The sequence below is a fragment of the Eleginops maclovinus genome, chromosome 16 (assembly GCF_036324505.1).
Source record: "Eleginops maclovinus isolate JMC-PN-2008 ecotype Puerto Natales chromosome 16, JC_Emac_rtc_rv5, whole genome shotgun sequence".
NCBI lineage: Eukaryota > Metazoa > Chordata > Actinopteri > Perciformes > Eleginopidae > Eleginops > Eleginops maclovinus.
In genome coordinates, this window is record NC_086364.1 from 2,520,861 (window position 1) to 2,592,949 (window position 72,089).

Genomic DNA, 72,089 nt, shown 5'->3' on the forward strand with positions numbered 1-72,089 from the left:
CACATTCGTCTAAGTAGGATTTAGTTTTTTGGGAATAGTGGTTCCACTATGGAAAGTAGGCTGAGCTAAAACAAAATGCAAGGAAAACAAAAAAGGCAAAGCACCCATTTTAATGACTGAAGTCTCGACAACGGTATTATGGGAATATTATGTTTCACAGTGCTGGAAATGTGAATACATGAGCATACTTTTTCTTTATGTTCACTAGGAGTATGTAACTGCTGTTTGTATTAGTGCCTATGGGAACAAGTTACAACACACCTACCATGTTTGTCAGAAAAATGAACAATGTATTGTAAAAGTATTAAAGTGTTGTTTGGTGTTTCCATTTCTTTTGTTGGAACACATACTGTGCATGTGCTGCACTGGAATACCACACCAAGACAGGAGGCATCATATTGGATATATGGCATAGTTTTACTTTCACATTTTTTCATTACAGAGTAAATCTTAATTCTAACACAGGAATTGGACAGGTTCTTAACACCGATACATGAGGCTGCATTAGCTAGTGAGTACTGCATACACACACACACACATACACTCACAGAATGACAAAATGACTATATTTTCCACTACGAAGTTCAATGTCCTGTGATGGCCGCGCAGCCAACGAATGTAATGTGACCACGTATAAGCAATGACTGAAGGGTTTTTTCTTACCTGCTCACAGCCACATGCACACAAACACACATTCTGAGTCCCCTGTAGGTGCTTACATCATAACCTCCCCTACAACCTCAGTGCTTCTGCGGAAGAGGAAGCCCAGGAAAAATTCCAGCTGTGGGCTACTGTTCTAGTTTAATGTAGTGGTGTCTTCTTTAGATGCGGTATGTGTGTATGTATATCCGACAGATCCATCTGCCTAGTTTGGGATTGAAATGGCTCATATAAGTTTTGCGTTTAGCAGCCTCTGTTGAAACATCTCTGCCTGATGAACACGGTTATATTCTTTAAGTTATCATGACTCATCTCTGTGTGCCTTATTGGGATCATAGGTTAGGCTTTACACTTCTTCATGAAGACAAATCCTTAAGACTGATATATCTGCGCTTAATCAGAGGTGGGAAACTTAACCACACATTGAAGTCTTCTCTCTCTCTAAAGCATGCTGCTTTAAGATGCTTACTATGAAAGATAAATATCACCTTTGCATGTCGTATAGGACAAAAACACTTCAAAAACATAATTGGGCAAGCCGCACTAAAGTGAAATGTGTTTTTTCTAAGGTGTTCTCAGAAAGAATGTTCCAGTTTTACAAGAGAAGACTTGCTAAGCTTCCCACGGACAGCTGATGAGCCACTGAGAGTCCAACAGACTGATCCTCAGCCCTACAGCCCCCTCTGTGGTTAATCACACGCATTTTACACAAGCAACATGGGAATGTTTCAGAAAGCCATAAAATAATACACTGGCACATATTTACATACACATCAACAACATAAACAAGTGTACTGACTCTTTGAAATGACTCATCACAGGGCTGACAGGAAGAGGAATTATCATGGGGGGGGGGGGGGGGGGGCCTTAAGTGCATTTTCACTGGGAATGCTTGACGGAAATGAGCGGGCAGCGGCAGGGTTCTGGACCCTCAGGTCTCACTTCATTAGTGTTTCCACCAGAACCACAAGGAGGCTTATACTAGTGTGTGTGAGAGGATATGAGTGTGTATGTAATAAACAGCCTCACCTATTTATTTAAGGAATGCTCTACCAATTCAAATGTGGACTCTTACACACACACACACACACACACACACACACACACACACACACACACACACACACACACACACACACACACACACACACACACACACACACACACACACACACACACACACACACACACACACACACACACACACACACACACACACACACACACACACACACACACACACACACACACACACACACACACACACACACACACACAGAGAGAACTGGAATCAGAATCTGGGACAAAAATAATGACAGTAATATTGCCGCTGCTGCTGACAGTGGCTGCATCTTCCCTTATGTAGGTTACACCTTTTTTTACTCAAAGATTATTTGTTTGAGGAAGGAGAGGTCGCTGGTGGGGATGGTGGGAGGACTGGTGACAGGGGGGACGGGGCGTCTGGACTCTAGAACTGTTCGGCCAGCAGCTCGCACAGACGCTTGGAGACAGACTCCTTACTGCAGCGCAGAGTCAGGCGGTACATCTGCGCACACACACAAAACAGAGAGACATTTTTCAACCTAGCCCAACAACATGAACGGGGTCTGAGGGTGAGGCCCTCTCTGAAAGCACAAAAGGTATTTTAGTTTTCAACTACGCGTTGTTCCTGATAATTAAAAATACAATCTATATTAACTCATGTAAACCAAACCTAATGTACATTTACAAAACACACTGCTCGGTGGTGACGGACACATCGGCTGGTATTCCTGCATAGACATCCAACACTTTGAAAACAATAGCAATCAGGAAGACGGGCCTCACTGGTGCTGGTTCAAAGACATGTTCAGGTCTGTACAGAGGCACCAAACGGTCTACTTTGGTAGAATTTGGAATTGGAGCATGTATAAAAGTAGTCCTGAACCAACACAACCCTTCTGTTCCTATCTAATGAACTCAGTGACAGGATTGGAAATTGACCACACATTATCAAGCACATAGAGCAGAATCATATATTTTAGAACAACGCATTACCGCAACTTCATTTTAATCCCACTCTCAGGAAGTGGTGGCGCAGTAACGGTTGGATGGCGTGCATGGTGGTTTAAAGAGATTCATCAAGTTGCTCAGTGGTGCATGAAGCCCAAAATAGAGTGACTGTAGTAGTCAGAAAGTACAGCTCTGCGGCCTCATTTATAAACGTGGGGTACGCTCAAAAGAAGTCGATGCCAATTTGTCAGCGATCTTTGTGAGTTATATAAACAACTTGACGGGAGAATGTGCTGTCCTCCACAGACACTCATGCGTACGCACAGAAACAGGAGAGATGAGAAACTGTGACACCGTTGGCTGAAGGAGGATTGGAGGGAAACGTGAAATAAAACCATAAATCTAAATATTACCTCATGTATCATATATGAAGAATTCATTGCAAAAATGGACAAAAGCCAATCAATGAGATGATTATACAATGCCCATTTGAGACTCCTGAGTGCACACAACACTATAACTTTGAGAACAAAATAAATACGGATAGGTTATTGATTATTTTGCAATTAATCTTGAGTTAACTATGGACATAACACCATAAAATATTAAAATGTATGGACAGCCCAAATTTCAAATAAATTCAACCAAATGTGTTTATATATATATTTATATTAATATGTTTATGTAACCCCTTATCACAAATTACACATTTGTCACAGAGGGCTTTACAAATTGTACAGAATAAGACACCCTTAGACCCTCGCAGAAACAAGGAAAAACTCCCAAAGAGAGCCACAGTAAACGGGGGAGGGCAGCAGAGGGAGATCCCTCTCCCAGGACGGACAGGGCAGTACCTGTCGTATATATATGGATTTTCCTGAATTAAGTTCCATCTTATCTGACTTTTCAATACAAAAACAATCAGAGACTCCTCAAGTCAGCGTGGTGCTGTACCTGTGCCTGGCTGTTGGGCTCCAGTCTGAGCAGACAGCCCACCTGCTGGCCCTTGGTCTGTATCACTCCTGCACACACATAATTCTCTGGGTTGGGATCCACGTCTTCCAGCAGGGCCGATCCCAGTCCCAGGAGCTACCCGCACCACAGCAGCACATGAATGAGCAGGAAGGAAGGACAGCATCAGAGGATTAGAGGAACACAGAGCTATAGTGAGACAGAAGCTAGTGAGCGCTGGAAACAACACCTACCTTTGCCTTAAGAACTTCTGTGTCCATGCCGTGGTTAGCCTTGAATATCTTCTGTGCTTCTTGTTGTGGTCTGAAAAGAGATCGCACAGGACAAATCCCTCACTGACATCTCACACAAACACACACACACACACACACACACACACACACACACTTACTGGCTGAGCTGTTTCCAGCGCTGGAAGAAGTCGTGTGAAGTCATCTCAGTGGGCTGGAAGAACTTGTTGATGGTGACAGGCAGCTTTAGGGTCAGGTTCTGCAGAGCTCCCCCATACCTGACACGCACACAATCACACACACACACACAACACATATGTAGGCACGCAAATAGCTCTGATTGGGTAATAGATGGGTGCCTTATATTGGGATGACTCACTATCCAATACTGGACTATTCAGATCCTTCCATTAAAACGGAGACATGAGAGACAATCTCACAAGTTATACAGTGGTATGCAAAAGTTTGGGCACCCCTTAGGAAAACCACTGCATCAGTTTGTCACTTGCTGAGCTTTTGAAGCAGCAACTTCATTTTAACATATGTTATACCTTATGGTAACAGAAACATCTCAGTAGTGAAATAACTTTTATTGGTCAAACAGAAACATGTTTATGTGCATTCAAACAAAAATAGGCATGTGCATAAATTTGGGCACCCCTAAGAAATAATTCCATTAATATTTAGTATTGCCTCCTTTTGCTGCAATAACGGCCTGTAGACGCCTCCTGTAGCCACAGACAAGTCCCTTAAGCCTGGCAGGTGGTATTTTGGCCCATTCTTCCACACAAAACGTCTCCAGTTCAGTCAGGTTTCTTGGCCTCCGTGCATGGACAGCCTTCTTCAAATAAATCCATACATTTTCAATGATGTTAAGGTCTGGGGACTGGGATGGCCATTCCAGAACATTGTACCTGTGCTTCTGCATGAATTCCTTGGTGGATTTTGATCGGTGCTTAGGATCATTGTCCTGCTGAAAAATCCAACCCCGGCGTAGCTTCAACTTTGTGACTGACTCTAGAACATTCTTGTCAAGAATCTCCTGGTACTGTAAGGAATTCATGTGGCCCTCAACTTTAACAAGTTTTCCAGTACCTGTGCTAGCCACACAGCCCCATAACATGATAGATCCTCCACCAAATTGTACAGTGGGCAACAAGTTCTTTTCATTGAATGCAGTGTGTTTTTTTCGCCATGCATACCTGTTCATGTTATGACCAAATAACTCAATCTTGGTCTCATCTGACCACAGTATTTTGTTCCAAAATGCTTCTGGCTTGTCCAGATGTGCTTTTGCATACCTCATGCGACTCTTCTTGTGATTAACACTCAGGAAAGGCTTTTTGCACATCACCCTTCCAATGAGCTCTTCCTGGTGCAAAGTACGCTGGATTGTGGAACGGTGAACAACTACACCATCAGCAGCCAGATGTTGTTGTAGTTCTCTGGAGGTGGTCTGTGGCTTCTCTGTGACCATTTTCACCATCCTTCGCCTGTGCCTTTCCCCTATTTTTGTCGGCCTACCACATCTTTCCTTCACACGGACTGTTCCTGTGGCCTTCCATTTCACAACTACGTTTCTGACTGTGGAGACAGACAGTTTAAACCTGTCAGATAATTTTTTGTACCCTTCTCCTAATTTATAATGTTGGATTATCTTAGCTTTCAGGTCAGTGGAGAGTTGTTTTGAGGTCCCCATCTTGCCACTCCCTAAGAAAGAACCTAGGCCAGGCACAGCCAGCTATTACCTATGTTAAATAGCCTTTTTCATGATTGGTTCCACCTGTCTTTGTAATTGAAGGTCTAATGAGCTAATCAAAGCAATTTTGTGCAGCAACCTGTCAGCTATAAATCCGTACAGGTGTTGAAATGAATGCTATTTATAAGGGTGCCCAAACTTTTGCACATCCCATTTTTTGCATTTTATTTTATTATAATAAAACTATGTAATGCTACCCTAAGAATTTTGGTCTGGAAAACACTAAAACGTCTACATCTTTGTAGGAAAACAAATGTTGTTGCTGTGATCTTCTATTATAAAGGAAAAGCAAATTGTCATGAAATCTCAGAGGGGTGCCCAAACTTTTGCATACCACTGTAAAGCTTTCACACATTACACATTCACACAGCACCTCAACACGTCCCCCCATGCTCCAGTGATACCTGCAGTCCCAGTAACAACTGGTTTTTGGGCCTTACTCTGAGCAATTGCTTGTTTCCTCCAGGAGAATTACTTTGTATTTTGAATACTGGTATGAGTATGAATTGAAATGCGTCAAAGAATGACTTGGTACATTCCTGTACTCGCCCCATCCTTGCTTTTGAACGTCTGAGCCTTTCCTTTATCCAATCATGACTCTCCCCTATTTTCAATGAACCTGTTCCCCTGTGGAATGTTCCAGATGTTTTTTGAGCATTCCTCAACTTTCCCAGTCTTCTCTTGCCCCTGTCCTAGCTTTTTTGAAATGTGTTGCAGACATCCAATTCAAAATGAGTGAATATTTGCAAAACAACATAAAGTTCATCAGTTTGAACATTGTATACCTTGTCTTTGTAGTGTATTCAATTGAAAATAGGTGGAAAAGGATTTGCAAATCATTGTACCGTAATTTCCGGACTATAAGCCGCTACTTTTTTCCCACGCTTTGAACCTCGCGGCTTATACAATGACGCGGCTAATTTATGGATTTTTCCTGCTTTCACAAGCTTCATGCTGCCAAAATAGGATTTTGAAAAAAAATAGACAAAAAACTGAGCACCGTCACATAATGTGACGTAAATCGAGCGTGCTCAAACTTCCCATCATTCTGATTACGGTAGTCATTTTGTCACCCTCATCATGGCAAAGACACGGAGAAATGCATATGATGCAGCTTTCAAGTTGAAGGCGATCGATCTGGCAGTTGGAAAAGGAAATAGAGCTGCTGCACGGGAGCTTGGCCTTAATGAGTCGATGATAAGACGTTGGAAACAGCAGCGTGAGGAACTAACTCAGTGCAAAAAGACAACAAAAGCTTTCAGAGGGAAGAAAAGCAGATGGCCCGAACTAGAAAATGAGCTCGAAGGCTGGATCAACACACAGAGAGCAGACGGCCGAGATGTTTCAACTGTGCAGATCCGACTGAAAGCCAAAACAATTGCCACCGCAATGAAGTTTGAGGATTTTAGAGGTGGACCATCGTGGTGTCTAAGATTTATGAAACGTAAAGGCCTGTCCATCAGGGTACAAACGAGTCTGTGTCAGCAGCTCCCTCCCGACTACGAGGAAAAAGTTTCAAACTTCCGCAAATTCACTGATGCAAAGATAGCGGAGCATTCCATCGGCCCGCACAACATCATATATGGATGAGGTTCCTCTGACGTTTGACCTGCCTCTCACTCGGACTGTCAACAGGAAAGACGAATCATCAGTCACGCTGGAAACAACTGGGCATGAAAAAACGCACTTCACCTGTGTTCTGAGCTGCACGGCATCAGGAGAAAAGCTTCCACCGATGTTGATTTTTAAACGCATGACGATGCCAAAAGAAAAATTCTCGAGAGGAATTGTTGTGAAAGTCAACAAGAAAGGATGGATGACGGAAGGCCTAATGCATGAATGGCATACGGAGTGTTACGGCAAGCGACCGGGAGGATTCTTTCACAAGAACAAGGCTTTGCTCGTGTTGGACAGCATGAGGGCCCACATAACAGATTCTGTGAAAGAAGCCATCAAGAGGACAAACTCAATTCCAGCTGTGATTCCTGGGGGCACAACAAAGTATTTGCAGCCACTCGACATCAGTATAAATCGTGCATTTCAGGTGGCGCTCCGCGTTCAGTGGGAGGCTTGGATGACAAGTGGGGAGAAATCCTTCACTAAAACGGGCCGCATGCGAAGAGCAACTTATGGTCAAGTCTGCCAGTGGGTCCTGACAGCGTGGAGCATTATCAAAAAAATCCACTATCATCAACGGGTTTCGAAAGGCTGGACTGCTGCGTGTTGAAGAGGGCTCAGTGGGGGAATTTGCCTCCGGATGAAAGTGACGAGAGCGACAATGAAGACGATCCAACATCGGATGAAGAAATTCTGAGGCTATTCAACTCCGACACCGAAGGAGATGACTTCAGTGGTTTCAGTGCACAGGAGGAGGAAGATAGTGACCAATGACTTTCTTGGTAGGCTACTGTTTACTGCTATTTCTTTTATTTTTGTTACAAGCCGTGTTTCGTTAAAGCCTGTGTAAAGTTCATTTGTTTCAATGTACCGGTAGGCACCTGCGGCTTATTTATGTACAAAATACATATGTTTTTAAAATTCAGTGGGTGCGGCTTATATTGAGGTGCGCTTAATAGTCCGGAAATTACGGTATTCCGTTTTTATTTACAATTTACAAATCTTCCCAGCTTCATTGGAATTGGGGTTTGTATATATCTCAGTGTTAACATTTGAGTCAGGGAGCTTTGTATCTATAGAGCAAACCAAAAAGAGAGAGAGCCTGGGGGGGAACAAAAGCTATCAAATAGTAATATAAAAAATAAATGTGTATACCGTGAGACCAATTTATCTTATTCATGGGATATTTTATAGGACCCCTTTGGTGCCTTACACATAGGAAGGCCTCAAACTAATATCCCACCACAGAACCTGCCGCCAGGTTCCTTGAGTGAAATTTTCTTGGCATATCTATTCTTGAGTTAGAGCCGAATCTGTGTTCTGTAAGGTCTCACGAGACCCTTACCATTTTAAGATTTCATCTGAGATAACACGATGCCCCTCAGTTGGAGGCCTAACCCCGGTTTAAATCCCAACCTGATCACTGCAACAACCTATACTTTTTTTGTCATATGAGAGAAAGTGATTTTCTGTATATAACAGGGATGTTGAAACTCAAGCATATCAAAAGAATTTGAAATGATACCCCGCCGATTTGAGAATCGATACAGAAAGGGGAAATGCTGATTTTAAACGTCCTCCTCATGGAACCTGTAGTGTTCTTGGTTGTCAGAGCTTACCTGAACTTGATGTTGAGCAGTGGAGCGTCAGAGAAGTCCGTCAGACACTCTATGTTGAGGACCTGTTGGATCTGGGCCCCCCCCTCGACCACTGGTTCTACGGGTTTGGTCTGAACGTTGAGCTGTGGCTGGTTGTCAAGGCTTCCACACACCTCACACTGTATACTGCGCTCACTCTTTCTCACAACTGTGGATACTCAGGATTTTTGCACATATCACTAGAAAACACACGAGCCACGTCATTCCCCACCCTGTTTGGGGATAACTAATTCACTGAAGACCCAGAATACAATGAGGTGGAACTATTTCAGTGAGCCGTGCTTCCACCCACAGGAAACTACAGTGGTGGAGGAAAAAGAAGAGCCATACAAAACAACTCAGTGTCCTGGCGAACCTGCAACCTCCGTTCCTGCTGAGAGGGTCTTTTCTACAACTGGCCTGATAGTAAATCTCCTGTGCACGCTTATTTTCTTCAACAAGAATGGTTCATAAAATGGCTGCATAGGCCCGGTTATACTTTGCTCTCTGTTCTGTTGCAGTAATCTAGCCTTTGCATCGCATTCATTTCATTTGCCATTGTGCCTAATTTAATATTTAAGCAAGTACGAGCAATAAGAGGTCAGTGTTTAGGTTTGGGGGCATATGGGCCGCTAGGTTGTGTTTGAAGCATGAAAGCTGTCGGCCTATGGCTGTGCCCTGTTCAATAAATTGGACAAATTCCGTTTGGTCCCCATAAAATTTGACGAGTACAAAAGAAACAGTTTCTATGGAGAGAAAACACATGGAAGCGGGGGCTGCAGAGGTGGCTGGCATCGGGGCACGATGAGAGGGCACAGTTGCAAGCTGGTTCCCAGTTGTCTGAAATGTATGGTTTGTGAACATAGAGACACAACATGATGCACAAAAAGGATATGAGACTGCAGCTCCCCGGGACAGCTGGTGGTGGTGGTGAAGCTGGCAAACTGCACTGAAGTCTTGTTACCGTAGAATAAGTACATTCTCCCTGAGAGACACAGTGTTGTTCATGGTTATTCTGCATGGCCTAGCCTCACTTCCAACTCAGGCAGATAGAGATGAAGTTATAAACACACACTACACAGCTCTTTAAACCCAGTAGGGCAGGGCGCTAAGGAACAAAAATCATATGGGTGCACATGTATTCAACTTTGAGGTTGAAAGGCGTGAAACAGTATATATAAACAGCAAATATATCTCTATTTTCTACGAACCCAGTAAGTCAAATTCAAATGGGAGGTGTCCCAAGCAAACAGGACTAGTTTAAGCTGGGTTAATGGCTGGAATGTGTTGGTTAAATTAGCTCAGTTGTTCTGATATTGTTAAATATTGTTATTGTGTCTAATAATAGGATATTAGGTAAACACACTACCAGCAGAAACAATTCACTTTTTCTTTGATAGAGCAAAGGTCCATGGTGTGACTCATCTCTCAGAGACTCAGTGAAGGGTTCCGTACAGAATGTGAGGGAGGAGAGTGAAACACTGACATGGCATTAAGGGAGGAACATCAAACTATATTGGTTTAAGGGGTATGTTCTCATCCTTTATCCCGCTTTTAAAACTAATGATATACATAAAAAAGTCGGTGTATTGTCCAGCACTAAAGACCAGTAGACTAGGCAACCGATCAATAGTCTGCCAGGCCAAGCCACTCACAACAGTGTCCCTGCCTCCTGCCGGGACGCTCCCCTCTTTGAAGGACACTCACCCAGATTTTGACGATACTCTGACTTGATGCCAATCTGTAGAAGCTGATTCTCAAACAGAACCCCATTGTTCTTGCACACAAACCTGTTGGAGGAAGGTGTTTCCAGGGTTAGTCAGCACTTCTATCATATCCAAAACAACCCGTTGTATCAACCATAACGAGGGTTTATTCTGGTCAGTGCGAGTGGTGTCCGATTGACTTTTATAAAGTGACTTGTTGTATTCAGAAGTGCTTCCAACAGCATTCTCATTCAATAAAGCTCACAGCCAAACTACAGAATTCTTATTTTTTGTAAAGAACTGTTAAAAATGTTGTACAGCCAAACCGGACCAACTTGGATTATGGCAAACTGCATGATCATACAGGATAGGGATAACTCCGGCCAGTGGATGTTAAGCTGTAATCCTTGTTAAATGAGCTTGTCTCTCTTGTTATAGCAAACCCTACAGAAATCAAGCAGGGCTTCAGCTAGGCAAACACATGAGAAGTACACAGAGAGGAAGAGCTTACTTGTTAAGAAGATCGTCTGCCTCAGGCAGAGGAGGAGCAGGATCCTCAGAGGGAGGAGCAGAGCTGAGAGCACAGGACAGCGCAGGGAGGAGGAGAGGCCCACAGGACAGAGGCGGAAGGATACAGACCAGACACACAGCGAGGGAGGGGTCAATGGATAGAGTAGAAATGAGGAGCGAAAAAGCATCCATTCACCACAGGGTGATAAAGATCAGTTCAGAGGAACATGAGAGGAAGAACAAAAAGAAAGAGAATAAAATGCAGCGGGGTTAGTAAAGCAGTGTGTACAACATAATATCATTACACATTGAATGGTACCTGCGTGGCAGTTAACTGTTTTACAATTTCTGTGTGTTGATGCTGTACTCAAGCACCTTCAATCATATGAATGAGTAAAGTACTACTCAGACACTTAAAAAGCACAAACCTGGTCCTACATAAAGCTTGATGCCATGCACATTTCTGATCGTGTGTACAGAACATTCTCAACCTTCAGCTGCAGTACACAATTGGGTTTTTTGAAGTTTGCTACTTTTTGAGGTGTCCTCTTGCAGATACCCAATTAAAGCATGTCTATTGTCCTATCATACGGAAGTCAATCCCATTTTAATGGGGGTTTACAATTTGTGAATTTAGGAAACCTAACTTGAAACATTAGACATTTTCAAATGAGTTTAAACACACGATAAGCAGGTGATGTTATCACTGAAGCTTCTGGAGGCTAAAAACTGAGCTATGGAGGAGATTGGAACTTTCCTCAAATGAATATGTTAAAAATGTCAAATTTCCCTCCCATGTTGGAAACTGTTCAAGGTTTGACTGGTGATCTATTTATTGCCCTCTTGTTCTGCAGTCAGCATGACCAGCTGTTTATGTCCATCCCTCAACTCTTGAATTAGCAGAACAGCAGTGCAGTGAGAGGAACAGCTTGTTGAACTCCTGTTTGATGTTATGTCGTTATGTTCATGTATGTTGAAAACAATTCTAAAAATGAAGCAAGGAAAATCCCAAATCTAACAAAACGTATATATTACAAATCAAACGTGATAAAATAAAAATTAAATCTTTGATCCAAAAATAAAACTTGTTGAATGCAGAAGCAGAAAGCTGTCCAGTTTAGCATCACGTTTTATAGGCTCCACCCCGTAAGAGCCTGTCAAAAAAGCCAAAGATATGTAACAAAGCCTGCACTACTACAGTGAGATTGTTCTGATCATTTGCTCTACATCTGGGAAGAAACCTGGCTAGAGACCCAGAAAAAAAACAGTTTGCATGGTAGATCTTTCAGATGGCTCAGCCTGTTTCCTTTTCCCGCAGATCAGCTGCTCAGGGCTAACTATGGTATTTGATTGCTTTAATAAGGTTCCAGTTTAAACATGTTAAAAGGGCATCAGCATATGTATACATTTATTTTAGATAAACCTAAAAGCCTCATGTGCATCAAGTGTGGTGGATTTGATCAATAAAGGTTCATTTAAAGATAAAAAGCCTGTACTAGAAAAAGTAGAAGAAAATGTGCCATATTGGTGTTTTTTGACACTAGCTAGTTCTGTAGTTTACTACTGGGCCCTTACTCCGAGTCACCAGAACCCTCCACCAATAGGGAGTCAGAGGTCTCAGTGGGCTGTTCCAGATCTCTGTCAATGTCCAATCACGGTAGAGGACACACACACACACACACACACACACACACACACACACACACACACACACACACACACACACACACACACACACACACACACACACACACACACACACACACACACACACACACACACACACACACACACACACACACACACACACACACACACACACACACACACACACACACACACACACACACACACACACACACACACACACACAGAGAGAGAGAGAGAAGGGAAGGAGAGAAAAAGACGAAAGACAGTCACATACACATTAAGATAATAAGAAAAGACAAGTGAAGCAGACCTGCCAACCCTGAAAAAAAGTCTACTTCCTACCGTCCCCCTGTAAACCCCCCCCCCCCCCCCACAGGGGATTCAGCACAGTTACACAGCTGCACACATATGTTATGTCCTAACACACTCTAAGAACGATAACTTGGGGTAGACCTCACTTCTCTTATTTGTCATTTCCTCGCTCCTCGGCCTCACCGGAAGTTGATTTCTGCGCCATTTTAAGGAGCGTCCCATGGCGTTTATTTGTGCCAGAGGACAGAGGATCAAGGATCGAGGAGCAATAACTGAGGAACCACCAGACCATCCTCCGGTGAAATCCTCAGCCACTTTCCCCGCTCCCTTACTGTGTATCGCTCACTGATTGGACGCTGCAGCGCACGCTCTGATCTGATACCTCTTAACCTGAGAGCAGTTTAACAGCGGAGTGAAGACATTAAACTCAAGGGAATCACTCCTCAGTTTATAGTTTATATATATTGTTTCAATCAATGTATCATATCTGAACAACAAAGGGAAAAAGAATGTGTTTATTAATTTATTGGAAACATTTTTCATGTTCTCCAATTCATTTTGATTATTATGAACAGATTAAAATGAAAAGAGACAGATTTGATCTGTCTGCAGGAACAGCTTTTCCGTTTCACATTTTTAAGAATGGCTTTTGTCTTTTTTTGAAAATGAGTTCTTATTTCATTAAATGTATTTGGGTCAGGTGCAACAAATGACACAAATGTGAACTAACAGAGGCGTCAGGTGGGGGGGTGTTTGTGTGTGTGAATGAAACGGGGACAGAGCTGCCTGCTGTCAGGCGATCCAGCTGTACCGGCGTCATCACAAACGGATGTCGCTTCACGTGACAAGTAAGGGACGCATGCACGGATGCAAGTTAAGAGAAGTGAGAAGTACCCAAGGATTCAAATAAATGGGTCTCTAGGCAAGTGACAGATAGTAACGTGGGCTACTTATTATACAGAAAACCTGAGCATTACCAGTATCTGATTGTGAATGTCTCTAGGTTGACAGGTCCATATTAGACAAAGACAGAGCAAAGAAAGAAAGAACAGCAACCAGCACAGACGCATGAAACATTTTAGCCTTACAGAGCGGACTACACCACAAACATCAACAACTATTTACAACAGAAAACTCTAATTTGTACTTCTATCACCGTTAGAGTCAAAAGCCTATTCAGCCCAGTCCAGTATGACAGCCACTCTGAACATTCTGTGTTCAACATGCACTGAAGGAACAGTTGCTTCATCAAACGTGATGTTAACAGGAACACTGATAAGCAGCTGGATAGATATTCATCCTGGACTTTGGCTGTTTCTCAATGAGCATATCAAGAAAATACTTTTCACCTTAGGAAGCCGTCATCATTGACAGCAGCAGAAGGGGCAGCAGGCCCTGCCTCAGAGAACACATCCACCAATAGACTGCCGGCGCTGGCTGGAGCAGCACCTACAGGAGCAGCAGAACGAATCCCAAGGAGGTCTGCTGATGGTGACGGGGTGGACTGTAAAACAAAAGAGACTTGCAATGTAGTGTTTCTGTTGCAGCTGCTGCTATACATGAAGGGACGCTGAAAGGAACCAAGAAATACTGCTCATTTAGGCGCTTTCCAGAGTCTGCTTACAGCATTGGAGGAAGCCATGGCTGTTGTGTCTGGCCCACGCTCACCCCCTCCATTCAACTCCCCACCCTCCCGTTTGCTGTCTTCCAGATCTGGAACGGAAACAGCACCGGGCCCCTTCTTCTTCTTCAGCTTAGCCAAGATTGATGACTCCCTCTCTGGGAAGGGAGGCATCTCTTCCAGGACCGTGGCCTGCACAACACAGAGAACAGTCATGCTGTGGGTCCGGACTCAGAGAGGACCATGACTGCTGAGATTTGGACTGGCTGGTCTCAGAAGACCGTGTAACAAACATGTATTAACAAAGTCAACCTGTGCTCCTTAATGTTAAATCATCATTATTTAACCTGAACTGTTTGGGTCATCAGAACTCACCAGGACATCTGTGCTAGCGATGGAAGAAAGCTTCAGATACTCGACAGCACGCTGCTGCAGCTCCACGTCTGAGTTGCGGATCTGGCTGTCGCAGCGCAGCACCTCCTGGATGGTGGCCTTGGTCTCCGGGAACAGGTTGATGAACTTGATGTAAGCTGACAGCAGAAGGGCGCGGGTCGGTACGGAACACAGGTGGAACTTGGAGTGGAGAAGGTTGAACTGCACCAGGGGGCTGCATGACAGGACAGCAACATTATTATATATTAATCAAACCGTCACTAGCACAGAGCCAAAAACCAACATACCTGGAGCGTGGGTCCCCAGCAATAAGGTTTCCAAACTCTCCCAGAATGTAGCCTCCAACCTTCACCATGTTCTCATGACAGGCAGGGGCCTGCAGGGCCTGGGGGAGACGATACATCAACCCACTGTCTGCTCACAATAACACAGCAGTGCTAAATGACACATCTCATTCCACGCTGAGCAGCAATTCTTCAACAAAGAGAAGAGGATTAAACCATGAGGTTCTTTAAAGCGATCCAACGGAACTTGTCAAAAAGCCCATTATGGAGCTCCCCCTACAGGCTTGGAGGTAATGTACGTTTACGACACTGTCGGCCTCTCTCTTTCTCTTCCTTGCTTCATCAGTCAACGTCTTCTTTTTCTTCGGTGCCTCTGCCATGATGATGTACTGACAATGCTGCGCTTGCTTCTCCTTATACCTGGGTGCGTGGAGGGGGTCTATTTGTTATTGCGGTAGGTGTGCCAGAAAGCAAGTCGAAGTACTTCCGCTCATCTCCCGGCCCGGTCTAGCAAAGTTACATAGCGCAGTTATCTCACCTCAGACCCCCGATGGGCATGAAAGAGAGGCAAATCGTCATATTAAAAGTCATTCTAGCCGCTCAATTTTTTTCAAGCTGTTATTTTAAGGTACAAATGCTACATTGGATCGCTTTAAAATAATAAAAAGGTAAAGGAAAATGCTTCTCTGTCAACTTACTTCACATTTCACACAAGAAAAACAAAAGCAGCATAACTATTGTGGACATGGACACCTTCTGGAACAACTGCGAGTTTAGGTTAAACCCAGGAGATAATCTGCAATGTAAAGGCCTATTGCTGTCTCTCTGAGGTACTGTATTGCTCAGAGCTGAAGTTGGTAGGTTAAATGCTTTGGTAAAAAGAAAATAATCCTAAACCATTAAAAGAAAGGACTCAATTATTTAAAAACCAGACATACGTTTCCTTTAATGACATATGTTGAAAAGAGACAGCAAGTTAGTATGGCTGCAAGTTGTTTAACAGCTTCTGAAATTGCTTATCAAATGTGAAAATGATGAAAGGTGTTGAGAAAGAAGAAAAAAACCTTTCACTAAATGAGATTGTGAATCTCAGCAGACATTCCAAGTCACTTTTCAGTACTCTTCAGAAATATGCAACAGACATGCTAGTCCATACTTGGTCAAAGGTTTGTCTTTTGAGAATCTCTCCGTCCATTATTCAAAGTGTTTCCCTTTCATCTTAATCTACTGCTGCATTTTACAAGCTGGTGTTTTTGTGGTACCTCAAAGACCGTCTTGGCAGCGTAGCCCTGCACATCGTCTCGATTGATGACGATCTGAATGACGCGATACCACACCTCTTCGCTGACGTAGTCTCCAGCTATGCGTATCAGGTTGAGAATGGTGTCCACGTACCAGGAGTAATCCACGGCATATTTCTCCGCCAGTATGGCTACTTTTAGCACCTGAATGAAGAAGGCAGAAAAAATCACAATCAATCTGAAGACTTGAAATATGTTACACTGGTGGAAGCAAACCACCTTCTATGTTTAGAGAGGAGTATAGTCCTCACATCTGGTGAAAGATCAGAACATAGCGTGGCATAAAAACGTGGTACAGTCTTTCAAACCCACCATCTCCTCTCTGATTGAGTAGTCTGCTGTCTCCAGGTAGCTGAGCATCTCAGCTACGATCTGCTTGGCATTGCTGCGATCACACATGGCATACAGCAGATCAGCGGCCCTCTGTCGAACACTCACATCCCTCTCAGTCTGCAGAGTCACAAAGAGACAAACAGTGACCAAACAGAAGGGGAAGGGTGACAGAAGTATAGAAAGAGCAGAAGAGGCCCCGGCCGTGGCACAACTGGCTGGGGCACCTGCACCGTACGCCCGCGACCCGGGGTTCGATTCCCGACCCGTGATCCTTTCCGGATCCCACCCCGACTCTCTCTCCCACTTTCCTATCCGATTAAAGGCAAAAAGCCCCCAAAAATTACTTTAAAAAAAAAGAAAGAGCAGAAGACCACTGTATAACTTTGTGCTACTGGACAGCACTACATAACTTAGCCAGCAGCCTATGATGATGAAGGGTGAATGTAGATGGGATGACTTGATTAATGGTGATCGGTACAATTATGTTGCCTGAAATAAGTTTATAACACTGGTGAGAGACTATCCTTGGTTCCGACAGTGAGACAGCACCTTGAGGGCGTTGATGACGGTCTCGATGTGTGTCTTGACGGCTTCATGGGAGAACTCAGAGCTGGCCAAGGTGCACATGCTCTCCAGAGCGAGGTAGCGCAGGTTGGTCTCCCTGTGCTGCAGGAACTGGCCCAGCTGATTACAGGCTCGCACCAGCAAGTTGGGCTCGCTGCAGAACAAAACAGCCACACTTACTGCACTGTCAACAGGCCGGAGTTAAGTTCAAAGGTAAGAGTTTGACCGCGGCATCATCATTTTTTACTACAATCACTCAAACTAGACATGCTGGCGAGGATTCAGGGCTTATCTTCATATAGATACCAACAACTAAATGCACATATTTTGCAAAGAATTCATGCTTTGGTGAGCCTCCACACTCACGAAAACATCATACAGCCACAAATTAATTCGCCATGCCTCAGACAGTCTGTTGGGTGTACATTTATAAACACTGATATTTGTCTACTGAGAGCTGTGTGCCATTGCCCAGAGCCAACGGCTGGGGTTTTGTTTTGTTTTTTTGATTCAACTACGTCAGTGACGACTGAGATCAGAAATTCGCTTGGCGTCCAATGTGAACGCACCATAGATTATTTGAAATTTGATTTCACACTAGTTCATTCATCATACTAACAAAATAATTGAAATACAGTGAAGGAAAGAGAGTCGTGTTTACATACGTAATACCTCCAGTCACTTCTCATGTTGCAGAGGGTACACTAAAAAGGTGCTACACTGCTCATTTACTGAATGAAATACTATCAGAAACTATGGGAACACTCACCTGTCATAGTGTATGATCAGTGAGATAGCCTCAAACAGGATGGCATTCTTGGCATTGGAGTGTTGCACCTTCTTGGACTTGGGTGGCTCCTGTGCCTTATTCAGGATGGTCTCCAGACATTCTACCAGACGACCCTTGACAGCACCATCTTCTGGTGGAGGGTAGCACTGCAGTAGGCGCAGCAGCTTGCAGGAGAGCCAGGGTGCCGGGACAAAGTAGTAAGTGTAGTCCTGCAGGTCAGTGGAGGCTGAAGACACAATCTGGAGAGCAACAGAACACATTTTAAGGCTGAATATGTGCCAGAGTCTGCTTCTCTGTATTTGACTTCAAACTAAATCATTTCAAAATAGCATGCACAGATATCACTGGCTGGGTAATGAGCTACACATCCACCAAGGAATCCAATCTTTGATAATTGACTGATAAATCAGAACTTTGCTTTTAAACAGCATCAGTGTATCGGTGTATGTCCACTGAAACCAATGGTGTCAATGCTCAGGAAACATTTGACATGGCAAGGAATTGATGTTGTTAATGGACAGGAAGACAAGCTAAATAAAAATGTTCTTCTTACAATTGAGCACACACACACACACACACACACGTAGGCCCACACACCCTGCTAAGTCGGGAAACGGCCAGAGAAACGCAGGTCTTGAACTCATCCGGATTCTTCTGGCTCAGACAGGTGATGAGGGAAATGGCTGCTGTCACCACACCCTGAACACAGAAACATACTCACAATAAGATGAATAATATTTCCATAGATATATCCATTGATATCAGTGGTAAAACCAGTGTCATTGATTAAAAAAGGATGTATAACATAACAAATACGTTTCTGATGTTGATCAACGTCAGTCCTTAATAGAAAACTCATAAATATAGACTCATGATCAAACAAAACAAAGCGTCATTATGTCACCACATTACTGGGGTACGGGGGTCTGAGCTGTCTACTCACCATGTGTTGGTCATTGAGCAGGTGCACCACGCGGGAGGTCCACTCCCCCATCAGAACCAGGTCAGGAGAGGTCTTATAGAGGCGCAGCAGACACAGGGCAGCAGACTGCTTCACACTGTCCATGGTGTCCCTGTGGGGCAGCACATTCACAGTACAGCTGTTAGAGAGCTGCCTTTGCTTCATCACGCAGATGTCACTAGTGTTGTCACTAAATTAGATTTTTACCTCTGGCCCAAAACAAGACAAGACAGCTGGAACTCACCCGGCCACCAGGATCCGAGGGATCTCACTGGCAAAAGCCTCAGCCATCTCACGGCTGCCCACGTTAGCAATACAGTGAAGGGCCAGGCACATGAAGGTGGGGTTGCGACTGGAGAGGTCATTCTTGATGGCGTTGTTGATCAGACGAATCAGCTCACTGTTGCTGTTAACCAGCACTGAAATGAACAGGTAACCCTGGAGCAACAGAGAACAGGACAGCAATGATCCCACAGGACACAGTGAAGCCATCTCAACATCATAGAAGTACAAGTGTTCATTGGTGAGACATATGGTTAAGGGCCGTACACATGAGCATGTTTTCACCACGTCTGCCTGGCTCTGGATATCTACTCTTGTGCCGACTTTTTTCCAGGGCTGGCAGGTCGCGCCATAAGCGACCATCTGAACCTTTTCAGGGTGTTGTTTTTTGTTTTTAAATATCAGTTAAAGCACAGCTCACTCCATACAAAAAAAACGGCAACGCCAGCACAGAGCTGCTTGTCATGTGACTGCAGCTTACCGGCCCCTAACAGTCAAGCTCCAATGATCCTTGAGCCCATTCAGTGTGAATCAGCCACCAGGTGGGGCTAAAACATTACACGTGTTTGAATAGAAGATTCATTAAGTACCAGAGTCTGTTTAATAGATTAGAGCATTTCATAACAGTTGCACTTGTCTTGCTTTGATTAAAAAGCGTTCATGTGGGAAATGCTCTTGCTTTATAGTAGGTATTAATGCCTGAGACGCTGTCCACACTCCGCAGCATGGCTAAGGCAACTTGCCTGAGGAGTAGTTGAAATGTTTGGAGGGATCACTAATGGAGACCCTGACTCACACTTATTCTGCTTACTCAACATTTCCTGTTCCTGTGCAAACAGCCCACTACACAGAATAAGGAAACACGCACAGTGGCTTTTTTCTTCTGCTTTAACCTTTAGATCAGGGGTGTTCAAACTTTTTTCACTGATGGCCACATACAGAAAAATATACGGAGAGCTTGGCCACTTGTAGAGGTGAAGATGGTCTCAAAAGTTAACTTATAAGTTAGCAAAACAAATCAAATGTAGGTGAATAATGCGCAATACTTGAAAACGCGTTCAGAAAAAAACAGCCTACATCCCGTCTGTCTTTAGGGTTTCATTAATTTTGTTGGCAGCTCATTCCTTAAAACAGAAACCTCAGATTGATAATAACAGTAAATTTGAAGGTTACATTTCGAGCTTGTTATAAAAATAAGTTATTGGCTTTTTTTTTTATCAACTAAGATTTGTTCGAAAATGTTTTAAATTTTATATGACTACATTTATTTGAAAATTGGGCTCATTAATATATTTGAACATATATATTTGAGAAGTACAATACAAGACAAGCAAAAGTTTAATCTGTGGGCCATTGTGCATTATACTTTTAGAATTTGCAGAGGGCCGATTCAAAATGGCCCTCGGGCCGTAGTTTGGACACCCCTGTTTTAGAATTTGCAGAGGGCCGATTCAAAATGGCCTGCGGGCCGCATTTGGCCCCCGGGCCACAGTTTGGACACCCCTGCTTTAGAGCATTTCATTACAGTATGTTTTAATCATTTAAATGCCTTCATATTCAAACAAATCACAGAATTTTGTCAAGCTGTTCACTTTCTTAGGAGAACCATTCCCCCTGTATTCAAAGCTGTGGTTCTAGTTGTGAGGTCACCTCTCCAGAAAATGATGCCAAAACAAATTAGACATAATATCATTGTTGCTATCTATCTGTTCAGAAACAAAGTTTGAGTTGTCAGTGGACTCGCCAATTTCGTCGGTTCTTTCCCCCCCCTATGCTCGTATGTATGCAGAATCTTTAAACGTGTTCTGTATATTATTATTAAAAAAAGGGAATCAATGAATGAAGTTTGAATGTTATCAAAAATGTCTTCTCATCATTAAAAAGTGATAAACAAAATGCTGGGCAAAAATAGATGATGGCTGGATTTCACAATTCAAAATGAGTTGTGTCACAGGTCAATACAACAAGAGAACCTCTTTAGTGTATGTTAGGTGGTGTACACATTCTGAATTCAACTGAAGAACTGTGGTCACCCATACATCAGATCGTCTGGAGTTGAACTTTCTTGTTATCCATAATTTTGGTGGACAGGCTTGTTACATTTCAGTTATAAATCTAATACTACCCACCTTTTAAAGTTAAACATGTTTGATAATACCAGCATATCTTAAAAAGCATTTACAATTCATGTATTTAATATGCGGAAAAAGGATGCATTTAAAAGGCTTTGGAGAGAAATTCAGCACACTGACTGTGTGGTCACTTCTGGATTTTTCTGTCGTGACGCAGTGAGTAGTACATTTTTTAAGTTCATGTAGATTGCCCTCAGCGTTTTAATCTGACAAAAAAAACAACAGCCTTCAGAATTTTTTACAGAAAACATTTGTTTAGTATGACCTCTGCCTAAAACACTCTTAAATCTTTTTCATCCTTTTTTGTTCAAATCTTAAGTTCTGCTAGAAAAAGTTGTGAGAGTGGACAGCAGGACCTCTCAGAGTGACCCTGACATCTGGGTACCCCAGCTGGTCTGTGTGGGATCCAGAGAATGTTAACAGTGGAAATGTGCTATAGCAGTAATTGACTGGTTTGTGGTATGTGGTTTTATCATGATTATTGCCATAAAAGCTGTGTTTGCATTTTCATAAAACCCATAAATTGGACCTGACCATGAACCAGTGTTTCAAGCTGAAACGAGTTTGGGGTTAGGCAGGGCAACAAATGATTGGGTTCCGTTTAAACAACAGAGTCTGATACGGCATAATACTTTGAAAGTTGGTGAATCTGACAGTATATGGATGATGACACGCAGGTCATTTACCTCTCCTTCTGTCAACACACCGAGTACAGATCAGCTGCAGTATTTGCCATGTTGTTCTTCATAGTGATCACAAAGTTTAGCTCTCAGTGAGCTTTAGGCTTGATGAGCTCAACACTTTTGAGGACCTAAATTAGGGCTGCAACAACGAATCGATTAAAATCAATTATGAAAAAAGTTGGCAAAGAACGTTGTTACTGATTAGTTTGGTCTACGTTCTTACTGGCTGTTCTGCGGAGCTGGCTACGTCACTTTTATAGAAAACAACATTTTTAAATGGTAGAGATGGAGAGAAGCACGGAGAAATTGGTTCCGTCCAAAATCATCAACAGTGCGGGAGCACTTCACTTTAATGAAATTAAAATGTGTGTTACCTGCCATTTGTGTAAACATGAACTTTCACCACAGTAATGCGACAATATTCACATGTGCGAAAATCCGGTGTGTAACCACCATAAATTACTAGAAAAACATAATGAAAGACTGATGGCATGTATTGCGTCTAACACAAACCTTCTTGTTTATCTCATATGGTTGTTTGCTCAATATTGTATGACAAGTACGGGATAATGTGCAGCAAGGTGCTCATTATGGGAAAAAAACACCCTCTCAAGATCCCTCCGCTTCGTGTTGGGCTCTATGATCACCCTGTCGGGGTCTTCTTTTTCAATTATGACCGCCACGCTGCACATTATCCCTCTTACTAAAGACGCCAAATGCTAAAGAAACTAATGATTTGATTTATCATAACTTATTAAAACTATGGCAATTTATTGATTAAACTATTTCAAAGTGTTCATTTGCAGAAATGAGGGTTGAGACACTGTGTACTGTATTTAGGACTGTGACAGCTAGCCCTATTTCTTGTAGCAAAGCCTGTAAACACTTTTGTTTAGGATTCACAATATTATTTTTGTAGACTATATTATTATTCATAACAGCTCAGGTCCATTCAAGCATTAAAACTGTTCTGTGCAAAACAGACACATATTTATTTCAAAGTTGTATCGTCTACATTTAGGTTAGTTATCAGTGTTGATCATTTGAAAGAACATTGTTTTTGATCAAAACAAGCTGTGATATAGCTTTCACACATATTCCATTGCCTACATTTGGCTTGTTTTTGCTTGTTAATGATTTGGAAATGCTGTTTTCTGAATAAAATAATGGAAACATATTTTTTGGCGCGTTTTTATCAGATTTATTGTATAGATAATCGACAATCGATTATCAAAATAGTTGTAAGTTGCAGCCCTAACGAAAATAACCAAATAATAACGCTTTGTTTTAACATGCCAATTTTGATGCAGGAATGATAGAACCCATATAAACAGAAAGTGGTTAGATATCCCCATGAGAGGAAGATGGCTTGTTTGGTTTTATTAAGTTAATTAAAGAATTCTGAGGAGAATATATATATATATATATATATATATATATATCTCTACCATCTTGTTTTGTATTTTTACACTATCATAGCACCAGATGCAGTAGAGGGGACGTATTGCTGAAGTCTGTCTGTATTTAGTTATAAAAATTAATACCATTGGAAATGGTTTTAACATTTTTGCTTTTGAGTAAAATAAACATTGCAGTTTTATTCACTAAATTCCGGACCGCTTAATTTAAATTAAAAATATTGTCATTGAGAGAATCAGAAAATAAAAACTGGTAAAAATGGCAAAAGATGCGCAGTGTTTTTGAACTTCAAAAAATGACTCGTTCATATTTATCTTTAAACAATACAACATCCTTTTTGTTTATAAATCAATATTAAGTTTATAAATCAGCTTTCCAGTGTGTTGGCATCCTTTTCCCGTCTGTCACATTGCTGTTGGCAGATTGATGCCTCTTTCTCAGCGCCTTTCCGCATACTTTTAATGGCAACCCCTTTGCTATCATTGCAAAAGCAACAAGTACCTACTGATTCAATATTACATTGTTGTTACTTCTGAGGGGGTTATCTGACAGTAGAGCGACTTAAAAGCTCCTATATGGTGAGGGAAAGCAATCTGGTTTTCAAAGGTACACACGTTGAACCAACTGCAAACCAAGTAGCCTCAGGAATCATCAAGATTAAGATGAGTCAAAACCCAGCTGCTTACATTTTTGGCAGGAGTGGTAGAAAGTCAGCCAACAGACCAACACACAGCATGCTGTGATGCTGAATCAGGGTTATTTCAAACAAAATTGATTTCTGAACTCTTCCTAAGTGGAAACATTTGTATTGTAGTGTTTAAAATGAATATGAACTTGTTTTCTGTGCATGACTGAGATCTGAAAACAATGCATATATATATTCCTGCAAATACATTCTGTAATCGAGAACATTTTTATTACAGATTTGGGAGAAATGTTGTCCGTAGTTCAGGGTTTCCCATCAATAGTAAAACCACAGAAAGTGATCGTTGCATATACTGTAGGTCCACTGAACTGTGCTCAACATTTTTGTTTTCATGAACAACATTAGTTATAATAATTATTAGTTTTAGAAATGATTAAATATGTGACGATGACGTACTTGGCTATGGGCAACGGCACACAGAGCTTACAGTTCCTCAAATACAGTACAGAAACTAGAGAGAATGTGTTTATGTTGATAACAGTGTGTGTACAAATCACAGAATGCAAATACTGTTTTACTTCATTTATGTCTATATGATGTTGTTGTGAGTTTGGATGGAGCAGCAACATATTAGCTTAAGTTTGGATGGAGCAGCAACATATTAGCTTAAGTTTGGATGGAGCAGCAACATATTAGCTTAAGTTTGGATGGAGCAGCAACATATTAGCTTAAGTTTGGATGGAGCAGCAACATATTAGCTTAAGTTTGGATGGAGCAGCAACATATTAGCTTAAGTTTGGATGGAGCAGCAACATATTAGCTTAAGTTTGGATGGAGCAGCAACATATTAGCTTAAGTTTGATGGAGCAGCAACATATTAGCTTAAGTTTGGATGGAGCAGCAACATATTAGCTTAAGTTTGGATGGAGCAGCAACATATTAGCTTAAGTTTGGATGGAGCAGCAACATATTAGCTTAGGCTGATGGATGTGATCTCCATTCAGAAAGCAGGCACTTGAAACGTGGTTGCTCCTGTCTTATGGGCACACTTACCCAAGCATTCATTCATGGTTCTTACTACTGGGTATGTAGTTATCAAGCCATCATTTTGATAAGTGTACATGTAATATGTAAATGTTGTTGTTGGTATCTACATGGAGATGAGCCCCGCCTCCTCACGGGTGCTTTCAGCTTGAGTGTCACGAGTAAACACAAGTGAACACCACGGTCAAACTCCCGTTAGTAAAGCAATGTGAAAATAGGCTTGTGTCGGGTGTGACCGCACCTTTAGAGCTGTTCACTGTGTGTAAAGGGGGTTTTAGAGTAAAAAAAACTATCAATCAATGCAGTAAACGCAAAACACAATCAGCAGCAGACTTACAATCTGTTTCTCCGTGTACTTATTGGAGCTCAGTAGGTTGACTGCCTCCATGTGTCCGAAATCAATGTCATGGCCGAGCAGGAAGATGAAGAGCAGCTTGCAGACATATTTCTTCTTGCTGTAGCCATCAAGAGCCTTGTCCCCTTTAAACTTGGAGCGAATGTTGGCCAGCTCTTTATTGATCCGTTTGATCTCAGCTTCCTTGCTCTTACCTGACAGGGGAAAGAAAGTAGTGCAAGTGTCAGCATTCAAAAGTGGACAAGAAGGACCTTCTCATCCTGTCTTCACTGAAGCAGTATGGATGATGGAGCAGCTCAGCTTCATCAAGTGCATTAAGTCACCTGTGTTTCTATACAACATGCATGTATTAATTGTTCTTTATAGCAACGAGCATGCCTATTCCTACACCTCCAACATCATGCTCAACCCAACTGTCATTTATATTTCAATTATACATACACTCTCCATGAAAGAGATCAATCCGATTGGCTGTTCAGTTTAAGCTTAAATCAGTGCACATGAAAATAACAGATATGGGGAAACCTTTTAAGGACTAAAGTCAAGATAGAACGAGGGATAGAAATATTTTAACAACAACATGGCTACCTGATATAAAGCTAAGTAGTGAGCAAAACTCTGCTTCCTTTTAATGATTGTATTGTATTAAAAACACGAGTTGAAGCCCTATCTTTTTTAGTTTCCCTTTTAGTGACAAGTACAGACTCCCGCCGCCTGCTGGTAAAGAGATGTATTTCCGTCCACGCTGGATCAGAATGTAAATGCTGGTTAGCTATTAGCTGTGGTGCGTTCAAATTTGACTTACAGGGCAAACGCAGGGAACACAACAGTCAGCTTCCCTTTGATGCATGGTTTTGTGGGTCTTTACACAAAACTAGCAGCTTTATACTTATCTACTCTTGAACAAACGATGTCTGTTGAAGCTTTGCTGAACTCTTTTTCACTTCCCTGATGCATTTCTCTGCTGTTGCAACTCAAGCTGTATACATTGGCCATACTCACTTTACCTCAAAGTCATTTTTGTTAAATGCCTTCTGCAAGTGAAAGCAAATCACCCACTGGACAAACAATATAAGTATAAGTAGTTATAACAAGTTTGTCCAGCAATATCATACATATAATAATTAAATTATATATAAAATGTGCAACATTATTGGACGCTGTGTCATTTTGGCAAGTTTACAGTTACAGATACATTTTGGAAAACATTTCAATTTGCATCAATCATAAATATAGTTGGTGGAATTAGAAGCATGTGACATCTGTTGAACCTCTGAAAAAAGCATGATCCAATCTTTATAAGCACAACCAGATAACACAAACGATATGTCTAATGACCTCTGGAGTGGGAATCCAGCCTCCATGTAGATAAAGTTGAAAAGCAGGATTTTCAGGGCAAATCATTATTCGGGGATATACGAGTCATCATGATTTTGTATACATTTTGTAAACAACACTGATAGTATCAACTTCAATTCTTTGAAACTAGTGATACTTAATACCATTGAATGAGAAATAAATAACTCAGTTTTTCAATTGAACATTGTCATGGACATATCTCAGGCCTGAGGGATCACTGTTAAACACCTAACATCGTTCAAATCTCCATTAGAGCTAGTTCCAGTCCAACTAGTAACCAAATAAAAACATACCTTGTGAACTGGCATCAAGCACAATTGTTTATAATACTGTGAAAATCAAAAAGCCACAAGGCTTGGAAGGGAGCAGTAGGGGTTTGTATACAATATGTATAATATAACACTCTAAGTTTGTGTATTTGATCATCGTGGACAATAGTTAATATCAAATCAAAATACTTTGACTTGTAAGGTAAGTCATTCCACGGATTAGCTTTACATAGACATTCCTTTCTGCCTTATGCTATCTCCCATTCATTAGTTTTTTTATTGGCTTTGAATTAACGATATAGCAATATCACAATATGCAATGACACATACCACTATGACATATTTTATCATACAGAATGTATTACATCAATATGAGAAGTCGGACTCTGTTATCAGTCATTTAGTTTATTTGCTTAATTGCGCTTAACCTCTATCTCATTTTGGCTAATGTCGTTAATCGTCAATATCACAATTTCAAATAGGGAATATCTATAAATTGAATTTGCAAATGTATGCAAACATTTTACAACCCAATTTCAACTTTTTGATAAACAATGTTTAATTCATGGAGCCCTGTTGATTGTACCAGTTAAAGATGATGGCAGGGTCATTCAGCTGGCCTTCCTCTTTTATAAGCGGATAGAGCGGTGTCCACACTCAGAGCCATTGTTACTGTATGACCTGTCATGCTGTCAGTTTGAAATAATGACACATACACTGCAATGTGGCCAAAGCAGTTAGTGACACAAACAGAAGAGGCTTCGTTTCCTGCATGTAGCGGACCCTTGATGCCGTTGCAGCAGGTGCGTTAAACAGACATGTCTCATCGAGGAGGATGTGATGTTACATTTCTGAGCACATTTAGTTAGCGGCTCTTTGCTCTGGTGCCCACCAAGGTAATACAACACAACATGTAAAAAATAATACGTTAGCTGGTGAATGACACACATCAGTTACAGGAACGATAGAAATGTCACTTACAGTTTCTTATGTCAGAAATGAAAACTGCTAATCCGCGCATTCCATCTCCTTTCGACACAGCCGGCATGTTTGCAGATTTGTCCTCACTCCGGCCTTAACGGTATCTGACGTTGCTCACTATGCTCAGCCTTTACACCGGACTGGAGTCGAAGATGGCCAACTTGACGTTTAGTAGTAGCTAGCTTTTCAGCAATTCCAGTTGCTCGCTACACCTATATTATTCAGTGTTGCTGACGAAGCTCGCGGTATGCCTGTGGGTGGCTACGTTAGCTCAAATAGCATATGCTAGATTAGCTGGATGGTGCTGGAGGATAAATTTGCGTTATCCCTGTTAACTGGCTCGTTTCCGCTGGCTATGGCAAGCTAACGTTATTTCATTCAATCCTTACCTAGATAGGATTAGAGGCGACGCATATAGCACGTACTGTAACGATTCACCAACGTTAAAACCACCAACTACTTGGGTGTCTCTCAGATAAATGCAGTCAGATGTGTTAATAGAAAAACGTCACAGAATATAACGTTGAGTTAGTTCGAAGTCAAGCGCCGTATAGCTAGCCTAACAGCTAGCTAGCTGTCTAGCAATATCATTCAAATACTGGGATACATCACCGGTTGTCCGGGATAACTACATAGACGTTCTCAAGTGCCAACTTGCAATACAAAATTAAAGCCCGGCTCTCTTAACCACACTCTAAATGTGATAACTGAAATGTGCTGTATAATTGATGTCCGTTCTAATTCTCCAGCCTCCACTCCGCGGCTTGGATAAGGCTCGTGACAGCAGATCCGATCGCGTGACCGCGCCACGCAGTCCGTGCACGCGTACGCCTCTCTCTCTACAGTGTGAGAGTTCGTGCAGCCTGGGGCTGATTGGTCCAGTTTGGTGGCACTGGGATTAAAGCTGCCAAAATTCCCTGCCCAAAACTGGCTGTCCAACTATAGGTACCTGTCTTTATAAAGATGGCCGATTGAGCACCGGGTACAGAGACTGCAAATAAGGAAACTGATTGTAGAATAACAGCGGGGTGGGTGAAGGTCATGTGAAGGTAAAATGAGAAGACAAATGTATAATAAAAGAGAAGGTTCATAGTCTATATCTGATGCAACCACGAATATTTTGTATAAGATATCATATATAATGATAAAATAATATATAATATATCTGTAATAATATGTATGATATAAATCCACAATTAAATGTGTGTAAAGTAGCCTTATTTGAAACATATTGGTTGCTGTTACATTTATACTGTGGAGCCTGCGGTTACACACTGCTTGTCATGTGCGAATATCTCTGCGTCCGTGTGTGGGATTTTGAAACTCCCCTTATATCTCTTGAGTTCAATACAGAGGAAATTTGAAAAATACCAGACTAACAGCTATTTTTAGGGAAATGTATTATTTCATTTATTAATAAGTTATCAATGAAAGAACATCTAATCTAAATGTACAATTTGACTTCTGTCTAAATGTACTACACTAGAACATGCATTTCCTGCTGAGTGTGAAGCTAAGAGCTAAACATTATGTATGAGAAGTGAAAACTTTTGGATTGGCAGAAGTTTTTTAAATCTCCTTTCCACTCTAGTGTTGACAAGAAAATGCTCAATATAAGTTTAATAGATACATTTCTTGCAACCTATAAAGTTAAAAAAGGAAAGTTATTCTCTATCTGATACTAATACGTTCAAAGATGAAACTTTGGATTGAAGATTTTCTGAAGTGAAATAAGAAGTTGATAATTCGAGATTTGCTGCTGATTCAGCATTCACACAATTTATTAGTAAACTAGTCAGTGCTAGTTCGGCACGCTCCTTCCGATGCTTCTTGGGTTTCGAAAAAGCTCAGATTAAAACCATATGCCCTCAAGAAATTCAAAACCCTATGAAATGCCTCAGGTGTCACGGAAACTCAGGAAAAAAGTCCAAGTTCAGAAACTCTTATGCCCATCCCAATTAAGCCCCTACACCCTGTCTCTATCAGCTTCCACTCAGTTGGGTGGCCAGTCTCCCATATTAAGGGGCTGAACTGACCAATCAGAATCGAATAATCAATTTAGCTGTGTAAATAAAGTTAAATAAATCATTCCACCGCATGTAGTCAAAGCTGTTGTATTGATATAAAAAAAAACACAGATAGTTAATTAGAATAGAACATGAAATACATGGTAGCCTACAGGGCAGCATTAGTGGAGTCTGTCGAAACTCGGCTGGGTAGCTGGTTTCAGGTCCCCGAAAAGATAAGGGCCCAGTTCACTTTCTGTGCAGTGTGCGAGTGTGCGGTGCTGTACATGTCTGTGACCATTAGGGGATATATTTGAATCCTCCATTCACATTAATATTCAGACCAATGTTATTTGAGATGGTACTTAAGATCAAAATAAAAATTGGAGAAGTGGCTGTAGAGAAACTAGATTATGGCTAGGTTCTTGTCTCTGATCCACACTCCGAAGCACAAGAGGGCGGTAATGGCTTCCAAACAGAACAGAATGAGCGCTGGCTGTGGGCGGGGCCTGGGTGTATAAAGAGAGGGGAGGGACCAGCAGTGTACCTCAGTCTCCCGCAGCCAGGCAGACTATCGAAATGGCGGCACCAGCAGAAAGGATGGAGGTAAGGTGTTCCAAAGGAAAATTAAATAAATACATAATAAATTGTGCAAACGGTAATTGCACATTATCAGTATTCCATAAGAACTATTAGTTGTCGGACATGACATTTGACTTTTGTCCTTTTATTTGCTCCAGCTCATGATGCATCCATTTTAGAAGCTAACTTGCTACCGTTAACGTTACTGTGTGATGCACCCGCTCATTCATCTGTGGTGGCTTATCGGATATAGCTACATTTTGACATATACTTTTTTGTATTGGTTAACCTTTACGTATGTATATCAACCTTTAAATCTATGGCCATCGTTGCAAGTTTAAGCGACTTCTGGTCGCAGAAACGTAATTTTACTTCGTGCGACAGCAAGCCGGCCTGTGGGACCGCATGGGAGCCAGCGTGTTAGCTCTGTTAGCTTTGTTATCTAGCTCAGAAGAAGTGCTGCCTCATCCGCACATTACATTACTTCTCTGTTGGTTCAAACACATCTGAACTATTAAGCAAACATTTTCCAACAGCGTCGTGTGTTGTTGGCAGCATCACTATCTTAGTTTATGAGTTTAACGTTTTATTTTATAGTTGATCGACTTTAATGACGTAGTAGGTATAAGCAAACATCTTATCACGATAACAGTGACTCGACTTTGGGTGTAGAGGCATGACGGTGTCCTGATGATCCGAGCCTTTTGATGAATGTTTAGTTGCCTATATCCGTTTTCGAGGAAGGCCACGATCACATCAGCACCAGGGACCATGTGCTCCATCTTTGTGCGGGTTGGCTGGCCTCATTCATTGCCTGCTCGGGCATTCGCAGCATAGTACTTTTATTATGGCAGATGTTTTGCTTTGCGCAAAGTCAATATGGATATATCTATTTTGAAATGTAGTATCATAAAGAAATCAGTCCTAACGTTGGCGGTGATTTTTACGTGCAAATTGTGAACGATAAAGGTGGTTGTACAGTGTTTTTAGAGGCATATGAATGCAGTTTATCTCTCTTAAAAGTTGTAATGGCTAGTAGGGAGCATCTTTTCAAAGAGTATCCAACTGTTAGCCATGTTGAGTTTTGTTTTACTGTTACCTTCACCAGCTTGTGCTGTTCGTTTGGTTTGATATCCTGCATGTGTCCTCTATGAAGTGAGACTATATATGGTGTCGGGGTCTTCAGTAGGTCTGCAAACTGTCACAATGTCCAAACTTACTTCGGGTTGTAATTGTGGAAGTCTTTTGTTGAGATTTCTCAGGGGGAGAGCTCAGCCAAGCCTGCAGCGGAGGATATGACATCAAAGGACTACTACTTTGACTCTTACGCCCACTTTGGCATCCATGAGGTAATTCCTTTCAAACCTACACACTGCTGTGCTTAGCTTTTTCAAATGATCAACCCATATGATTGGTTTTGTCACAATATTCAACCTTCCCTTTTTTACTTTAAATGTAGGAAATGCTGAAGGATGAGGTCCGCACTCTGACCTATCGCAATTCCATGTTCCACAACAAGCATCTGTTTAAGGACAAGGTGGTGCTGGATGTGGGCAGCGGGACAGGCATTCTCTGCATGTTTGCTGCCAAAGCTGGTGCCAAGAAGGTTATCGGGGTATGTGTTGGTACTAATCCAGTAGGAAGGGTTGACCTGTGGTAGTTGCTGCTCTTTAGTGGCATAAGAAGGCAGCGTGAATTAAAATGTTGCTCTTTGTCTTATTAGATAGAATGCAGCAGCATCTCAGACTACGCTGTGAAAATTGTGAAGGCCAACAAGATGGATGACGGTGAGTCATGGAGCCATTAGCATGGTTGATCAATTTAGGGCCTACTTCTCAAATTCAAGACCCGTGGGCCAAATCCGGCCCACAAACAATTTTTTTTGTGGCCCACAAGAGTTTTCAAAGAATATGATACATGCGCAATGAAGCGACTTCAGTCAGTGTCGAGTGAGGCAGTGAGTAATGGAGCTTGGTGAAAGTGGCACCAAACACGGCGCAAAGTCTGCTTAAGCAACCGAGACAAGAAACACCGGAACCAGAACCAACAGATGGCTTATCCTCACAGAATGACCCGCTCTGTTCGCTACGGCTCATTCAGACACACATGGATTTGTTTAAAAAAAAAAAAGAATGTCCGTGCACAACTGTGTTAATGCTACCAAACTCATGTTTTCAATAAATTGTACAAGTGTTGTAGTTGCATATTTTCCCTAGACTTCTGCTTTCAGATGTAGTTATTACCAAAACCAATAATTATCCAATGCAGAGGTAATACTGTTATACAATACATTATTCTATATTGTCTTGAAGTTAAAACCGGCCCTTTGAGTGCAACCATAATGCTAATTTGGCCCGCAATGAAATTTAGTTTGACACCCTTGATTTAGGGGATGGGTCTCCTGTGAATCGGGAGCCGAAAGTGGTGTAGCTGATGACCTTTTCTGTATTTACAGTTGTCACCATCATCAAGGGAAAGGTGGAGGAAGTGGAGCTGCCTACAGATGGTGTCGACATCATCATATCAGAGTGGATGGGCTACTGCCTCTTCTACGAGTCCATGCTCAACACAGTTATTTATGCCAGGGACAAATGGCTGGTGCGTCTGTTTGTTTGTCACCACACATTAAAACACTAGTGATGCAGGCTTAGGTTTCACATGATTTCACACGACAGCACTATTTGGGTATCTGCATAACAAATATTCAAAGCGCTCAAAATAAGTAACAACTTTCTAAGACAGAATCAGTAAAAAATAAAACCTTTTTATACTTTGTTCCTCCTGGTAATTCCTATTGCAAGTTCATCCATTGAATTCATGTAATATTTCAATTTTAGCTGATATGAAAATATAGTATTGAATATGATTGCTAGAATTGGCATAAAACTGCTAATGGCATTTAGTAATCAGTCATGGGTTGGACATGTGACAGAATGCCCCATGTTGCAGACCGGACAGTTTCTTATACAAGTCTGACTCTTGTGTTTCCCTGCTACAGAGACCAGATGGACTCATTTTCCCAGACAGGGCAACCCTTTATGTCACCGCCATCGAAGACCGACAGTACAAGGACTACAAAATCCACTGTGAGTAGTTAAACATTCATTGGGTCTAGTGACTCATAGCGAGGTCTCCTATTTTACTAACATCTCATTTCTGCCCTTATGTCTATCAGGGTGGGAGAACGTGTATGGTTTTGATATGTCCTGCATCAAGGAGGTAGCAATTAAGGAGCCCCTGGTTGATGTGGTCGACCCAAAGCAGCTGGTCAGCAGCGCCTGTCTCATCAAGGTGGGTGGAGCCATGCTTGCCATGAGATAATGATTTTCAGATAGTGTTGGTGCACAGATCTGTCAGTCCCTTGCTCGAGGTGTTTCTTATAAAAGTCTGACTCTTTCCTGTGTGTTTTCCAGGAGGTTGACATCTACACAGTGAAGATAGATGATCTGAGCTTCACCTCACCGTTCTGCCTGCAGGTGAAGCGGAATGACTACATCCATGCTTTGGTCACCTACTTCAACATCGAGTTCACCCGCTGTCACAAGAGGACCGGCTTCTCCACCAGTCAGTATAATTACTAATGACACCACTGCAGTGTTCTGTGGCTGTATAAGTTTCCTAGTGTCAATTATAACCACATTCCACCCCATAAGACAACGATTGCTTAAGAATATGTTGAGGAAAACATTCCAAAGGAACTTTTAGAAACATTTGAGTTAACATGCAAGTGTATGCTCACCATGGATTAGAATTGGCAATTAATAATCGCTGATGTTAATTCAACATCTGTAAACGATAGCACAGAGCATGCCCAGCAGTCCATGTATTTCTATTTCGTACTGTCGCACAAAGTAAATGTCTGAATCTTGGAAAAATGTACAGATTTTCGCACAATACCATAGGTACAAGGCTGGGTGGAAATGTTTTAGATAGCAATGTTAAAATAAGGATTTCACTAACGATTTTTGCGACTTCTCCCGTCAATGAGCAAAACATAAACCTCGGCCCATGTTGCCCCTCAGTTGCTGATGGTGGTACTTAGGGCTCACATCAGCCGCTGTGTCGGTGCATACCTGGTTTAAACCATCCTCTCAACCCCTTGATGTCCATGATGGGTTCATGCTTTGGATCAAGTGAACTTCAGAACTCAAAAGTATTCACAAACGCTCCTAACCCCCCAGGCCCAGAGTCTCCATACACCCACTGGAAGCAGACAGTCTTCTACTTGGATGATTACCTGACTGTCAAGACTGGCGAGGAGATCTTTGGCACAATCAGCATGAAGCCAAACAGCAAGAACAATGTAAGCAGCACGTTTAGAAGTTCTTAAGTACTTTATTTTGTAATTTGTGGTCTGACATGTTCCTGTGTTTGCAGAGGGATCTGGACTTCACCGTGGACCTGGACTTCAAAGGTCAGCTCTGTGAGGTGTCGAAGACGTCAGAGTACAGGATGCGTTAGAAGTCTATGTCCCTCCTGGTGTTAGTTTGTCTTGAGTAGAGGACAGGTAATACTGAGTCTGTACAATAGTTTGATGCTCCCCATGCAGCAGCATTTTAATAACTTCTTTTTTTTGTGGTCATTTTCTTGTTCAGACATTAACAGTATTTAAAAGGTCTTCACATCCTTGGTCAATGTGAGTTGTCATGGTGACATAGTGGCTTAACAATAACTTGTGTTTGACATGTGCCCGGTGTTTGAGTCCAACGTGTTCTGGGGACTTCCCAGCGGTGACACATGGCTGCCGCCCCGCCCACATGTGTGCACGGTATCAGTCAGTCACTTTGGGCTGTCTTTGTTTGACTCTGAAGTCTCGTGTCATAGTTTGTAGAAACCAAATGTTATTGAGAAGAAACCTGTGCACCAAACACCTAAGGCCCTGTTAAACCAAAACTAGCTCTGTTTAAAAAGAAATGTATAACACACTGCATATTTTGTAAAGATGACTTCAGATCCAAATGTTTACTTAAGATTAAATATGGTTTTTTTCAATTTATTTTTTAAATGAGCTGTCATGCCATCATTCAAAAGGTATTTGTTTTTAGCTGTGGGCAGCTTCTCCTTTTGTGGACAATGAGTATCAACAAATAGCACACTTACTGAATTTAGTCTGAATACTGTGACTTAAGTGTTGTTTCCATGTGAACTATAGACTTAAAGCCTGCTCAGAATCAGTCTGTATTTTATATTTGGGACTGCATTCCTGGCAGCCCTGTGATTTGTTATGCCAGACAGGCAGATTAACACCTGCACCTGTTGTGGGGGGGGTTGGGTGATGAGAGATGAGATGCTCAAGATATCATTGTTTTGGCTTTAATCCGCTCACCCTGAGCTTCAGTCATTAGTGCGCCACAGAAGAAGGTCCATATCTGTCAGTTCGTCTTGATCCAGTGGGAACCATGTCGGCCTGCTGGGAGCTCTGAACCACAGACTCATTTTCCTCTTGTATTTTTGTTTTTTGTCACCTGCTTGTTTTTTTTACAAAAATAAAACTAATAAACTTTTTTTGCCTTGGCTACAGAATGGTTGTAAGCTTGTTCTATCGAAGCATCTATCCGTAAAGATTTGAAACATTGCTCCAGTGTATATTAATAAATTGAGTGAGCCAGGAGGTGTCGCTGCACCTGCATTCAAAAGTATCTTATCGAATTCCACCTTGAAACACTGGATCCTATGGAAAGAGATTAGTTTACAGGAAACATCTTGACCAAGTCTGAACAAACCTTTTGGTCATCTATGGTTTGTACAAGAGTCTAGAAACAATATTCTCAAGATACAGTAAATGCCTCATTTACACCTCAGTATTCAGTGGGAGAAGCATTCTCAGGAGGAAAGGGGTTGTACATGGACATTATAAAGTGATGAAAACTTTAACCATTCTATAAGATTACTGGTGATCCTGTCATATCTGAGTGGGCATGAATCCCCTCTCCCACTTCTCCTGCTGCAGTCGGGCTGTAAACCAGCTCAGTGCTTTTACATTAGGGGAAATAAAAAGCAGTTGCGAGATTGTTTAGTTAAAAGAAAAGTCCAACAGATGTGGGCTTATTAAAATCAACTACCCAACACTACCTTTTTGTGGAGGATTCTGGCCTTTCTCTTGGTGCTGCCTTGCTCGGCAGCTACGGTAATGCTCAGACTGAGTTATGTTGAATTAGATTGAATCCAGGCAACAGCTCTTCTCTACACTTCCTCGTCTTGGTTAATTTCCCTCAAGGACAAGCAGCTAGCTTGCGATGGTTGCTCTGAGTTCTGAGTGACAACTTGTTTGGATTCTGTGGGTACACTGACCCACTTATCTGGACTGGAGCCATGTTGTGTCTGCCTGTTGTGGAGCTCAAAATCACATCGAGGGTGTCTGTTGTGTGTAGTAGTGTGTTGTGTGAGTGTAGGGTGTCTCACAAGGCAAATATTAACAATCGAGTTTCAGAATCCCAGGGACCTGGGGCTCCCAGCCTGTCGTTCAAGCATACAGGATGCACCTGAACACCGGCAGTCACAGAAGGTTCAGCACCAAGGCCCAGGTCGGTGAATGCTGTTCCTGTGAACCCAGACAGCACTTTACTCTTGTCCAGTGGCTCAGACATGCTCTCATTTCATCTTTGCTTCATCCATCCACTTCCTCTTCCACATGTCTGTAGAGGCAGCTGAACTCGGTTCTGTCCAAGTGGCTCTGATGATTGATAGATAGATAGATAGATAGATAGATGAGTCAATATCACTATGAAGTGCCTTTGGTGTCTTCATCAGAATCACTGTCATCATAAAAATGTAGCAGAATAATGAAACTCTGAGGTCTTATTATAAATGGCCAAACATTTACACACATATCAGTACAATGATAAGTCTCTTGAAATGTGGTTCCTTCATTTTATACCGTTTTTTTCATTGGATGTACGTGATTTTGGCATGTCCCACACACTGCTCTGCTAACTACAGTGTGTAATAAGTGGTTAAATGAGACTTAAAAAATAAATAAAAGAGTACACCCCTTTCGAAAAGTAACATTTTAAATAATATTTCAATGAACACAAAAACATTTTCCAAAATGTTGACAAGACTAAGTTTAATATAACATCTGTTTAACTTCTAACATGAAAGTAAGGTTAATAGTATCACGTAGATTACACATTTTTCAGTTTTACTCAAATAAGGGCGGTGCAAAAATGACTACACCCCACTGAAAGTCTCTGGAGCAAAGCTACATTTTAGACTGCAAATGTCTAGTTTAACAATAATCAACCACAGGTGAGAGTAATTATTCACTGCACAGGTGTCCAGCAGACAGCTGACTATAAAAGGGTGTTACTTAAAGAAAACCCCTTCCCATTTCATGTTGTTAGCAATGGCACCACATGGAAGAGAAAGAAAATGATTTCTTTACTCCGCAAAGTGAAGGCTACAAGAAGATCAGCAAAGCTTTACTTATCAGTCAGACTACTGTAGCAAAAGCGGTACAAAAACTTTAAAAAGATGGAACTGCAACCATGTCACAGAGACGTCCAGGTCGTCCACGGAAGTTAACACCTCGACAGGAGCGTCTTCCTGTGAGAAGGGTGGAAGAAAATCGGCACGCAAGTTCACTGCAGTTATCATAGGAAGTAGAACGCCAAACTGGGGTGACTATTTCCCGTGACACAATACGGTGTACACTGCAGAGGAATGGCATGCATGGGTGCCGTCCACGAAGGAAGCCTCTCCTAAAGCCCAGGCACAAAAAAGCCCGCCTAGAGTTTGCCAGGGCCCATGCTGACAAAGATGAAGACTACTGGGACTCTATACTCTGGAGTGATGAGACAAAGATAAATGTTTTTGGAACTGATGGCTTCAAAACTGTATGGCCTCGCAAAGGTGAGAATACAAAGAAACATGCATGGTGCCTGCAGTGAAACATGGGGGTGGCAGTGTCCAACATGCATTTCTAACAATATAACATCTACTTAATAAAATGAATATGAAGTTCAATGGAAAATCTCAGCTTTTTTTTTGGAAATGGGTAAGTGTCAAAGGCACCTTATGGTGATATTGATCCAGGTACTTTATTGATCCCAATTTGGGAAATGTTTACATTGCAGCAGCTCAGTAAAAAAATAAAATAGCAATAAAAACAAACGTCTAAAATATACATAAATAAAAAATAAACACAGATCTAAGCAGTACTTTAAAGTAGGATATTGTACAGTATCTCACAAAAGCGAGTACACCCCTCACATTTTTGTAAATGTATTATTATATATTTTCATGGAACAACACTGAAGATATGACAATTTTATACAATGTAGTAGAAGTAGTAAAAGTAGTCAGTGTACAGCTTGTATAACAGTGTAGATTTGCTGCACCCTCAAAATAACTCAACACACAGCCATTAATGTCTAAACCGCTGGCAACAAAAGTGAGCACACCCCTAAGTGAAAATGGCAAAATTTTGCCCAATTAGCCATTTTCCCTCCCTGGTGTCATGTGACACGTTAGTGTTACAACGTCTCAGGTGTGAATGGGGAGTTGGTGTGTTAAATTTGGTGTTATCGCTCTCACACTTTCTCATACTGGTCACTGGAAGTTCAACATGGCACCTCATGGCAAAGAACTCTCTGAGGATCTGAAAAAAAGAATTGTTGCTCTACATAAAGATGGCCCAGGCTATAAGAAGAAAGAACACCCTGAAACTGAGCTGCAGCACGGTGGCCAAGAATACAGCGGTGGGGGGTCAGTCTGTCAGTGCTCAGACCATACGCCACACACTGTATCAAATTGGTCTGCATGGTTGTCGTCCCAGAAAGAAGCCTCTTCCAATGATGCACAAGAAAGCCTGGAAACAGTTTGCTGAAGACAAGCAGACTAAGGACATGGATTTCTGGAACCATGTCCTGTGGTCTGATGAGACCAAGGTAAACTTCTTTTGTTGAGTGTGTCTTGCCTACAGTGAAGCATGGTGGTGGGAGTGTCATGTTTGGGGCTGCATGAGTGCTGCCGGCTGTGGGGAGCTACAGTTCATTGAGGGAACCATGAATGCTAACAAGTACTGAAGTACTCTGAAGCAGAGCATGATCCCCTCCCTTCAGAAACTGGGCTGCAGGGCAGTATTCCAACATGATAACGACCCCAAACACACCTCCAAGATGACCACTGCCTTACTAAAGAGACAAAAATGTGAGGGATGTACTCACTTTTGTGAGATACTGTACAATATCCTACTTTATAGTACTGCTTAGATCTGTGTTTATTTTTTATTTATGTAGGTGATGGACTGGCCAAGCATGTCTCCAGACCTAAACCCTATTCAGCATCTGTGGGGCATCCTCAAACTGAAGGTGGAGGAGCACAAGGTCTCTAACATCCACCAGCTCCATGATGTTATCATGGAGGAGTGGAAGAGGATTCCAGTGGCAACCTGTGAAGCTCTAGTGAACTCTATGCCAAAGAGAGTTAAGGCAGTTCTGGAAAATAATGGTGGCCTCACAAAATATTGACATTTTGGGCACAATTTGGCCATTTTCACTTAGGGGTGTACTACTCACTTTTGTTGCCAGCAGTGTAGACATTAATGGCTGTGTGAGTTATTTTGAGGGCACAGCAAATTTACACTGTTATACAATCTGTACACTGACTACTTTATATTGGATCAAAGTGTCATATCTTCAGTGTTGTCCAATGAAAAGATATAATACAATATTTACAAAAATGTGAGGGGCTCACTTTTGTGAGATACTGTACATTAGGTGTTGGAGGAATGGAATGTTAAAAAGGATCTAAATGTGAAATGAACAGCGTTCAAGTCCAGTAGTGCAATAGAAGCTGTGGAGAAGAGAGTTATCTTTCAACCAGAGGTGAATTGTTATAGAATGTTATTGCGGTGGGCAGGGATGTTCTCCTGTACCTGTCCTTGTGACAGCGGAGCTGGAGCAGTCTGTTGAAGAAGGAGCTCCGCTGTCTGTCCAGCTGCAGGTGGAGATGGTGGGTGGGGATATCCATGATGGATAACAGTCTGTTCAGAGTCCTCGTCTCCACCACAGCCTCAAAACGGTCCAGTTTGATGCAGATGACCGAGCCAGCTTTCCTGATCAGTTCAGTTTATTGATTCTGCTGGTGTCACCGGCTCTGATGCTGCCCCCCCCCCCCAAGCAGACGGCAGCAAAGAAGAGTGCAGTAGCAACAACAGACTGGTAGAAGATCTCCAACATCTTGCTGCACGCGTTGAAGGATCTCAGCCTCCTCAGGAAATAGAGTCGGCTCATCCCCTTCTTGTACACAGCGTCAGTGTTGGCCCTCTAGTTCAGTCCGTTGTCAAGGTGCAGTCCAAGGTACTTGTAGTCCTCCACCACAGCCACATCCTCACCCAGAATGCACAGGGGCAGTGGAGACGTCCTCTTCTTCCTGAAGTCAATGACCATCTCTCTGGTCTTGGCCACATTCAGAAGCAGATGATTTTTCCCCGTCCACTCCACAAAATCCTCCACCAGCGCTCTGTACTCCTCCTCCTGTCCATCCCTTATACACCCTACCACTGCAGAGTCATCCAAAAATGTCTGCAGGTGGCATGACTCTGAGTTGTATTTAAAGTCAGTGGTGTATAAGGTGAACAGGAAGGGAGACAGCACAGTCCCCTGAGGGGCTCCTGTACTACCAACTGTTGAACCAGTAGATGGCACTAGAAGTAAGAGCTTTGATCTCGTTCAGTCCTCGCCATAGACCACCCTGTTTTTCACGCAGACATGCTACAGTCAGCGAGGTGAAGAACCTCACAACCACCTCTGAACCTGGCTTACATTAGAAGGCTTCTCTGTTTTATATTGAGAGAAGTATTAGTTAAGGCTGAGATTTTCATGAGAGAAACTTCAGTAGCATCAGTGAAAATGGTTGAAAATACTGCTTTGTTTAGGTATATGTTCCCCGAGAACACAAAGAAGTCAAACATATTGTTTTGCCTTTTTCTGTTTAAAGAAACTTGTTTTGAAGAATTCAAGAAGGCATTCTTATTCAATCCTATAAGGTGGATTTTACAAAGATCCATTTAGAATCAGAGTTAGGAAATGTGTATTGCAGTTCCGGTCATTACTGTACAAATATGTGTGTGAATGGGTAAATACTGGCATTTAGTTAAAACCTTTTCATTGCATGCAATACCATGATTTGTTTGTGCTTTTAGCAATTCCAGGTATAGCTCAGACTACCTTACCTTTCATATATTAAACAGAAATACATTTAAAAAGCAACCTAGCATTACTTCAGAGCCTAAATCAGAAAGGACTTCATCATCAGGGTCTCAGGAGGGTTGGCCTATTATAAACGCATCATAATGCAAACACATTGCATTATTGACACAAAGTTTTAATGAAGTGTTATCTTTTTACTGTTGCATAGACACACTATTTGAAATAAAATGTGGACACTTTCAAAAGTTTTGAACTGATGGGCAGTAAACAGAAGCAGCTCCGTAGTTGTTTATTTGTCAGGCAGTGGAGCGCCTCTGGGTAAACGGACACACAAACAGCAGGAAGCAGCTTTCCTGAGTTATCCAGCCACTGTTTCCTGTACTGTTTCCTCATGTGTATACACACACACACACACACACACACACACACACACACACACACACACATACACACACAAGCATACACAAGCATACACAAGCATACACAAGCCTCAAGTCTCCAGTTCCTGAGTCTTCCAGGTCTTATGACTATAGAAGAAGAATGTGTAATTATGCCTGACAGAGTTTGTCTGGCTGTTTTTTTTTAGCAAGGTTTGATTTACTCTGTCAAACGGTTAACAGCATCCACTGATGAGAGGGAACAGGTGGAGCAGCAGTCAGTGGCATCCAGAGGAACTCTCACATCTGGCCCCTGAAACAGAAGTTACCATATACAGTACAACCAGCCTGCATCATGTGAGCGGCTCCACGGTCAGGGTTAACTCCTAAATGACTTGGAAATGGCTAAATTAAGTCCTTGAGATGCACCTGTTTTTGATAAGCTATTATTTTCAATGGATCTTAGACCTTACATTATCAGAAAACAATAATTTTATAATAGTTTTATAAAACATTTTTTTAAATAATTGTCTTACAATTCATCTTCTTTAACTGTGTTTATGAATGCACCAATACACCAAGGCAAGTTCCATTTTTCGGTTCTGACTTATTTTGTGATTTTTGTTTGTCTGTTTTTCCCTGATTCTACTATTAACTGGTCTAAACCTGTGCCAGCCTGAGCTGCACAGACGGAAGAATGTGCTCTATTTGTGACTTCGTTCTGTGAGGAAATTACTCAACTCGCCAGGGAGGACCTCCCTTCTTCAAGCCCAGAATCTCCACTTTGATTATGTAGATGCCAGCCTCATGAACCAAATGAAACAAAACTCAGGCTCTTTCATCTCTCATCTCAACACAGCCTTGTTAATCATGGATAACACTCTCAATTGAAGACCTTGTCAGTGTATGTTTTGGTCATTGGATTTTCTTTTCATAAAAGGAAATCCAAAATTCAAAAATGAGTGGACATTTAATTTTATTTGCCCTCCTCAAATGTATTACCACTTGGACACCTTTGTGGCAAAAATGTACACATACTAAAAACTGCTATTAAATCATAATACAGCTTTTTTTAAACTTTTTTTTCATCATAAATCCCTTAAACAACTTTTCATTTGCTCGAAACAACCAAACATTCAATCATTTTTTGAAATTTTAAATAAATGCCTGTTAAACTATTTGAATTACTTCATTATTTAGTTTTGTGTTTATTTTTAATTTTTAGAATAAATGATGAAATAATTCAAATAAATGAATTGGCATGGGCCACTTAGTCTGCAATGTATCTTGGTTCTGACTCGTGTTCTAATTAATTCCAAACCTTTGGTAAAGACCCAATGTAGTCACGGGAGGCAGGTAAAACTTGAACGAGGGTTTATTCAAAATAAAGTACAATGTTACCGCAAGTGACTTTCATCTACAAATACATCTTGTCCAGTCCAATATCGACTTGAAGTTTTGTTATAACACGTAACAACAAACACTTTACAGTAAATGCGGTCAAAAAACTTATTGCGATCCAATCTTGCAGACTTCCAGCATCTAAGTAGCCTAGCATAGTTCCTAAAACTCTGCATTGAAAGCTGCGTTTAAGGCCCTAATTCCATGTTGGAAATAGGAACAGCTAGCATTTTATATCAAAAAGTAGTAAACAGAAACATAACCTTAGCATAATCCACCTATATCACTGTATACAAAAGTATACAAAAATGAGAGTATAAATGAAATAATATTTAGCACCAGCATAAACATTTTGTGTGCTTAATTGGCTCTTACATTATATATAGTATACATATTTTTTTTAATATGCATTTTTGCCACAAAGTTGTCCAAGGCAAGGTTGTTGATGGTTTGTAGGTGAGAAGTAATATTTTGAAGTCAATCTGGTGTTTGATGGGGAGCCAGTGGAGGTCGTGGAGGATAAGGGTGATGTGATCAGAGCGTCGGGTGGAGGTGAGCAAGCGGGCAGCCGAGTTTTGGACATATATAAAAGTAGAAAATGAAAATCATCCCAATTTTTAAGTTTAGTTAATATGGGGCGCCGTTTGTAAAGCGGCTCACGCTGAAAATAACGGCAACATTTTGTCAAATTTAGCTTCAAACAATGTTTAAAAAACTGGAGTGAATTTTTGAGAGTCACTTTTTGCACATTTACAACAATATTTGTCAACTGAGAGATATTTTAAATATTTAAATCCAAATGTTAAATCTAAATGTTAAATGTAAATCTAAATGTTAAATCTAAATCTAAATGTAAATCTAAATGTTAAATGTAAATCTAAATGTTAAATCTAAATCTAAATGTAAATCTAAATGTTAAATGTAAATCTAAATGTTAAATCTAAATGCTAAATCTAAATCTAAATGTTAAATGTAAATCTAAATGTTAAATGTAAATCTAAATGTTAAATCTAAATCTAAATGTTAAATCTAAATCTAAATGTTAAATCTAAATCTAAATGTTAAATCTAAATCTAAATGTTGAATCTAAATCTAAATGTTAAATGTAAATCTAAATGTTAAATCTAAATGTTAAATCTAAATGTTAAATCTAAATGTTGAGTCTAAATGTTAAATCTAAATGTTCTAAACTCTTGAAATGCCTTTGAGAAGAAGGGAATATGCTTTCCTTGACATGTGTTTGTTGCAAGCAAAGCGTTTAATAGCTTTATCTTGGAAAAAAATCCAAGCACCGCATGTAAATGACTGGCTGAAAGAAATGGCGACTAACATGGTCATGGAAAAAATAACTTATATAGTGAAAGGTAAACGCAATAAATTTGAGGAGATATGGTTACCATTCCTATCCTTTCTGGAAGAGGGTGGAGGTAATGGGATGCCAAATATAAGTAATACTGATACCGACTGAGAAGCTTTTTATTTTTATTTTTGTTCTTTCTGTTATATTGTTGTAATTTTAATTTGGTGTATGTTTGGATTGTATTTTTTATACTGTGCTGTACTATCCTTCAATTTCTGTGTTTCATGTGTAATTATATGAATGTTAAAATCCAATAAAAAATATTTGGGAAAAAAAAAATCTAAATGTTGAATCTAAATGTTGAATCTAAATGTTGAATCTAAATCTAAATGCTAAATCTAAATCTAAATGTTAAATCTAAATGTTAAATCTAAATCTAAATATTAAATCTAAATATTAAATCTCAATGTTAAATCTAAATGTTGAATCTAAATGTTAAATGTAAATCTAAATGTTAAATCTAAATGTTAAATCTAAATCTAAATGTTAAATCTAAATGTTAAATCTAAATGTTAAATGTAAATCTAAATGTTAAATCTAAATGTTAAATCTAAATGTTAAATCTAAATGTTAAATGTAAATCTAAATGTTAAATGTAAATCTAAATGTTAAATCTAAATGTTAAATCTAAATGTTGAATCTAAATGTTAAATCTAAATGTTGAATCTAAATCTAAATGCTAAATCTAAATCTAAATGTTAAATCTAAATCTAAATGTTAAATCTAAATGTTGAATGTAAATCTAAATGTTAAATCTAAATGTTGAATCTAAATATTAAATCTAAATATTAAATCTAAATCTAAATATTAAATCTAAATGTTAAATCTAAATGTTAAATCTAAATGTAAATCTAAATGTTAAATCTAAATATTAAATCTAAATGTTAAATCTAAATGTTGAATCTAAATGTTAAATCTAAATGTAAATCTAAATATTAAATCTAAATGTTAAATCTAAATGTTAAATCTAAATGTTAAATCTAAATGTTAAATCTAAATCTAAATGTAAATCTAAATGTTAAATCTAAATATTAAATCTAAATGTTAAATCTAAATATTAAATCTCAATATTAAATCTCAATGTTAAATCTAAATCTAAATGTTAAATCTAAATGTTAAATCTAAATGTTAAATCTAAATGTTAAATCTAAATGTTAAATCTAAATATTAAATCTCAAATGTTGAATCTAAATGTTAAATCTAAATATTAAATCTAAATGTTAAATCTAAATATTAAATCTAAATGTTAATCTAAATATTAAATCTAAATGTTAAATCTAAATATTAAATCTAAATGTTAAATCTAAATGTTAAATCTAAATCTAAATGTTAAATCTCAATGTTAAATCTAAATGTTGAATCTAAATGTTAAATCTAAATGTTGAATCTAAATGTTGAATCTAAATCTAAATGTTAAATCTAAATGTTAAATCTAAATATTAAATCTAAATGTTAAATCTAAATATTAAATCTAAATGTTAAATCTAAATATTAAATCTAAATGTTAAATCTAAATGTTGAATCTAAATGTTAAATCTAAATGTTGAATCTAAATGTTAAATCTAAATGTAAATCTAAATATTAAATCTAAATGTTAAATCTAAATGTTAAATCTAAATGTTAAATGTAAATCTAAATGTTAAATCTAAATGTTACATTTAAAGATTAAATCTAAATCTAAATGTTAAACCTAAATCTAAATGTTCAAGCTCCTCTTTGGAAATCTGATGTCTTCCTTGGTAGTCATTCTAGAACACAGCAAATAATATGACATTTGGCATGTTTCTATGACAAACAAGGGTTATTCAAGAGAGAATTATAGACATTATAACAGATGAGCATTCACATCCACTCATTATCTTTCTGACTGAAGAGAATTATAGATTGTACTGTATCGTAACAAGGGCATGATTTAGCTTTTGGGCATGGATTATTTGAAATTTCATAGGTGGGACAGAAAATGTCCTCCAATTCTGGAATGACCCAGCAACTGTCACATATAAACGGCAGTACAGGGCACGGTGAGAGGCTGACCCTGAAAGGAGGGCAGCAAATTTGAAAAAAGACAGGGAGAGATGGATGAAGAGAAGGGATGCAGGGTCAACTGGCCAAGTGGCTACTCTGACTGAAAGGGGGAAGAGGCAGAAGAGGAAATATTGGAGAAAGGCTCAGCAAAGATGCAGAACAAGGAGTTATTTGAAGCAACACCAGAGATTTGAAACATCACCGCAGAGTCCTGAGCTAGACCCTGAGCCAGACCCTCAGCCAGACCCTGACCCAGGGCCATCCAGGTTAGAATGGTTAAGTGAGAGCAGGTTGATGAGTTTAATATTACAGTAGAGAAGGCTACTATAGATTTAGAGAAGTGTAGTTCTTTCATTATTAGAAACTGTCAATGCACTACGTAATATATTAAAATATACTTGCAATATATGTTAAATTCACTTGGTAAATAATGTATTGTATTTGTTATTACAGACAAAGGACATCAGGACTGAAACGAATGAGACGAAAGAATTCCAAATTATACAGAGAAATCAAAAGATTAGAGATCAAGCTGAAAAAGAAAACGTCTACTGTCGAAAGATACAGGAAGCGCATGCAGAGATTCCCAAAGGCGACTGAATCCCCTCGATCACAAACAAAGAAACAGATAGGAAGACAGAGAGTCTCTCCGGCGATTCAAAGAACTTTACTGTTTCATAATGCATTGACCAGCACTATCAAGCAAAAGTACCAAGAGAGCAAAAAGGAAAGAGAGCGTCAGATCATTGCTAAAGTTGTGTCAGGAAAAATCCTGAAAAGATACAAGCTACTGAAAATAACACAGGCCGTATTTGGTTTTTCACGAAAACGGTGTGGTCTCATTAACAGACATGGATTGTCATTTCAGCGAAGCAAGTACCAAACATCCCAAAGTGTGCTCCAAACAAACGTGAAGAAGTTTTTCTGGGAAAAATAGGTTCTACAGGCCAATTCGTGAGGACACTTTATGGTATCCCTTTGATGATGTCCTCAGAATCATCCCACAACCTACCCAAGTGACAGCGCGCCATGTTGAAATAGACAAAGAAATATGATCTGAAATTGCTGAATAATTCTTACTGCAGGGACTGGGGGCAGGGTGCATTTGTTATTTTGTTGCATTCTTATTGATCAAATCAATTATCAAATCAATGATTTTATAGATGAACAGGATGGTGGGGTGGAGGGGGGTGTTATATTGTGATTTTGTGATATTGACAACATGTAAACAAATTAACAACTTAACATTTTCAACTTTATAGATGTTCTGATGCAGTCTACCAGTTAATGTACGATGTGTTCACATTTTTGAAAGACAAGTTTTTACAATTTCCCTCAGAATCATCCCACAACCTACCAAAGTGCCAACGCGCCATGTTGAAATAGACAAAGAAATATGGTCTGAAATTGCTGAATATTTTTTTATGCAGGGACTATTATTTTGTTGCATTGTTATTGATCAAATCAATGAGTTTATAGATGAACAGGATGGTGGCCTACAAGTGGGTTGGGGGTGGAGGGGGTTCGTTATATTGTGATTTTGTGATATTGACAATGTAAACAAATTTACAACTTAAAATGTACAACTTTATAGATGTTGCTACCAGTCATGTAAAATGTGTTCACATTTTTTAAAGACAAGTTTTTAAAATTGCAATGTTACTGGTTTGGACTTTAGTTCATGGTGTGTCAACTCTGTTATGTCAACTCTGTTCGAGTCACGTCAACTCTGTTTGTCCTATGTTTTGTTAAAAAAAAAAAAGACAATTAAATGCATTTTATTGTCAACAAAAAACAGAAGATGTGTCATGACTAACTTACTCATTACAGGACATTTCTAAGCATTTGATTCATTTTTAAATCTATAATTATGAGAAAATGAAAGGGCCCTTGGCAACTTTTCAATGAAACGTCTCAGTGTTTTAACTCCTGAAAAAATAATATTAATCCTAGAAAGCTTAAGTTTTAATTAATTAATATAGGGACAAATGTTCTCTCAGGGAAGACATCATTTAAACATGTATTGCACAGATTTTACTCTTAGTTCACCGATTATCTGTTAAAATATTAAAATTCTTACATGATTAAGCGTGGCAAATACTGGAAGAGTACAATATAAAGTATTCTCTCTGAGAAATGAAAGAAAAAAATACAGAAAAAAACTTTTTTTTTTCACTCTTGTCTAAACTCAAAATGTACCCACAATTCTGAATTGACCCATATAACTATTTTTTGGAGGAGCTCGGGACTTCAGATTTTTATTGCCATTCCTACACTGTGCATATCGCATTAAAACCTTTGAATCTTGAATCGTGTCTGTGCAGTGTGACGTTTACTTACATTTGTATATAAAATGTAACATGTCCAAATTGAAACACGTGTGAACAGACACACTGTTCTTGTATATGAAACCTATGGCTGACACCATTAATGAGGAGGGATGAATCAATTGTAAAAGTATGGGTCAATGTCTTTTTTGTTATATATCCACCTCACTCAAACCTATAAAACTACATTTTATAATGTAGTTTTTAAACAATTGGTTAAAAGCACATTTAGACAACCATATCTCTAGCTAATTCCTGCAGATACTGTGAGCATCTGAACAGCTCTGTCACTCTAGTTGACAGCTTAGTGAACAAGGAAATGTAGTACCCCAAAGTTTTATATTACAAATGTAAAGTAGGGGTCCCCAGCACATAGAAACTAAACTAAATTGCACAAATTAAAATTAATAGCGTTATAGCCTATGTGGGCAAAAGTTTTAAAATGGCTCGGCTGATTGACAGTTTTGGAGTGGCTTTGGGGGTAATCCAGGATGCTGAATCCATTTATTTTTTCGGATCCAAATAGCAGTTTTAACCAAGAAGTGGCCATATTTTTTTTACTGTTGTCCACAGAGGCTATACTGGTAATTAATGCTAATTTACATAGTTTATGCCAGTTTGTGCACATTTACCTGCAAGTTAGCATCCGGCAGTTACTATGTGCTGAGCAGTGATGGGCAAGTTACTTCCAACATGTAATACAGTTAGGGTGGCCAGACGTCCGGCTTTAGGCCGGACAGTCCGGCTTTTCAATGCCCTGTCCGGCGTCCGGCGCAGCATCAAGCCGGACGCATATTTGTCCTCCTTCTTGAGGCACTAGGCTTGAAGAGCGGAGTTCTAGAATCTTTGCTGGGACTCAGCACAATGTCCAATGCCGTAACATATCTGTTCTAACAAATGATTGGCTAAGAGCGGTGTCAGATAAATATCTGCTATATCATTGGTTAAAAACGTAAACAAGGCTCCATGTGCTGCCACGTCATACATATGCCGGCTTCTTTGACAGAAAGTTTGCATCATACCAAAATGTAAGACCTCATTCAATCCAGAATGGACGAAAGAGCACGATTTTATATCTAAAACCAGTCGAGACTCCTTTCATGGCTTCTGCACACTTTGTCGTTGTGATTTTGACATAAGCAGTAAGGGAAAAGCTGCCATTGAACGACATGCGGATACGGAGAAGCATAAAACTAATAGACGTGCGGCAGGTACCTCTTCAATGAGGACATTTTTTCGTGAAGCCTCGTCGCTCCTGGATAATAAAATAACCGCTGCTGAGCTGTGCAAGGTTTACCATGCTGTAAAGCAACACCAGTCTTACAGAAGTGTAGACTGCGGCGTGAAAGTGGACCGGGAGATTTTCAGTGACTCGCCCACAGCTAAAGGGATGACTGAAGCAGCTGCCCCCTTGCCAGTCAAAAAAATGTGAAGCAGATGTTCTGCTTTTTTATGAAAGAGCAAAGAAATACATCAGTGAAAGATATGACTTCTCTGACACAAGCTTTCATAGCAAAGTGGCCAAGCTTGGCCTCAAAACTTCTGTGCCATTTGAAGACTACAGTGCTGCTGTCCAGGTCTGCAATCTGGACATTGATATGGATGGACTGTATGAGGAATATGCCATGGTGGAAGGTTCCTTCAGCTCACCAGAAATGGAAGTTTGCCACAGTGAGGAACGATATTTGAAACTGTTTTCCAAAGCAGATGTAGGTCAGCGCCTATATTTTCTCCATCCCATGCAGCAATGCACACACAGAACGTGTCTTTTCAATGATGACAACTGCATGGAGAAACGAGAGGAATCGCCTGGATGTGGACAGTGTCAAGGCTGAGCTGCAAGTGTGTGTCAATTTCACTTATCCCTGCACAGAGGTGTACAAGAAGTTCATTGAAAACAAAAAAACTCTTGGATGCAGCCAGACAGGAACAGAAGAACAGAAGTATTGCAGATAGACAATCAACTACTTTGGTGAGTACACTAGTCTTATGATTTCACTGATGGGCTGCATGAAATATTTATATTTATTGGGTTGAAAACAATACAGATTTTTGAAGGTTGATAACAGTATTCTTGCTATGTTGTTATTTGTACCAGTCCCTGCAGGATATAAACAGGCCCAGGGGCAGTGGGGGCTTGGAAGCCATGATGTCAGAGGTGCTGTTGTCTCCTGAGCTGCTACAGAGGGTGAATGTGGAGTTTGCCTAAATACAGGTGGACTGCTGTACACACACACACACATATACAGATGAAGACACTGAAGACAAGTCCCCAAAAGACTGAAGCACTTTAGAAATGCTATACTTTTTGAGCTGTTGAATGTAAATGTTTTTGGTTTTTTTACAATCTCCTTTGTTGTTTACATAAAAGGTTATTTATGCTTTTCAAAAAAGCATTTTTGTATTATTATGTATGTTACCTATTATTTGTTTTTTCTATTTAAGTCCACACATGTTATGCTTTGTGGCACTCTGCACTTTAAAAGATTCATCTCAGTGGTCAGTTTTTGAACACCACAATGTATTGAATAAATACAAATACTGTGAACAAACCCTTTTTGACTTTTCATTAATCTTTTTTCCTATTCAGCTACACAAACATCATCTTTAAACCACACAAAATTGTATTGTAAATGAGAGTATACCAGAGTCCTATGTACATCATAGTAATTTATTGATATGCCGCATAATGTCCTCCTTTTCGGTGTTATGGAAATGGTCACCCTAAATACAGTACATATTACTTATTGCTGTCTTTTTAAAGTAATAAGTTACATTTATTATTACTGTCTCTGAACTGTAATGCGTTACACTACTTTTGCGTTACTTTGAGTTACTTTCACCAAAATAACCACAAAAGTTTGGCTTTAAATGCTCAAATGTAGTTTATTGCAGCTCAATAATTAAAGCTATCTATCTATCTTGCAGTACATGCTGAACATTAGGAAAAGAGCTAGAAATTAAACTCATGCTCTGTTTAAGTGGGCTGTATATAATATGTGATACCGGTAACATGACGTCTCTGTGTGTTATTAATAACATGTTAGTGGAGCCTCTGCACGGCCCTGTGACGTTAGCTCACCTTGTCATTGGTGTGTTAACGGGGATTTTGCTGACAAGCTTTCTAAAAGCTGGCGATTCCACAGAGGACAGAGGCTGCAGATCTTCAACACTCTGCCACGAGTCTCTGAACTTCTCTGGGTTCAAGCAGCAGACCCAGAGAAAGTTACCTTCTGTTGCTTTGGCCTGCACGCACTCCTGTCTTTCTCTTTTCTTTTCTCCGAGCCTGCAGCTCTGCATTGTGAGCCTGCAGCTCTGCATTGTGTTCCTGCAGCTCTGCATTGTGAGCCTGCAGCTCTGCATTGTGAATCTCTTTCTGCAGCCCTCTTAACCAATAGTAAACAGGCTTACTGAGCTACTATTCTACCTGCACAATAGCCTCGTTGCACGGTAACCGTAAATTCTACTTCCGCTGTTACTGTATGCGCTTCTAAACTTCCGGTGTGATATCGGTGAACGTCAAACATGGCGAGTTTCTACACTAGATGCCTGCAGGATCTCCCAAACATTTCCATCTCAGATGTCCACCGACTTGTTCGGATGGGCAGTTCTACACCGAAGAGCAAACGTGATAAGGGATACAAAATGTACCTATCCAGTTATATCGACAATTATGAAGGTAAGTTGTAACTATGGCACAATATTATTGTAGCTACATAGCTAACATTAGCGCTTACATAGTGATATTACTGTGGTAATAGCTTTACTTACTTTTATAATTTAACGTGGTCTTTGCTCGACTTTTCAATGTTCAATGTCCAAAATCCTCCGACGCAAGGCTTCGTTGTCCTCAACCAAGTCACTTGCTCGTATCACCGTTTGTGGCAACACCGAGTAGTCGTGGTCAGTAGCTACAGCCTGCGATTTCCATCTCGTTGTCAGAGACATCGGGACTCTCCACATCTGGCCGCGGGCGCCTCTCCCAAACACTCGGTCTAGGTGCCGATAGCTCAAACCCGTTCCAAGAAAACAGAACAGGGACTGATCCCTTTTGGAGTTTTCTTAGTCCCCCGGCTGTCACGACAAAATCTGTGCTTTTAAAGTGCCTACTGCAGACCTTTGAATGTTTCGTCGGACTGAAATTATCCCTTCGGATTCTCCTCAGCCACTCGGCCCGTACCGCCGGGTCAACGGGAAATGAATGAAAGGAAAGTAGCTTATTGTACCTCGAAGAATTCGTACACTGAGGTACACAACAGTGCAGTGCCGATGTCCCCACCCTTTGAAAGGTCAGTCGTCTTTCTTTTATTGTGAACACACTCATTGTACACTTCTAAATAGTAAAAGCCGGTTACCGGTATCCAGCTGTCAAACGCTATCATAACACGGAAGTGTTCGACCGGAAGTTTAGACGCGCATACAAGTAACAGCGGAAGTAGAATTTACGGTTACCGTGCAAGGAGGCTATTGTTCCTCTGGTGTCGGAATGTCTCGCGATGTTTGTGATTTCTTAAAAACAAAACACCACATCATTTCGGGTTAAAATGTGATGTAACTGCATTACTGAGAATTGTAACGGGTATTATATTACCCACATTTCAGAAGTAATGCATTATATTACTGCGTTACAGCAAAAAGTAATACATTGCTGTAACTCCGTTACTTTTATAATGCTTTACAGCCAACTCTGGTGTTGAGGACCCAACTATACATATCTATCATGAGACTTTGGGGTACTCAACATTTCTAGATCACTATAGGACTTTATGAGCTGTAACTACAGTATTAGGGACTGCTTGTCGGTGAGAAACTCTGGGGTGTTGGCGGAGCTGCTCCGGGGTGTGGGCGGAGCTGCTCCGGGGTGTGGGCGGGGCTGCTCCTGGATGTGGGCGGGGCTGCAGCTTCACAGTTCTGACCTCAGATCACTGCAGGCTGCAACCAGCATGAAGGAGCAAGGGGGAGAGAGAGACGGAGAAGGGGGAAAAGCTGGGAGTACAACAGAAAAGGACCAGGTGAGTGAGTATATGTGGGCGAGAGGTTCTGGTGGATCCGGTGATGGGTGGTGATTGGTGAATTGTTTCATAAACTGTCTCAGCTGCAGAGAGTGGCGTGATATGTTGGAACTTGTTTCGGTTTTATGATGCGGCTGTGCCAGCTGAGACTTGTCAGTGGAAATGCCTCTTAGGGTTTAAGACTAGGGCGAGCCACTTCTCTGATGTGTCTCTAAAAGACAGAACCATCCCAGTTCTATTTTACATTTATTATAATAAAGGAGAACCAGGTTAGACCAAAAATCATAACGCAATATGGAAACCTGTCACAATCGCTCTTAAATAGTTACCGAGTTAAAAGAGCCTCTAGACAACCACTTCACTTTATTAACCTCATGTTTAATGCTGTTGGTAAAGTTTGTTTGTTTTGTACACCATTCATGTTTGCTGACAAAGAAGCACAGGAGCCAGTATTTTATTAGAAAACAATTCAGTTGAAATCATATTCATAAGTGCCCTGCAGCACTTGTTGTGGAAACAGAGAGGTGGCGGTACATTAATCACCATCCGTTCACTGTTATTGATCATTGTGAAGAGCAGGCAGACGTTCTCCTGTTGTTTTGTAGCCTATTATTGCAGCTATTGGATGGAATCAATGTATGGGCTACACAGGTTGCCATCAGAAGTAAAATCATAAGGAAAACTACGCCGTTAAAATATGCCTGTAGAAAACGGCTTAGCCTATGCCACAATAGGATAACAGATTGGTGTAGGAAATGTTCTTTTATTCGAAGCCCAGGAGTCGATGTAAAAGAAAACGAAGTGAAGCTCCTTATGTAAGTTTTAAAAGGAGTATTTAATAAAAGGATGCAGCAGTAAGTTTTACAAAAGTTTACGTATTAATTTACTTATAACGCTTTACTATTTCCGGCTTAAAAGGACAAACAATTCACCAGCTTTCAGTTAATTTTAATATATTCACTTCTTAACTTTAAATAGACAGTTTTATCACGATTAACGACTCACCTCCAGACACACATCTAAAAATGCTATGTAAACTATGCAGATTTTGAAATCAACAGGATCTGCTTACCTTTTTAAATGGGATCCAATCTGAGTGTCTGGGGGTTATGCCGAAACTCCGCGAAATCCCCGTCTTGTGCTGGCACTTCAAATCACGTCTCGGGTCACCAAATTGTAAGAAATGTTCTTTTATTCGAAGCCCAGGAGTCGATATAAAAGAAACGAAGTGAAGCTCCTCATATAAGTTTTAAAAGGAGTATTTAATAAAAAGATGCAGCAGTAGGTTTTACAAAAGTTTCACAGCTGTGGCTCAATAGCCCGGTACACTTGTCCACAGGCCGCTGAATGAGTGGAGCTCATCAGTAGTTGCCGTCTGGCGGTCCAGAACAAAAGAGAGCTCGATTTCACAATACAAACATGTTTTATAGAACCATCCCTTTCCGGTCATAAAATAAACAACTTCAAAATAAGACGTGCTCTGGTCTCGTGCTCGCATTGGTTGGTAGCGGGGCTGGATCCTGTTGACCGCTTGTCACATGGGGTTCTCCGGACTCTTCTATTGGCTGACGTCGTCGGGTCTTCCTATGACGTCACCGTCGCCATCTTGTTAGCGATGTCCTGAAGCTCTCACCTACGATATTCTATTATGCAATCCTTCTGAGGTTTATCAGTTATTAAACACGCAATAGTATCATTGCAGCATCAATGAGTGAGAGGTAGAGGCGGTGTGTTTAGTATGTAACTCCACGTGTCCTTCTCCCTCTACTCATATATACAATACAATATTAGCTACATGCTATCTGAGGCTAAAAATAACATCCGGTAATACTACCGGATGTTGGACAAATATGGTCTGTCCAGAAACAGTGAATTATCTTTTAATGTTCCGTTTCAATATATTAATTATTTCTTACAGTAGTCAATATAGTCAGAGTAGCCTCGCTTGGTATGCTAACATCACTTGTCTAATGCCAGAGACACTTTCATAACAGCGTTGTGATGCCAAACCGCGCCAATGTATTGTCTGACAGTGAATACTTTTCAGCGAATACCGCCTTCAGTTAACGGTAGACTAAACGCTTGTGGACGAGCAGCACTGCAGCGGGCGGTAAAATCCGCTGAACCACGGCTCTCTGGAGAGAAGTATAAGGTTGGAGAAGTAGTTCTTTAATTTAATCTGGCTTCGTATGATTAAAAACTACACAAGCATTGACCCGAAACAGTCCTCTATTGATGTTGTTGTGAGCGGAGTTGGGGAGAAAATCTGCGACGTAAAACGTTGTGTGGGTCATAAGAGGTCACGTAAACGGTTACGTCATGACGCAAACGATGACGCAATGACACAGCTCCACTTGAGCTCAACTCGGCCTCTGAACGGTGGAAACATAAGGGGTGCTACAGGCTAGAACCAGAAAAGCGCCATAAAAGCAAAAGATCGGATATTGAACCGGACCCGGTTTGATGGAAAAGGGGCAATGAGAAACAAAAATAATGGGAAACTTTAAATGAACTGGACTAAACTACGCAGAGGTGGGACCAAGTCACTGTTTGGCAAGTCACAAGTCAGTCCCAAGTCTTAGCAGTCAAGTCCAAGTCAAGTCCCAAGTAAAGACAGAGAAGGGCAAGTCGAGTCCAAGTCCGAGTCACATCAAAGCCAAGTCGAGTCCAAGTCCCGATTTTTTTCAAGTCCTGAACAAGTCATCATGTACTCTTCACTTAATATTGCAATTATTAGACTATCGATCATCATTTTAACATATCAATCTAATCTACAGTCTAATTTTATAAATACAGATTGAATATGTTCAATGTTTCTGTATTGAAATCTTTCACGATATACACATGCGCCCTAATACCTTCAAAGTATCTTAGAGAAGAAGTGAGTGAATATTGGGTTTGAATTGTTTTAGCACGGAAGGCACCAGTGTGACCATAAAGTTAGTAAAGCGCCTTGACCAGTGAGGCATATGAGCTGTGTGGATGTCTGAAAGCAGTGCTTGAGCATGTTACAGTATGTTAACATTTTCCTTAAATTACAATGAGACTTAATATTTCAATAAACAATGTTTAATCTGCATTACAAAACTACATTACAAAAACAGCAGAGAGAGAAATATAGGGAGAGAGAGAGAGAGAACTAACATGTGCCACAGTGGCAATGAGAAGGTTGTTTTTTTCTCAGATCTTGCCTCTGTAAGTGTGTGTGTGTGTATGTGTGTGTGTGTGTCAGTGTTAATTTTGGCAGCTTTTTTAGATTTAGGACGAAAATGGTTATTAGTTTTAGTCACATTTTAGTCCTTTTTATCCTTCATAGTTTTAGTCTAGTTTTAGTCGACGACTACTCAAAATGTTTTAGTCCAGTTTTAGTCTAAATGTTTTTCTCTCTATAAACTAATTCAGTTAATACAGGTATCTGAAATTGGAATCAAGGTGACATTATTAAGTGTTGAAATGTGTAAAGCAACATTTCACCCTCTTAACACTGTAATATCTGGTGTTCTGCTATAAGGGTCATACAGAGGCATAGGGCCTATCCCTATAAGAAAGAGAGAGAGAGAGAGAGAGAGAGAGAGAGAGAGATTTTGATTTTTCAAACCACTTTTATTCACAAATAAATTAAACACTCCACGTTAGAAACAAAAAACAATTCAAATCAAAAAAAACAATTCAAAACAACTTCAATTCAGGAATTGATTGAAAACCAGCTCATCATTCTCCACTGAAACCAAAGCATTTTTTAAGCACCACATATTTTCGTTTTCGTTTGGTTCAGTAAGTCCGTTACAGAAAGCAACAGCCAGTGCCAGTTCTGGTTCGGTGAGCTGCTGTTTCCACCCACTCAGCAGGAGGCCGGTCACTCGGACTGACCTGATGCCCAAACGTGCCGCCAGGCCCGCAGCATTGTCCAGGCGAGGGCCACACACCTCCAGCACATGTCCCAGTGTGAGGACAGACAGAGTCTCTGCTGTAGAGAAGGCCCTATTCCACTCAGAAAACGAGTCCCGTGGACCACCGGCTCTTTGAGGAGCCAGAATAAAGAGGCACAGTTCTCCGTTCTCTCTTTCCGGAAAAGCCCCCACACCTCGAAAAGTCCCTTGTAGAAGCATGAGAGGTTGTCCAAGTGTACTCCTTTAATGTCCATTAGGAACAGCGACTCAGCCAGGCCCAGCCCTCCACAGCGCTCCAGTACAGCACGAGCCACGGGTCTCCATACCAGGTCAGCAGGTCCAGTCAGGAACCTCTGGACGAAACGGAGCCTGAACGCAGCCCCTCTGCTTGCCAGGTGAACCAGTCCATGTCCCCCTTCTTCCTTTGGCAGGAAAAGGACGCTCTGCGGGACCCAATGCATGCGGTCCCAGAAGAAATCCACCATTAGCGCCTGCACCCTGGACAGCAGGTTTACAGGCGGGTCTGAACATGCCAACCGGTGAGCCAGCATGGAGGACACAAGGTTATTCAAAATCAAAATACGCCCCTTAAAGGAAAGTTTTGGAAGGATCCACTTCCACTTCTTTAATCGGCCTTCCACCTTTTCCACGAGCCCGTCCCAGTTTTGTAAACAAAAGGTCTCGTCACCGAGATAAACACCCAGGTACTTCAACCCTCCCCTCTTCCAAACAAGGCCCCCAGGTAAAACTAGACCATGAAAGTGGCCTGCCCCTACTGCTAAGGCCTCACTCTTCCCCCAGTTTACCCTAGCAGAAGACAACTTGCTAAACACACCTACAGTATCTGTTAAAGCATTGATATCCTGTTGAGTTTTTACAATGACCATTACATCGTCCGCATACGCAGACAATTTAAGAACGTGATCGCAGCCAGGAAAAGAAAAACCATGTAGTTTGGACCTTAGGTTGTGTAGGAGAGGCTCTATGGCCAGGGAGTACAGCATCCCAGACAAAGAGCAGCCCTGTCTGACTCCTACTTAAAAGGCGCACATAATCTACCGTTAATCTTCAGTACACTCTCAATGTCCCTGTACAAGACCTGGATCTTGGCTATCAGACCAGAGCTGAACCCAAAAGCCTCCAGCGTCTGCCACAAGTACTGATGCTCAACTCGGTCAAAAGCCTTTTCTTGGTCCAGAGAAATCAGACCAAGCTTACAGCCCAATGAACTGGAGAGGTCCAAAACATCTCGAATCAGAGTAACGTTGTCAGTTATCAACCTGCTGGGTACACAGTATGTCTGGTCTACATGAATGACATGCTCCATCACTCTCCTCAGCCTCGTCGCCAACACTTTGGAGAGCAGTTTATAGTCGGTACAGAGAAGGGATACAGGACGCCAGTTCCCAAGCTCCTGCAGGTCTCCTTTCTTGGGGAGGAGAGTGAGCACCGCCCTCCTGCAGCTCAGAGGTAACCTCCCCTTACTGAGACTGTCCCCGAGGACATCCAGCAGGTCATCACCCATGACAGGCCAGAAAACCTTATAGAAGTCTGCAGGCAGGCCGTCTATGCCAGGAGCCTTCCCACTCTGCATACTCTGCAGGGCCTCCTGCAGCTCCTGGGCAGAGAGCTCAGCTTCCAGGTCTGCGCTGTCCCCCTCAGGGACCTTAGGAAGGCCTTCAAAGAAGGACAGCGCCGCCTCTGGTTCTGCCTGGTAATCTGACCTGTAGAGCTCTTTATAGAACCTGACAGCACACTGCTTAATGTCGGCCGACTCCTGAAGCAGCTGCCCAGTGTCTGACCGCAGGGAGTGCATCAGCCTCCTCTGACCGTTCCTGCGCTCGAGACCGAAGAAAAAGTGAGAGGGAGCATCCATTTTCACGATGTTCTGAAACCGGGATCTGACCAGAGCACCCTGAGCAGAAAACCCCAGCAGGTCGGACAGAGCTGCATTTCTACTTTTGAAAACCTCAACATGTTCTCGCTCGCCTGTGGAGTCTGCCAATCCCTGCAGCTCCACCACTTCCCTCTCCAGAGCCCTCAGAGATCTAGCCATGTCCTTGGTGACATTGAGAGTGTACTGCAGGCAAAGCTGTCTGATTTGGACTTTCCCCACATCCCACCACTGCTGAAGACTACTGTACTCACTCTTACACTTACGGTAGTTTTGCCAAAAAAATTTGAAGACTGTTTTAAAATGATTATCAGCCAACAGAGAAACATTGAAGTGCCAATACGCACTATTGCACTTCACATAATTAATAAAAACTGAAACCTGAACAAGGGAATGGTCAGAGAACCCAACAGGACTGATGGAGCAGCTCCTGCTTGTATTCATGTGGTGGTTAAAGCAGTACACTCGGTCCAGTCTGGCTAGAGACAACAGATTGTCCCTACAGTGCACCCAGGTGTACTGCCGCTGGCCCGGGTAAAGATGCCTCCAAATGTCACAGAGCTCGAAAGACTCTGTGATCCTCATTAAAGCACTCCTAGAGGCAGCATGCGGTTCCCAGTGGTTCCTGTCCAGCACAGGGTTTTCTGTGCAGTTAAAGTCACCCCCCAGGAACAGATACTCCTCACTACTGCAGGTGCTAAGGGCATGCTTCAACTGCTCAAAAAATAAAAGCCTTTCAGAGCCCACACTGGGAGCATAAATATTAATGAAACATATTTTTACCTTCTCGAAAACAGCATTTAATTTCAGCAAGTGACCTGGAATGACGTCCTCAACAGTGCAGGAAAAGGGTGTGAAACCTCTGGCAAAGAGAATAGCAACCCCTCCACTATTGCTGCATTTATGGCTGAAGAAGCCCTCCCCACTCCATGCCCTCCTCCAGTCACTCTCATTGTCAGCAGTGCTGTGAGTCTCCTGGAGAAACGTCACATTTAGACTCTTACTCTCTATTAAAGAAAACAAAGATGCTCTCTTGGCATCCCCTCGAGCACCGTTAATATTCAGAGAGCCAAGCTTTATGTCACCCATAATGAAAGTAAAGCTGCAAGTCAAAACGATAACTGAAAAAAAGGAAAGGAGAGAAAAGACAAACAAGATGTACTTAATCATGACTTTCAGCAGTTTCTTCTCGTATCTTCAACAGTATTTTCCTCAGCCTGTAGATCTCCTGTTCGCTAAAAGTAAGCTGCCCAAGGCCTGCTGTGCGCCGCATGAGAGCCCTAGCAGAGTGATGAAACATCAGCTGATCAACAAAAAAATCCTGCACCCTTACCGCCTTCCTCCCTTTAGTATCCTTCAGGAAGCCTCTGATCCTCTGGAAGGAATACTCCTCACCCCTGTGTAGCACTTACTACAAATATTAAAAGAGAGTTGTTGTTGTTGGACCAGAAACTAGGTTCGTAGGAAGAGCAGTAATTGGTTAAAATAATAATTAGCAAGAGAACAGAGAAAACACCACAGACCAAAAGATAAGTTTAGAATTGCCGGCTTTATCAAAAAAGGAAATAGAAGTAGTAGAAGTATTATTTAGAAAATGGTACCTTTAAGACATTACACATACAAAACATACAACACAGGAAAAACCATTTGCATAAATGCAAAGTGATTCAAAGAAGAATCTGAGTTTTACTCAGTTACCCTTTAAGTAAAGAAAACTATTTTGAATTCTTAATATCTAGTTAACTTAAACTCAGTCAGTTTCAGTAATTTAGTTAGTATCTCAGTTGAGCTCTTATAAGTGTTCTAGTATTAGTTTGTTATCCAGTTAGTTTGCAGTTATTTGGTATAACTAGTTCTTTAATTTTCCATCTTAATTATTAATCAACTTAGGCCTATTTTAGTTTTAATTAAATCAGAAGCATTTGGTATTACCCTCTATCAGTAGGTTATTACAACCAAGAAACATAGGGCATCTTACTAAGCCCACAAGAGAAAGTTAACACCAGTAAATGCAGTATCAATCAACCTTACAGTTAAACACATTCACAGTATGCACATAAACATCAACACAAAATGGTTAACTGTATCAATGTCCATTAAATCAATTCCTTAGTGCTAAACAGTCCTTTAGCGAGAGAAAGGGAGAAGTTCCCTTTCACACAGCAGCGCGGAGCAGTCCACGCACTGCTCACGTGATCCAGAGGGGAGAAGTATGGCGGCTACTACTGGCACAGTCTTACCGCAGTTGGTGATTGATTCTCGGCAGGGAAAGGAAGGGAAAGGCTGAAGCACCCGGCCCCTCACTACGATGTCCGCTCTCCTCGAATAGGAGAAAAGATGTTTCTTTCGACGTACAAACACAGTTCAACGTTGCTCCTTCCTCGGGTGGCTCGCCATCCAATGTCGTTGACCACGCGCTGGATGCGTGATCTTCAAAAGCAAACTGTAGCTATCTCCGCGAATCTCCTCAGTAACTCAAAAACTAAAACGCTAAACAAAACCACAGTCTATCGACATAGACAGAAGGGTAAACAAAACACTCACAGCAAGAAAATAAATCGTCAAATACACTTAGATTTCTTAGCTCTAATATCTTCTTACTGGAGCTACTCTCAAGCGTGACTTCACCTGTTCTTGCTTCCTCGATTCTCCCGAGAATCTTCCGGAAGAGAATAACTATCAGCACTGTGATTAGCTGATAGATATGACCTTTCAACTTCAACCAATGATAAAATAAATTACCAAAACCATGAAATAATGTTTTTAATCCTATTTATCTGTTTAAGATGTTTTTAATATCAATAAAGTAAATTATTTGAAATGATGAAATTCTGTTTGATATTTATTCTTATTTATTAACTATTTAATAACCATGTCTATTTTCACCTGGGTTACACCTGTCTACCTGAATACTTTCACTGAAAGCCTCCCTGTCACTGTCACTGTCCTCCGAGTCATCTGAGAGTCCCTCTGGCTGAGAGGAACACAGCGACTCTGTCTTCAACACCTTTTTTGTTTGGGCCACGTTGTTGTTGCACACCTCTGCACTTTTTCTTTTAACCGGTAATTTGAGCAACACCTCATCCATGATGACTTCCTCCAAAACAGATTCAGCCACCGTGGCTGCGGTGTGCCCACTGTCCCCGAGTGAGTTACTGAGTGAAACGACAGCCGGCCCCGCCCCCTCCGCAGCGTTCCCAGCCCCCACCACAGCGACGGGAGCAGCGACAGGCGCCACCGCCACCGCCACAACAACAGGCGGCACCGCTACCGCTCCAATGACAGGCGGCACCGCCACCGCCCCAACGACAGGCGCACCCGCCACCGACCCAACCGCAGGCGGACCCGCCGCCGGAGAGGCGGCAGCCGGACCCGCCGCCGGAGCAGCAGCAGCCGGACCCGCCACCGGAGCAGCGGCAGCCGGACCCGGGCCCGCCGCCGGACCCGCAGCCGGACCGCCACCCGCTCCCCCAGGGCACGCGCGGATCAGATGTCCCTGAGCTCCACATCCAAAACATCTCAGCGTATCAGACGTGACATGAACAGTGTAGGCGAAATCGTCAATACGAAAACTAAGAACCAAGTTGAGTTCCCCCTCATCCTTCTTTAGGATCATAAGCACCTGTCTCCTGAAAGAAACCACGTGCTTAAGGTGCGGTGACTTGCAGCCGAGGGGGATCATTTTTATTGGAGACACAAGCTGCCCGTGCCGAGCCAACTCTCTCTCCAACAACTCGTTCCGCAGAAACGGGGGTACATTTGATATTACCACTTTTTTCGCGGGAGTGGCAAGGGGTAGCACGGGTAGCAGCGTCCCTTTAACCACTATCCCGCTCTCCACCAGCTGATTAGCTTTCTCAGTGCTGTCCAAGAAAATAACCACAGCACTGTTCATCCGTGAGGCAGATTTCACCCTGCCATATCCCACCACAGCACCCACAGCCAAACTACACTCCTCTACCGAAACACCGCCAGGTGGAGAGAGCTTGACGGCGTGCTGGCGAGTCAACTTCTCCAACCCGGAGCTGCTGCCACGAGACGCCATGCTGCGCCGAAGAGGCTGCAGTAGCAGCCGCCTGGCAAACAAATCACCAGTGCCACCAAACAAACCCACCAAACCCACCAAAATTCGGTGACGTGATGCACAAAGTTATACACAATCACCCAGTGAAAGAAACAAATGTTTAAAAGGGTTTGAAAAGTTACGAAACCGATAATCACCACCAGTGCCGCCGCTCCCATAACGCGCATTACGCGCTGTGCGTAGGGCACCAAGTGTCGAGGGGGCACCACCAAAAATAGCCTAATGAAAAATCGTCATAATAATTATAAGGCCGAAATTATTTCAGTAGACTATAGAAATATGAGGCACTTTTTAGGCATACTACTCAAAGGTACCGATGGTGCCCCCCTCTCCCCTCCCCCTCCCCTCCCCACTCACACAAACACAAACGAAAACACAATCTGCACAATCTGCGTCCCAAGCGCCCTGTGGGTGCCCTTGCTGTCAGTGGTCTTTTGGATTACTCGACATTTTTGGAAATGAAAAGGCAACAGGAGTCAGGAGCAGAAAAAAGAAAAAAGAGGAAACAGCGAGATGATGCCCGTGCATCACTTGCAGGTAGGGGAGAGTGGGGACGGTTGCAACACTTTTTGCTTTTCCTTGTGTATCTAAGACACCATTTGCAGTAGGAAGGCCAAATCTGTATATAATATACCCTCATCTGTCCCCTATCCACCCATAATTATATGACATGTGTAGGTTTTATTATACTGGATATATTTGCAATTTAATGGAAAGAGTGAAACGGTGCAACCGTCCCCACATAAGGGACGGTTGCAACACTTGTGTGGGACAGTTGAAACACGTATCAATTTGTTTTTAAAAATCATTCTTGACAATCATTTATCCTTTTTTATTTCATTATCTTAGTAACAAAAAGAAAAGGCAATAGTATAATAATAATAATAATAATTATCATTATTATAATAATAATAATAATATAAGCAATAGTATAATAACAATAATATAGCCTATCATAAGAATCTACCTATCATAAGCCACTGAGGAGGAGGACTGACTGGCAGGAACTTGAGGGGCCACTGAAGAGGAGGACACACTGGCAGGAACTGGAGGGGCCACTGAGGTGGAGGGGAGAATGGCAGGAACTTGAGGGGCCACTGAAGAGGAGGACAGACTGGCAGGAACTTGAGGGGCCACTGAAGAGGAGGACACACTGGCAGGAACTGGAGGGGCCACTGAAGAGGAGGGGAGACCACCTTGCACTGGAGGAGCTGTAGAGGGGGAATTGGACGGGCCCAGTGGCACTGTAGGATCAGGCCGGCCTGTAACCATGGATGGAGCGAAATCAGCGTCACTGAATTTCAGCCTGTCGAAAGGCCAAATTCCAGTGGTGATGAAACCTGCTGAGACATTGCCAGGTGTTCCGACCAGGGGGAAGGCAAGTCGAACAATTCCAGGGATGTCATAAATGGTCATCGGAAGGCCTGGGTGTGATCTCATCCATGAGTCACAGAAGGAGTTAACTTTCCCTTTGAGAGGGCCAAAGAAACTCCGGTCCAGTGGTTGGAGCCTGTGTGAGCAGTGGGGTGGGAAGGATAGCATTACAATGCCATTGGCACGGGAAAAATCAATTGCCCTGAGAGAGAGGTGAGAGGAGTGGTTGTCTAAGATCAGAAGGACCTTCGTATTCACTGATGCTCGTGTGTGGCGCTGGAAATGATGGAGGAATTCGATGAAATGTTCCTCCACCATCCAGCCTGATTTGTTTGCCACACCGATGCAGCCTGGTGGGCCATCTCTAATGAAGTGATCTTTGAAGTTGACCCTTGGGAATATAAACATTGGGGGAATCATGCTCCCCAATGCATTCCCGGCGCATGCCACTGTCACGAGGGTCCCCCTTTCTCCCGACGTGGCTGACCCCACCTGTCTGTCTCCACGCCTGGCGACAACCTGATCTGGCCTCTGAACAGTGGTAATGCCAGTCTCATCCATGTTCCATATGTCCTCTCCCTGGAAGTTGTTCTTTCGGAGGACTTCATCTAAATTATTGAAGAACAAGGACACATTGTGCCTATTGAAGTGTATATTACGGGCAAGACTGGTGGCTTGGGGGCGCCTTATTGACAAGGTTGGCTGGCGGTGTAGGAAGCCCATCAACCAATCGCGGCCAGCCAGGCCTGGCTCATCCCATGTCCCTGGGTATTGGCATCCATACCTGACAGCCAGCAGATAAGCCAGACGACGAACCTGAGAAAACGAATGAAAAACAAAGGATTAAAAACGAAAATAGGCTAAATGTCATGTATCTGGCGAGAGTCAGGGTAATTTTGCCTTACTCTGTCTCACAATGTTGTTGTTTTTTTATCTACATCTCACTCAGTCTTCATTAAATTCTGCATACACATCTAACTTAATAAGCAACTATCCTGCTTACCTCTTTAGTGCACAGCCCATAAAACATATCTGCAGCTGTCTTAAGGTAATTCGACAAAATAGCTTCCTGTTCAGCTGTAAAAACCCTCCTTGGCGTCCAGTATCCTGTCCTGATCTCTTCACCTGGACCTGCCCTCTCTAATTTCTTGCAGAATCGGTACAGTGTTGTGTGACAGATTTCAAACTCCTTCGCCACAGACCTCGCTGACCTGCCCTCACTCCTGATCACCTCTGCCGCCAAACGGAGCACTTGTACAGGGACACCCCTATCTGTCTTTCGCTCTCTGTTTCGTGGCATACTGAAAAAAGCAACATAATGAAATATATTGAAACATATGTATATATTAATTCTCTCTCTCTCACTCACTCACTCACTCACACACACACACAGGCCTATATATATGTGTATATATATATACTGTATACATATACAGAACATGTATATACATAAACACACGATAGGCTATATATTTATTTATGTAGGCCTAATATATAATATATATTTAATATATATTTATTTAATTTATATAATTTATTTATATATTTACATATTTTGAAACATTTTTATATCATATTATTCATTAATTAATGTCATGTGGGGCAGTTGCAACACATGGGGGACAGTTGCAACAAAGCGTTGCAACTGTCCCCACATAGTCAGACATTTTTATGCTAGACATGCAAACTCAACAGATTACCTCAGACACATGGTAGAAACTGCAATTTAAAGCTAAGATTCTGCAGATTTAAATGATACAACTTTAAAATATGTTGTACAAAACATTTAGAAACTATAAGAAAAGTTGTAAAAGTTAAAAAAATTACTTTTGTACCTTGATTTCTGGTTCTTCCAGAACAGATGCTCCAATCTTGCTGAAAAGTTGCAGGAAGAAAGAGGGTCTCACTGAGCATGTGCAAAATGAGTGTCATCACTGTAGCTCGTTTCTGATTGGAGGAATCCTCAGTGTTGCAACTGCCACATGTTGCAACCGTCCCCACTCTCCCCTAAGTGTCCACGTTTAATCTTTCTTAAATACGGGAAATATGTGCAGCTAGTGTAAAGCTTAGCCTATGCATACACCTTGAACTAGCTGACGTTATTGCTAATGTTAGCAAACTCAAATATGTGTTATAACTTAGGCGCAAGCTAAATTGAGATTTTGCTGTTAAAAATTATAACTGCATTTTGCAAGTAACTGATGCCAGTTAGCCGTTACTTTACTTTAGATATTGAATAGTAGACAGTTTATGGTTTATTTTGACGTGACGGTGGCCAATACTTTCTCAGTAACAGTTAGCAGTCATTGCACTAGGTAGGCTAACAATTCTGGCTTCAGACCATTTATCACTGTGTGGCGTGAAATTAATAGTGTTTAGCCAGGCATTTAGAAAAGTTTACATAGCATTTGAGAAAGTATATTTTATTTTGGAGTTTGCAATGCCAATGCATAATAAACCCACGGCCATCTTTAGGATTGTCATTCGGTAGAATTCAGCAAAATAGGCTACAGTCTCACATAAATAAGGTTAGGTGTTCTATGTGCAATGGGACAGAAAAGGGTTCGTGATAATGTGAAGCCTGTAGCTACTGCTACAGCTAGCTTAGCTATATCTGAGAGTGACAGAAGATACATGACTAAATTAACTGGCGTTTTGATTGCATTTATATCGGCATGGACGACATCTGTCGGTGAAATAGAAAAACGTTTTGTAGTAAACAAAATGCCCTCCTAACCATATTGTATTCAATTAAATGTAGAGTTTAATAGTCTTGTGTAAGGTGTATCATTTTGCTTTTATTCCTTTTATTCCTGTTGTTAAGATATAAATATAAAATATCCATTATGAATGATATAAAGCAAACATTATTATTAAATTGTGTACAATATTGCAACTCATTCTATAATGTTTTTATATTAGATTAGATAAGATTGATCAAATAGTTGATATATAAGTAATAAAGGGGGAGAGCTCCTTGGTTGCATGCTTTCAGTTTTAAATATTTATTTTCTTTTTTGGTATAAGATTCTTTATTTGAATATTTTGTCTCTTTCTATACTGATCTTTTTTCTTCGTATTTCTAAATTAATGCAGGGTCAATGCTGAAATACGTTCAAGCGGGAGCACGAGGCCAAGAAGAGGTGCATTGAGCACTTTCAAATGTCAAAAGTTTGTTGTTTTGCTGTGTGTTTGCTGCTGCTATTGTTTTATATGTTTGGTAATAAAAAAGTTAAACTTTTCCGCGAATGTTTTTTTATTGGGGGGGGGGGGGGGGGGAGGGCATCATGAAGGAATTATGCTTAGGGCACCAAAATGGCTAGCAGCGGCACTGATCACCACACTCTCTGCTATACTCACCGATCCACTCACGATCCACTCAGAGAGAGAGAGAGAGAGAGAGAGAGAGAGAGAGACATGCAGACTGGACGGACAGCTCTCGATTAGGCTTCCCTTGGCGCGGCGCAATTGCATATTTTCCATAGGTGAAATCCCGGAAAATCGTGAATATTAATGAGGGGAAACCGGGGATTATCCAATCACGTTGGTTAACTCCCTGATCCAATCCAAAAAGGCCAAAATCCGCCACATGATTGCATCGCTCGCGCTTGCCTTTCGGCTCTCGCACTTTACGGTCTTCGGGGCTTCGCAACTTCGCATTGCAGGGAAGGATGTCCATGATCAGGAAATGTAGTTTTGACTCGAGACATGCCAAGTCAGTACAAGTAAAAGAGGCAAAGTCCGAGTGAAGTCTCGAGTTGATAGTATTCAAGTCCAAGTCGAGTCATGCCGAATTTGATCAAGTCAAGTCTGAAGTCATTAAAATCATCACTCGAGTCTGACTCGAGTCCAAATCATGTGACTCGAGTCCACATGTCTGAAACTACGAGACTTATTTTTTTTTACAATGGTAGTAGGCTACCAGCTACCTCTTTAGTTTTCTTCGCTTTTTTTTTTTTACCATGGTGTACTTATCTGCTATTTGTTTTCGTTTTTATTATGCCTGTGCATACTTAGTAAATCTATTCTCTTCACTTTACCTTCACGATACATCTGCTGCCGTTATACTGTAAATTTCCCTATGCAGGACAAATAAAGGAATTCTGATCCTGGCAATATGCTGTTAGTAGTACATACTGTATATATCGTTTCAGTAATTTATTTAAAGAGAGAGGGTTGACAGCAGTTCGAGGTGAGGTATAAAACTTACAGGACACCATAAAGACAGCAACAGTAACGTAAGACACATTTAAAACGCAATGCAGAGCAACACCATGCAAAAAATAGTACTTTTATACTAATAAATTAAGTAATACATTTCCAATATCTACTATTCAGTTCTTATAGCAACACGAAGAAGTCAAGCCACAATGATTTTAAAATGTGTTGACTCAGATATAAGCAATAGAAGATAATATATAATTTGCTTTGTTATACACAGTATGTGTTTCTATAATATGTATTTCTATTGGTGTTGTCAGGACACTAACATTTTTATTTCGATACTTTTCGATACTGTTGAGCATTGAGGCGCAGTCTTCCTTTCACTCGCGTTAGTGGACATTAAGCAAAGAGTCATTCCTTCTCTCTTTAGCCTTCATCCAGCCATATTTATTTTAGGAATATCGATACAGTAGTTTCAACTACATCCCTCGTGTCTCACACACGGATCATCACAGCTGACTGAACAGACAGAACTAACTGTAGTGACGTCACATATTACGTACCGTAATAACTGGAGTAAGGGCGCATCACAAAGTAAAACTTAACAGATACTTTTCTTAAATAAGGGAAAAACAGTCTAGCATGTCATTATTGTGCTTTATTTCAAACCTGGGGGAAAAAAATCAGTCAAACAAACGACTTACACGCAAGGATGGATTACTGCACGGGCCTACCGGGCCCACGCCCAGGGGCCCAAGGGCCAAGGGGGTCCTGAAGCCCAAGCCTCCACGCTACCATTTCAATATTGTCTCTTTAACATAATACAATTAAAGGGGCCCTGAAGCCATAACATTGGTTACATTACATACATTATGTAATATATCTCAATAGGGCCCCCCAATCATATGCCACGGGTTGTGTAATTAATTCATCCCTCATACGTTAAAGCCCCCCCCCCCCAAAATTAAATAGCATGGCATATGATACGTCATATAGTGCTCCTGAACCACAGCTTATCAATGTTATTCATCCCTAATATAGGAAAAGGGCCCTTAAATCAGTTAGAATGGGGTAGGATATACCATAAAGCAGGGGTTCCCAACCTTTTGCAAGCTGGCCCCCCCTTTCGAAGGTTAGAATATTGTCAAGCCTTGATGACGATGCATGATTTCAAGCAGTTTTCTTATGAGTGATGTGATCTGTGTGATGTAGGGGTTTGGGCCCCTTGCATTGCACCTGCTTATTTTTTACTTATGTGCTTATGTGTGTTCTTTGACTTGTTGTAAATCCTCAAGATACACGTGAATAAAATTCGACTGTGCTTTTAGCGCAACCTTTAACACTGCTGATTTGCTCATGAGGGTTAGCGTGGTGCTTCTTTTTTTGGGGGGGGTGTCACAGGCCCAGGGGCCCAATGACTCTTAATCCGTCCCTGCTTACACGTAGCCTATCATTCAAAAGTTTACATTAACTTTGGATAATAACACGGGAGAAATAAATAGAGTGCTCGCTGTTCCCCTCTCTCCCTCTCCTGACAGCCAGTCGTATCCGTCTCATGCAGCTCAATGATCCAGTAATGAGTGACCCGACAGTGAAGAATAAACATATTTATAACTGATTTAGCTAGTTCCAGATGGAAGTTAAGTGTGTTAGGTCTTTAACTTGAAGTACGTCTTTTGCTCCGTGCACCGGTCCCGTCACAACGGGTGGAGCTGCAGCGGTGATAATGTAGAGCTGCGTGTTCTCCGTCAGCAGAGATGTAACCAAAATATTTCCAAACTTCGTTTCTTGCTTGTTTTTTGTCAACAAGCCAAGTCGCATCGGCAATAGCACTCGCACATGCAGCCATGCTCTCGTTTTGTCACATGAGCTAGAGCGTGCATGAGAGAGGGGAGACACTGCAGGCACGGCTGCAGGGAGTGGAAGCAGAGTGCTTAACACACACAGGAAATACGGCTCTTATTAAAACATGTCATTC

At 41.3% G+C, this 72,089-nt stretch overlaps 4 protein-coding genes across 7 annotated transcripts in view; 2 read left to right on the forward strand and 2 right to left on the reverse strand.

Moving 5' to 3' along the window:
• Nucleotides 1-398: 398 nt before the first annotated feature.
• ap2a1 (adaptor related protein complex 2 subunit alpha 1) lies at nt 399-29,364 on the reverse strand. Of its 3 annotated transcripts, XM_063903952.1 has the most exons (22): nt 28,463-29,361; nt 25,836-26,047; nt 19,537-19,730; nt 19,275-19,404; nt 18,929-19,030; nt 18,311-18,570; nt 17,527-17,695; nt 16,957-17,094; nt 16,606-16,788; nt 15,347-15,444; nt 15,042-15,273; nt 14,670-14,858; nt 14,395-14,549; nt 12,659-12,721; nt 11,085-11,147; nt 10,575-10,657; nt 9,763-9,852; nt 8,850-8,973; nt 4,016-4,132; nt 3,858-3,927; nt 3,607-3,741; nt 399-2,206 (listed from the first exon to the last, which is right to left on the reverse strand). In XM_063903952.1, exons 1-22 carry the CDS (start codon nt 28,527-28,529, stop codon nt 2,129-2,131), a joined length of 2,952 nt encoding a protein of 983 aa, XP_063760022.1. In that variant the 5' UTR covers nt 28,530-29,361; the 3' UTR covers nt 399-2,128. The 3 variants fall into 3 exon arrangements, with proteins under 3 accessions (XP_063760022.1, XP_063760020.1, XP_063760021.1); XM_063903950.1 differs by lacking the exons at nt 399-2,206; nt 3,607-3,741; nt 3,858-3,927; nt 4,016-4,132; nt 12,659-12,721 and having other exon boundaries at nt 8,853-9,852; nt 28,463-29,364; XM_063903951.1 differs by lacking the exons at nt 399-2,206; nt 3,607-3,741; nt 3,858-3,927; ... (1 more) ...; nt 11,085-11,147; nt 12,659-12,721 and having other exon boundaries at nt 8,853-9,852; nt 28,463-29,363.
• A 1,507-nt stretch (nt 29,365-30,871) lies between these two features.
• Nucleotides 30,872-36,573, forward strand: prmt1 (protein arginine methyltransferase 1). Of its 2 annotated transcripts, none has more exons than XM_063903954.1 (10): nt 30,872-31,074; nt 32,313-32,399; nt 32,510-32,665; nt 32,774-32,837; nt 33,506-33,648; nt 34,049-34,136; nt 34,226-34,341; nt 34,464-34,614; nt 35,232-35,353; nt 35,428-36,573. In XM_063903954.1, the coding sequence occupies exons 1-10, from the start codon at nt 31,048-31,050 to the stop codon at nt 35,509-35,511; spliced, it is 1,038 nt and encodes a 345-aa protein (XP_063760024.1). In that variant the 5' UTR covers nt 30,872-31,047; the 3' UTR covers nt 35,512-36,573. The 2 variants fall into 2 exon arrangements, with proteins under 2 accessions (XP_063760024.1, XP_063760025.1); XM_063903955.1 differs by having other exon boundaries at nt 31,021-31,074; nt 32,304-32,399.
• Nucleotides 36,574-54,592: 18,019 nt separating this feature from the next.
• Nucleotides 54,593-72,089, forward strand: part of LOC134878127 (transient receptor potential cation channel subfamily M member 4-like) — a 34,814-nt gene continuing 17,317 nt past the window's right edge. Inside the window, exon 1 of the mRNA XM_063903953.1 lies at nt 54,593-54,705. Within this exon, the coding sequence (XP_063760023.1) occupies nt 54,637-54,705 (69 nt within the window). The 5' untranslated portion in view covers nt 54,593-54,636. The remainder of the gene's footprint in view (nt 54,706-72,089) is intronic.
• On the reverse strand, nt 65,537-67,948 carry LOC134877965 (uncharacterized). Its single transcript, XM_063903686.1, has 3 exons — nt 67,783-67,948; nt 66,951-67,248; nt 65,537-66,763 (listed from the first exon to the last, which is right to left on the reverse strand). Exons 2-3 carry the CDS (start codon nt 67,245-67,247, stop codon nt 65,537-65,539), a joined length of 1,524 nt encoding a protein of 507 aa, XP_063759756.1. The 5' UTR covers nt 67,248; nt 67,783-67,948.

Coding starts and splice junctions, on each gene's coding strand:
- prmt1 (XM_063903955.1), top strand. CDS start 31,048: ATGGCGGCACCAGCAGAAAGGATGGAG. Junction 34,137..34,225: donor CAAGGACTACAAAATCCACT/GTGAGTAGTTAA, acceptor TATGTCTATCAG/GGTGGGAGAACGTGTATGGT. Junction 34,342..34,463: donor GCAGCGCCTGTCTCATCAAG/GTGGGTGGAGCC, acceptor TGTGTTTTCCAG/GAGGTTGACATCTACACAGT.
- LOC134877965 (XM_063903686.1), bottom strand. CDS start 67,247: ATGCCACGAAACAGAGAGCGAAAGACAGATAGGGGTGTCCCTGTACAA. Junction 66,764..66,950: donor ATGGGCTGTGCACTAAAGAG/GTAAGCAGGATA, acceptor TCGTTTTCTCAG/GTTCGTCGTCTGGCTTATCT.
- ap2a1 (XM_063903952.1), bottom strand. CDS start 28,529: ATGCCGGCTGTGTCGAAAGGAGATGGAATGCGCGGATTAGCAGTTTTC. Junction 14,859..15,041: donor TCGCTAGCACAGATGTCCTG/GTGAGTTCTGAT, acceptor TGTGTTGTGCAG/GCCACGGTCCTGGAAGAGAT. Junction 2,207..3,606: donor AGCCCAACAGCCAGGCACAG/GTACAGCACCAC, acceptor GTGTGTGCGCAG/ATGTACCGCCTGACTCTGCG.